The sequence below is a fragment of the Cariama cristata genome, unplaced genomic scaffold (assembly GCF_000690535.1).
Source record: "Cariama cristata isolate BGI_N322 unplaced genomic scaffold, ASM69053v1 scaffold19192, whole genome shotgun sequence".
NCBI lineage: Eukaryota > Metazoa > Chordata > Aves > Cariamiformes > Cariamidae > Cariama > Cariama cristata.
The window spans coordinates 322-66,804 of NW_009605820.1; the positions used below are offsets into that span (position 1 = coordinate 322).

The 66,483-nt window shown below is 39.1% G+C and overlaps 1 protein-coding gene across 1 annotated transcript; it reads right to left on the bottom strand.

The window, feature by feature from the left end:
- Positions 1-7,503: 7,503 nt before the first annotated feature.
- PXYLP1 (2-phosphoxylose phosphatase 1) lies at positions 7,504-48,291 on the bottom strand. The gene is made up of 5 exons (XM_009696147.1): positions 48,161-48,291; positions 23,302-23,463; positions 22,270-22,396; positions 11,005-11,144; positions 7,504-8,435 (listed from the first exon to the last, which is right to left on the bottom strand). Exons 1-5 carry the CDS (start codon positions 48,237-48,239, stop codon positions 7,504-7,506), a joined length of 1,440 nt encoding a protein of 479 aa, XP_009694449.1. The 5' UTR covers positions 48,240-48,291.
- Between the last annotated feature and the right edge of the window lie 18,192 nt (positions 48,292-66,483).

Genomic DNA, 66,483 nt, shown 5'->3' on the forward strand with positions numbered 1-66,483 from the left:
GGGGCCAGACCTGCGGCAGGACAACCGCCCTGCCAGGGCACTAGCTGCCAAGGGCAGAAATGCTGTTTTCCCTCCCGCCACGTGCTTCCAGGGTTTGCAGGAAGTTTTTCCTCCTAAGGGGTTGTTGGCCCAACAGACAGAAGTTAAGGTCCGCATCCCGATGGACTGCTTTACAAAAATTAAGGATGGCAAGCAGTCAGTCCTTTGTGAAAAGGCAAGATTCGATTAAACCCTGCGGTTTCACTTCGATATCAGGACACACGGATACTGCTGTGACAACTAACTCCCACGCGATGCCAGTCGGAATAAGCACTGTCAGAAGTCGCACAGATGCACAACATGCCCCTACTGTTAAGGGGAAGCTGTCTGTGTGTTTAAGTCGGCTGCCTCCCTCTTATAATCGCCCCTTCAGACCATGACTGGCTGGTTCCAGTCCCCTATTAAAAGCAAAAATATTTTTATCACTTTTCTGCGAGCTGATGCATTTCAGTGTTCTTTCTTACTGAAAAAAACAATTACTACATTGTAGACTGATGAAGATGTTAATAATTAACAGGTAAAACTTTCCATAACCCTACTTAACTGTGGGTTCACATCTAAAGAGTTAGGAATACAGCTGAGACCACAGTAATTTCTGACAAATGTCATCTTACATCAGCTCTCTTACATACTAATGGACATAATTTAAACCTCTATGGAAGAGATTTAAGCAAAAAGACACCTCTCTGGCACTTGAGGTAGGAATAAGAACCCACTCAAGACGTTATTGTTGCCCGCTTGCCAGCTAGTAATGTCAGTATCCGTTAAGTATCCTTTGGATGCCTGAACTATGTGCACTATAGCCTGTTACTTAGAAAGATTTGTGTTTGGTTTTTGTTTTGTTTGTTTGGGGGTTTTGGGGGGTTTTTTGTTGGGTTTGTTTTGTTTTTAAATGAAAGAGGCACTGAATTGGTCAAAAGACTGTTATAACTAGCATTGTCAAAGGAGAACATTACGTATGTGACTAGTTCAAAAAGGAGAATCAAATTAGAAACCAGTGGGCCAGTATCAGTTCACTGGAAACTAGGCTTGGTTCCCCTCTCTGTTACTCACCACTTTCGGGGCGGACAGAATTTTTTAAGGAATAAAGTTTTATCAGTATTACAGTCATCCTTCCCATCATCTAAATCTGCAGGATCCCTTTTTAGATCAGTCTGTTTCTGATGACAAAATTGTTTGGAGCTGCCATATCCAGTAGCCCTACAGAAGCAAGACTGCTGCAGCTCTGCCTGCGCAGGTCCAGCCAGTAGCAAGACAGCACTCCATCGATCCAGTAGCTGGCCCTCGACCCTTTAATCTTCCAGTTATCGCACACGTTCATGTGTACATGCCAGCACTCACATGTACGCACTAGGGATAGCCCTGTAACTGGCCTTAGACGTTCATTCTGTTCCGTAGCCGGACCTGGATCCTCAGTTTCCTGGCTAGTATGCTTAAAACAGCTGCCAGTTTGTACTGCTCCAGGGAAGATGCATGCAAGATTTTGCAACAGAGGCCACATTTTCTATTTCTGTTATTTATTTTTCTTTTATCTTGTGTGTCCTGTTTTGCAAGGACCTTCAACGGCAACAACTTCAGTTCATTAACTTTTCCTCACTACATTCTTCAATGACTGTTTTTCAATGGTATCTTAAAGACCGATAGATTATTTTTTTTACCCCTGTACCATAAAGACTATTCTTAGAATGAGATCTGGACTGCTTTACATTTCAAATGCCATCACTCTTTTTTCATTCTTCTTTTTTACTTTCAATAGAAGAAAAACTTTTCATGATTATTTTTGACAGAGGATCCTAAAGGAATAGCTTAAGAGTAGTTATAAATCACTTTTGAAAATGGCTGTCCAGGACTTTTGGAAACAAGGGGCTTAATGGTATTTGTTTTCAGTTTGAAGGAACTTTGCAAAGTTCAGAGACTGTCATATCTCAATGACATAGAACACACATGTGGCATAGCTCCTTTCATGTGGAAAAGGGGGAGAAACCAAACCACAAGGCAAGCAAGCTATCCAAGACTAAACCAGCAAACTGACAGGGAAATGAATACTCTGCTTTGTAATTCCACATACTATAGGCTTTACTAACTTCAAAATTTGCTCTGCTGAAAAGTGTAGGACAATTTGGTAAAGAGGAGGGCAAAGCTGTAGTTACCTGGAGAATACACCTGCGTTCAGCAATAGGAACAACTTGCTTCAAAATAACCATCACAGTTGTCACCATTATTCCTACTTCGCTTCAAAATAACCATCACAGTTGTCATCATTATTCCTACTTCACCCCACAAGGTTTTGAGCATCTTCTAAAAACAACCATTTACTTAAACCACAGAGAAGGAAGCCTCTTTTTCATACTGCAGGATGAAATCCATCTACAACTTAACTGGTTTTAACCCTACTTTTCCACAATGTTGCAATTTCAGAGCAAAGTCATATTTTTTCCTAGTTTAATTCACACAAACCCATTTTTGTACAACAGAAAACCCCCACAAGACAGCATCCTATTTCTTTCTTTAAACGTCTTACTCTCAGCATTTTCAGCGAGAACCTTCTTTCTGTACTACTTTGCACCCGAATATTTTGCATTTAAGTACCTTCTCAGCCACCCCCAAATACAAAAATAAAATACGACAGCTCAAACCAAGCCCTTTGGCATGCAAAACGTTCAAGGAGCATTTGAAACTAAAGCTATTATACCCATCAGAACTGAAACAAAGGTGGGGGGGAGAGACTGAGCATCAGCACTGCACTGGAAAATACGCTGAATTTTATGAGGAAACACTACACACATTTCACTCACACTACAAGTACTCAACATGTTTAAACACCAGTTTCCAAATATTGTGTTTAGCACACAAACAAAACATCCCAGTCCTACATCAGTTTCAAGGCAACAACAAGATCTCAAACAGCATTCCTTAAAGCAGAAGTTTTTATTTCTGCTTTATCATTTGACTAAACTGTGCAACTGCACAAGTCAATGTTTCCCAGGTGGTAGGTGCAATTCATCAGTGCACCCTCACAGAAAGAGTATTCATCAGTTCCAGGATAAATTCCCATCAATTCCTCTTCCCATTGTTCAGGTTGTTAAATTTATTACTTTAGTCCAAATATAAATCCACTTGCAATTGCAAATTGAACTATAAATTAGGTCAAACTTTAAAACCTAATAATTAATCATGTTTGATAATGCAGTTTGCTTATCATGTTGTCTCCAGAGCCAAGTCAGAGGTTTGTGAGAAGGATCTCAGCCCTGCAGCTCTTTCTTTTAGCTCTTCCAGTGGCACTGGAGCTGGATCAAGTCTTTCATGGCTGCAGATTCTCTCAGTATGCGGCTTAGAAGAGATCAGCATATCTTAATGAACTATGCATGTACAGAAGAATAATAATTTTTTTTGGTTTTCTTTTTTTTTACCTTACGTATTTGGTAATGTCCATCCACTGACCCTCAGACATACAGGTAAGCAGGTTCTAGCAAAGTGGTAAGTTAGTTCTTGTTCGTACTGACTGCTACAGGAAAAAAGAAAATTATTTATGACATTAGCACAAAAATATGAAAAGACAGGAAAAGATACCTTTTGCTGTAACTGATCCATATCTTCGGCCATCTAAACGATATGATGAATCTGACCCTTCTGTACCTTTGAAAATTTTGCTCCAGATTTTCCTTAAATTCCCCAATCCAGGTTTCTTACCACTGCCCTGAGCATAGTGGAAAGCCATTTTGGCTGAAACAGGTACCATGCTCTTTATCATGCCCAGTACAAGAGAGATAGAGCTACTGGAGAGTCCCCACTGAAGGGCCGTGTTGACTAAGGGACTAGAGCACCTCTTATATGAGGGTAGGCCAAGACAGCTGGGACGGTTTAGCCCAGAGAAGGCTCAGGGGGAATCTCGTCAATGCATATAAATATCTGAAGGGAGAGTGTAAGTGAGTGAGATCTTTTCAGTGGTGCCCAGTGATGGGACAAGAGGTAGTGGGTGCAAACTGAAACACAGGAGGTCTCACCTGAAGTTCCCCCCCCGCCCCCCCCCCAACTCTGAGGGTGACTGAGCACAGGTTGCCAAGGGAGATTGTGAGGTCTCTGGCCTTGGAGATATTCAAAAGCTGCCCAGACAACAAAATACTGCAATATTATAATGGTACTAATTCTTGGTGGACTTCTGGAGAAGTTTCATTAATAGCAAAGTATATATATCTTTAAAGTAAGCAAACTGTAACAATACACTGCAATGATCTGCATTTCCCGTAGAAACAGGAAAAGTTACTTACCTGTTAATTTTCATGTAACCTTGTTTCTTCTTCAAACAAAGGACGAAAGCATGCAGGAAGAGCAACTACTGGAAACAGTCAAAATTACGTAGGTGCCTTTTCACTATACTGCAGGCACATGGCCCTGACTGTACAGACTGTTATAGACTGGATGCCACTAGAAAAACTGACAAAGACAAGACATCAACAACTATAAAGTGCACGCCTCCTTTCACCTTGTAACATTCCCTTATGGCCACACACCTCTTTTCTTATATGTTTCTCTACGCAAAAGAGTTATATTCAGCCTGTGCTTCTCCATTTATATACTGTATACTTGTTTCTTCTTTATAAGTCACTCAGCACCACACTGACTTTCTTAAAAACATTGTGTTAAGGATCATGCCTTTATTCAGACACCGTGCAGCAAGGAGTGACAGCATGGGGAGTGCTTGGCACGAACAATGCTGGTAAGAGCATGAAGTATTCCTACACCCACTTTTCCACCCGCCTTAAACACAACAGAAGTTTACAGGTGACAGTGAAGCAATGGTTGCAGAAGAGAGAACAGAAGTGATGAATGAAATACCAGTTCCCATACCTCTTTAAGCATAAGAGAACTCTGGCTAGAGGATAGCAATGCTTTGTATTCACCTTTATCACCATTACTAGGGACACCCTTCAACATAACAGCATTAATTGAGATTAGACATCCAGAAAGGAAATTTGACATCTGCAGCAATCTGAGGAACTGCAACTACTAATAGAATATGATCTTTCTACATCTGTCTCACTGTCTTCTTGATGTATGACTATACAGATGAACACATTTCCTGGCACTCAACTTAACTGATTTATCTAGGGGGATTAACCCCAGGGTCTTCTTGAGACTTCAAGCAGAAGGCTTATTAGTTGACCAGCAACCAAAGGTCCATAAAATCAGTGCATTTTTGCTGCTCTACAAAAAAGTTAGGATAGAAGTTTGGAAAACAGCTGCAATATCCATCAATATCTGGCATCTCAATGCTTCTTTGAGCCCAACAAATGAGAAATCCATCCAAATTCACACCACCTTCAATTCATGGCTGCATCTCAAAACCTCTACAACAGACAAAGGAGATCTTTCCACACAAGGAAATCAAAACAAAACACTTCTGTGGCCTCTCTTTAGAAGAAGATGCAAGGTCAGATGCTATTCCTAGCATAGGCTTTTGAAGACACCAACACTTGCATTTGCGGAAGCAGTTAAGGGTTCAAAGTTTCTAAATAACACACCGGAAACACCAATGATATGTCCATGGAAATGTTTACCGCACTTCAGCATCATTCCTGCAAACGGTCACCAAACAGCATCAAAGCTCCAATAGCAAACACTCTGAAGAGCTATAGCTGCTTTTTGCCGATAGCTCAACAGCTCTTTGGACTATTTGGTACTTATACTGGATAAATGGTCCAGTTCACATCATTTATACAAAGCAAGTTCAACTTTCAGATTCTCTCTTCCTGTTTGCCCTCCAGCACACAAACATGTATGATGACTAACAGCTAGTCTTAGACCAAAAGCAAATGTTTCCAGAAGTTACACTTTTCTAACGTGGTACCAAAGCCCCAAATCTTCTATCATGATTTCTATTTCAGTATTCATGAAATGTTCACTTGCTGCTTCTCAGACTGGGAACCAGAAAATATTAAGTGCAGAAGGTATCAATGCAACAAGCAGCTTAACAATACACACTTCTCTTGTTTGCTCTTGCAAACAGCTATGGAAGTCAGAATAAATGTAACACACAAGTATACAAAGAGTCCCCAAAATTTTATTTAAAGAAACGTGTTCAAATGCAGCATTGAAAACAGAGAGAGTGGAATGCCAATATTTAGAAAACTTATGCTGAGTTACATTTTCTTTGATAAACTAGCACCACCGAATCACAAGTCACACACTAAATTATTTCTAGAGGTGTAAAAAACCTCCACCATTATAAAATTTCGAATAGTTCTATTAAAAATCATTCTCAATTTACTACTCCTAAAGAGATTAAAGCAGTTTGAAGTACAAGTTTTCATATCTAGTCATTGTTCAAGTTACCCATAAAAGACAGTTTATTCTTAAGTCTAAACATCCTGATCAAGGGGAAAAAAATGTCTAAAGTGAGCTTCACAAGTTTTTACAAACTAAACTAGTAAGAAAGATCTACTGTGTTATAAATATACACAGTACAATATGTACAAGCCTGATCTTACAAAATAAGAACTTCCTAGTCCATAAAAATACTAACTCAACTACAAAATTTTCTTAGTGTTTAGTCAAGCTGTCTCAAGTAGTCACTATATCAAATTCTTAACACACTGATTTGTTCCACAGCACAGCAGCTTGAACGTGTTCACAATGAGAACGAGCCCAACACTTCACCACAAAACTGATTTCTTATCCTAATTTCCCACTCAGGTTTAGTGGTAACGTTAGTGTTTGCTATCTATCTTTATGTCACGAGACCTTTACATATTTCTAGACTGTGTTTGAACTACTCAAAGTGCTGAAAGTGCAATCAAAGAATAGAGTTTTGTATCCATTTTCCAGTACACCCTTCCCTGGCACTGGCAAAAATAGCCAAGTATTTATAGGTCTTTCAAGTCCAAGAGGCACACACTCATTTGTACATGCTCAGGTAAGTACGCACAGATATACACATGCACTTTGCTTTACAGACCCGCCCCTAAACTTTAAAAGGCTTCTTTTTGAGTAGGGAGGTTCAAAAATTCCTTAGAAATGGTTTAATGCAGATGCCTGGAATTCATATAGACCTTAATACAAACTGCTTAAAATGACTGCGAGATGGTGGTTAAAAAAGGAATGGTTTTGGTTTTAAACTTATTGTATCCAAGTATTGCTCTGAAACACAGAGAAACAAAGTCTATGCTCTCTCACTCTTTATCAAGCGACGTCCAGGTTACAGTAGCCCATGTGATTTATCATTACAGTTAACACAGCATATGTGAGCATACACATATACATAACACTCCCTCAGTATTTGTTCTTCTGTTGGAGACCATCTGCAGTCTGAATGAAAATAAAACTATTTGAAGAATGTTTCAAGCAATATCCTTTTGTACTTAGACATACAAGTACAATAAATAACAAAACTGAACTGCGCCTCAACCAGAATACAGACTTTCACTGATACGCAAGTTAATGTTGCTTCCTTTTCACCTTCCTTCTCTACAGTGGTCTTCTACGACAGGCATCATAATAACTAGTGCTGTTAAAAATTAAGAACATATCTCTTTTGACAAAGTTGACAAATTTTTCTAGTGGGCACATTGGCTTGCTGGAACGTTTATAATAATCCTTGCAAAATGAGGTCTGGAATGTGACATCAGCGCCATTATACAGGATGCGGATGAAGTGTTCTTTGGGTCTCTTCCCATCCTGCCACAGCTCAAAAACTAATCTGGCAGCAAATCTAGGAAATCTGGCCTCTGTAATGCCCAAGGCACTAAGAACAGGTGACAATGTGACATCATGTGCAGAGTAAAGAACAAATACTTCTTCTTTCTTGCCTTCTGCAATACGCTGCAGTCGATTAACAGTCTGGTTGAGGAGAGGATGAGTAGCCAATAGTGCATACAAGAAATAAAGTTTCTTTTCCTGTCTTTCTCTCTCATCCTCCAGCTGATGTCTTTTGATTACTTTGAAATGTTCCATACCAATGCAGCCAGTTTTGGTGCACGGAAAACTGACATTGTGGCAGAAATAGCACAAGAGAGAATCTATTGGGTTAGAAGCTCTCAGCTGCCTGGTGGGAATGCCTACAATCTTGGCCATGTCCACATATATTTTCTCCAAATCATTGTTTTTCACTCGTAAACTGTACTGTCTGCGCTGTTCCTCTTCTAGGTAGTGGTTTCGCATAGGACAGTCACAGCTTCCAGAGCAAAAAATGGTGCTCCACTGATGCCTCATGTTAATTTTCTTCCAGTCAAAATCTGGCAAAAAAGTGTAGAGCAGCGCCAACGCACTCTGCAGGGTTCGACTTTTCCCTGTTGTCTCCAAGTAGAGCTGTTTTGCCGTCCAGTCACTCAGAAGCAGTTTATGTTTATTTACATAAATGTCTCGTAACAGTTGTCCATTTCGCAAGTGTTGTACAACCCCTGAAAGAGAATTATTTTAAGAAATTACAACACATGATTAGAATCTTCTTAGTTTTGGAGAGGAAAAAAAATACAGCTAGCAGTCTTACTGATAAATGAACAATTAGTTCAAAGGTTATGAAATTCAAAAACTGAACTTCACCTATGCTTGACTATTAGGAAAACTGCATTAAAAACAGGATACCCACTATTCTTCAGTATCTCTCAGATTCTAGGAGCTAAACTGAGATATAGATAGAAAAAGCTGGTTCCAGAAAATTTGTTTAAAACCTTAGTGGTTTAATATTTGTTCTTTGGACTACATACACAGACTGAATGGGTCTAATACAACCATAAAAGGAAGACAGTTATGAAGATGGATCCAGACTGCACCAGAGTCAGGTTTTCAGACAGGCAGGGAATACTGTGCTCCCTGCAAGTTTATGGCAGCCAGTAAAACTACTAGCAGTCGGGAAATGAATAGACAGAATGTAAACTAGTGTGTAAGCTCACAAAACACAGTGGTGAGGTGTCACAATCACATCAAACTTCCTTCTCCATCTTCCTTCAGGAAATACTCCAACTGCTTAGTAATTCTTACACTAATGCTCTGCCTTTATCCAGATGGAAAGGAAGAGAGCGTGTATCCTTCTCACACACCAAAGCCTTTACTCCACAGTCCACCTTGCTTGTGTTATCCTCCCACAGCAGCAAAGCCACAGGCATGAACCCTTTATGCACTAGAACGTAACTTGCTACAGGCAACAGGAGTCCCAAGTACTAGCTAGGTCACTTACAAGCTGTGTGCACCGATGAATCCAGTTTCACACAAAACGTGCTCTGTTAGGAACAGTTCCTTGGTAACTGGACTAGATTTCTCCTGGTGCCACTTTGCAAGACTTGACACCAACCTAACACAAATATTTCTTCTGATGGGAGCCCAAAACATACGAGGATTTGACAGTCAAGTTTTGGACTGAAAAATACAGCAGACTCCTTAAAAGACAGTCGGCAAGAAGAAAACGGCACTAACTCGCCAAATCTTCCACACTCTTCGCTCTCTCTAGTTGGTATCCAAACCCATTGACTACCCAGATCCACTGTGATAGCTCTTTCAGTCATTGGTACTTAAGAAAAAAACAGCTACACAGTCAAAAGCAAGGTGTGGGAATAAGATGTAATGGATCGATGTTAACATTTGAAAAGACACAGGAGAACAGAAAAGCACTAGTAATGTGAATTTTCAAACTAAATTAATGAACGTTTAAGAGAAAAATCAACACGTGACTAACCCTTTTCACAATCACATTTCTACCCAGTTGTGTAACAGTACATTTCCACGTGAATGTGGGAAAGCACTTCTGTATTTTTGTTTTTGACTCAGATATGAATATATGCAGAAAAATAAGTGCAGCAAACACAAGGACTTCAGTTCATACCAGTTCAGCTGGCTATTCTGGGTGGAGAACACAAGCAATTCCAAGAGGAAACTGTGAAAATCTGTTTCTTACAAACTGGCAACTTGTTTCGATACTTCTGTCCTCTCAGCTTTTGTTCCCCTGACCTGCTGACAGCAGTCCCAGATCTTTTCCAAATGGCCCTTTTATCACTGCTCTGATCCAGCACTACCTCCAGTTTCCCTCTCCAATCCCAAACCCTTTGTCTCTTTCTAGTATTCCCAATGCCCCCAGCACCACAATACTCCCACCAGCTCTCCACATACTTTCTTCTACATAGTCAAATCCCTGACTGCAACACTTCCAGTTATCTCCCATCTCCCCTATCCTTTTGGTACGAACTAAACAAGATGTTCACTAGCAGAGTTCAGCAGCCCTTCTCTCAGTGGTAGTATTGATGAAGTCTCAAAACTTCATTTTTTAAAAAAAGCTGTTTGGAATTTAATTGCTGATATTTCCACATTTCTCCCAATAACAAGCTCAGCAGCACTGACGGAATAAGAAAATAAGTTTTGTTTTCCCCATAGTGAAAATATACATAAATAAATATGCCAGTTCCAACACTCTTGGAACTTCATTACAAAGCTGGGGGGGCAGGGAGCAAAAAAGCACCAGATGTATACAGTTTTTCTGCTTCCCCAATACAAGCATCAAATGTGTCTGTTACACCTGAAACTCTTGCAAGGGACACAGTAGTTACATCACAGGTAAAAATTGCCAGCTAAGCATTCTTTAGTTCCAGGGCCATTCTGAATTACAAACCAATCAGTAACAGAGTACCAGAGCTTCCTCGGGAGGGATTGAGCAATGCCATTTTTCACAAGGGTGACAAAGTAATTTTGTGGTGTGGAGCAACATCAAGGAAAGGTGCTCCAAATTGTTACAAATAAAATTAAAAGAGATGCCAAGCGTGATCAACCTGTAACAGAATTGGCAAGCATGGTTTCTAGAACTGTTATGACTTCTAGAGTACAGTCTAATACTTTATTCACATCCCAGCATAATCCAGGCTATGACCAACATTAAAAGCCTTAATTAAAAGCATTTATTTCAATATAAAGAAAAACAGAAGATCTATTTTCATGCAGGCTGTATTTAACAGAGCAGAAGATAAAGCTGCTATGGAAACTTACCTGTCTGCGTAAGTTCTCCCATTTCACACAAAGAGTGACTTGGGTAACGAGGCAGGCTGCTTAGGGAACCATCCATTTGGGCTGCAGACCCTTTGGACATGTGTTTGATGAACGCTTCAAGCTGAGGATGAGAAGGTTTCCTAGAAAGGTAAACCAAAATGTGAAAACTTCCAAAAGCATACAGGAAAACAGCTCAAGAGAGTCAAGTATCCTAAGTATGTCAGCTCAGAAATCTCATGGCATGAAGTTATTTCCCACTGAGACAACATCTGCTCTTATTCCATACTCTTGCAAATATGCAAAAGAAATCTAGTTATTTACTAAGTACCACAAAGCTATAGGGAAACCAATGTCCTGTCGTGTTAAAATTATGATACCTTTCGGTAAGTAATTTTGAGAGATTTGTTGGTTGTTTTTTTTTCATGCACTCACTAATACTTTTTAAAAAATACTTGAAAAAAAAATCCTCACCAAAAAAATACTCTCTTCAGTTTCTGAAGTACTATTGCACTTTAACACACAGCCAAAGGCATTAACAATCTAAAGGGGTCCAAATAACCAGTACTTTAAGTAGATTATCTTGAAGGAATTCTCAAGTTTTGCAACGTACAATGCTGATTACAATCTCAGCTTTTATTTCTAATTTCTTCAGGCTTCAAATTAAATAGCACATGTAGCCTCAATTAAATGGTATCTGGAAGGTAGTATCCAGTGGCTCCATTAAAATTGGAAGTCATTGTTGTGGGTATTGTACCATTACCTGGGAAGAAAGAGCCCAACACTGCTAGACACTTAGACAGATAAGATACCCGCACAATGCAAGTAATGAATACAACTGGAAAAGAGATATACACAAAAATGTCTCAGTTAACTCACTGAAACAGAATTCAAGTCAGTGAAGGAATGCTTAGATCTCCTAAACCTTCACATTTCAAATACGCTATAGACTCAGTTCACTGTTGTACTGCTGTGCTGAAAACTGCATATACAAAAAAGTCCAAACACAATGTAATCAAAAGGGATTTAAATTTTTTTTTTTTAAAAAAAAAAATCATACTTCTACAACAGAAACAAGTTACATAAGTAGGGATTTCTTTGTTAAATGTCAATGCTCAACAATTGTCACACAGTCACACCTCTACTTTTGTGCAGAACTAAATCAGAAACTGTCTGGCAACCCAACTCTGCCCCAGATGGTTCTCATTTTAATAGGACTTTCAGCCTGAATACGGCAAATATTTTTTTATGTTGCTCACAAAATATATATATATAAAAAAGAAGTTAAATTTGGTCAGAGAACTTTTACAGAAGTCTGAGGTTTGTGTTTATTGTTCATATTTACACTTTGCTAGAATGATAAACTGTTTTGATACAAAAACTTTAGGTCTAAAAAAAAAAAATCATCCAGAGTTGCAGAAACCACAAGAGGGAGCAATAAGACTACTGAAGTACGAATAAGTGTCTGGAATCAAAGTTTTCTAGGACAAAGACACTCATGCTCACATAGAACGCCTACTGAGAAACTCTTAAATGAGAAATCACCTCTTGCAGAGCTATGCTCACAGCATGCATGTACAGGAGGTCTCATAAGGAATCAGTGTCTCTGTCAATACAAAGGTAGCTCATTGTCGTATTATTTTATAAAACTTGAATTTTCCAGTATTTAATTTACCCTCACAAAAGAAAAAAAAAAGTCTTAGGAAGAAAATGTTACAATAAATTACGGTACAACTGCCAGTAAGAAAAAACGCAAAATGAGACAAAGAGCAAAATGAGAGAAAAATATCACAAGAATTCTTAAATTTTTATTTCAAATTGAAAGGAAAACCAGCCAATTTATGACATTCTAAATCCACAGCTTCTTCTGCGTATTATAGTTTTAACAACACAAATGAAGATTAATATTTGAGAAGCAGAGGTGCAGAAAAAAGTCTTTGTTCCTTTCTAAAGCAGTAGAGGCTTCCTGTTGTACTGAGCATACATTAGAAAGCTTAATCCAGCTCCAGATGTGAATTTCAAACAGAACTTTCTGTACATTTCAGTATTTTCACAGCCCAGTGTAATCTAAAAATGGAAAAATTAACTTGAAAAAATTAAACCAAATAGCAAATAGCTTTTTAAGCTTATTACAGACATAGTAGGCTGAACTACCAATTGTCTAAACTTTGCACTTTAAGAAAAGCTCTAAACATGAATAAACTGTCAATCATAATTTTTCTTAAACCCTGTTTACCTAATTAGCAAGTTCTGCAAATACATGTGCAAGAAAACTAAAAGAACTGCATTATCCATTCTTCTTCTTTTGCTGCTTTGCTTACAAAAACCTGAATTCTAATGGAATCAAACCTGTACTGATAAGACTATCAGCAATCACTTGTGGGAATGAAGAAAGGAAAGAAGAAAAGTATTCATCAGTGCTTTGCAAAAAGATTTATCTAAAAAAAGTCACGAAAAATGAACTAACATCCAAGATAGAATAATAAAATATATGATAATTGATAAAATTATATTCCCAAGTATTAATATAGCTTTCCATATACATATGTAGATGCAAGTTACTTAACTTTGGATTATGTTATGTTTAAAATGAGCACAAGTTAAGCACATGCTTGCAGAAGTGAATTATGAAATATGACTGTTAGACTTGTTTCTGAATAGAAATTCAAAGTTTACTATTAAACTAAATACATCCCAGGGAAATAAAAAATAAAAATCAAACAACAGAAATAAGAGCCATTCTGCCTGAAGGGGACAGACATCTCAGGCTACAACATACTTTTTATCCTGAAAGTAATCCTCATGTATGTAACCAAATTCTGAACATACCAGCAATTCTCCCAATTAACCTCATACAACTGAGCAAATAAAATCTTATTTTTCTCAACAGCAAAATTTACAGCTCCACTTAGGCTACTAGCTAACCAATGATTCCCCCTCCCTGCCTCAAGATTTCTCTTATTTAGAAGATGAATCCTCCTGTTGAATTGGCCAATTTACAGATGCCGCAGGAGGTGGTGTATCTAGGCAACTCAGCTAAGATTGCTGGGACTGTTTGAGCAGGAAGCAAAGAAAATTAGTCAGTTGTATAGTTGAAAAGACTGAAATATCCCTAAAATTTTATTTCCATAAAAGTAATCAGAAAATAAAAATGGGCTAAAGAGATATCCTTCTGTAATTTGCCGGACATTACAACGGTAAGCTACCACATTTGGGAAATGTATCAATACAATAAGTATTTCAAATTTTGTCACAACATGGAATGGCTTTTCACCTAACACCACTAGTAATAGTCATACTTTTTCCTAATTTTGAACATTTATTTCCCATTTTTAATGTCTGTTAATTTGCCTTTTAATAATTTGTACTTTAATAATTTGTAATTTTAATGATCTGTAACAAAATTGAGGATGCTTCTTTTCCCTCAAATAATGAAACCAGCTTATCTTTTTGTTATTTACAAACTCAACACTGGGATAATAGATCCCAGATTTAATAGTGTAGTTTTTCGTGCACTAACATTAAACAGACCAACATTTAAATCCTTATTTGACATTTAAATATCTTATTTGTAAAGGTCTTAAAAACCTTTAATACTGAAGTCTCTTTATTGCTACACTGTAACCAGTGCACATAGGAAAGAAATCATCCTGTGCAACTACTGGAACGATATGCATATTTCTGCCAACAACTGAGCTGACATCCTTCAATAAAAATTTCATTTTTCCATGAGGAGTTTAGATACAAAAATGTAGAGGGTTGTGGGGGTTTTTTGTTTTTTTGTGTTTTTTTTTTTTTTTGTTTTGTTTTGTTTTGTTTTTTTAATGAGAAACAAAAACTAAGTTGCTGGTTGTTCTGAATTAGCACAGCAAAGTGTGAAATATAGTACCAGCGTGAGCACACGCACAAGACACCTCAGAAAATCTGCTGATAGATTTTGCAGGGCTTGGCTATAATGGCACAAAATACTGCGTCAGAAACATCCATGAAAATACATGTATTGCATCTATTATATCTGTGCAAAGGCATGAAATATAACTCATGCAGCTCAACATTAATCTCAAACATAGTATACAGCAAAGCCTCAAATCTTGTATAGCAGCACAGAAACTTTGTTAGAGGACATTTTTGCACTCCTCTCCCATGAAACTAACTGAATTCAAGACTTCAAGGTCAGTATTTAGGAACTGCTACGGGAGACACTGGGGCTTTCTGCTCCTCAAGAAAGTGATGCTCAGACTGTTTGAGTGCATGGAAGCCTCTTTTGGCAAGAGGTTAGCTCTTTGAGCTGATTGCCTTTGTTTAAAAATATACATATAAAACAATAATAATAAAGGATGGCAGCATGAAGACCACTGCTACAGTTGATAGTTAATTCACAGAGCAAGAAGAAAATTATGGTCCTTGATTCTCAGGGCTACTTGTCTCAGGACCACTCAAGAAAATACCGCTATTGATTTACATTGTCTACTTGTGAAGCATTTTCTTCCCTAGTGATCCTTGTGAGCACAAACTGTTTTTATCAAAGAATTAAAACATAAATCAGATCTAAAGTAGTTTTGTTCCTCCTTTAGACCTGAGCTGCAAATCAGACCCAACAACATCAATTTTGGTAAAAACTCCCCACTCCTCAATCCTTACGTTTATTAATTTTAGAACTACTTTTGATCAAAATTAATTCCTTGATAGGAATAGGCTGAAATTCTTTTAACATTCTTTTCTATCAAAGCTATTGAACCAGTGAACTATTGCTTTATTTCAACTATGTATACTGTAAAATGAAGTACAGCGCAAGCCTTGTTTCTTCAACAAATCGATGGTCAAACCACAGCATTCAATCTGTCCGCCAGCTCATTAAACTGAATACTCTTTTGAACTACCTACAAATTTGAGACTACATTTCTATAAAAATTGCCAAGTCAATCTAATTAAGATGAAGTACAGAATTTAAGAAACAGATGTGGAAAGACATTATCTTGACAAGATTACATGCAAATAGTTTATTTAATAATTTACACATTGATAAAAAATCAAGAGTGGCATAAATAACATACCTTCACCACTACATAAGATGCTACAGACAAAAACAATATGTTGGTAAAGGTTATGATTAAAAAAGAAACTGTGATAGAAGAAATACTTTAATTTTGAGATCAATTACCAAGAGTCATTTATATTAAAAACTAAAACTTAATAGTTAATGAAGTAGAAGACTAACAGCAGATTACAGACGCTTCGCAGAATTAAGGAGGGGTAAACTTTTTATTCATCTTGCCTCTGTTGCTGCGCAGTGCTGTCCTCTCACAGCACTATACTCTAGAGTTCTGCAGGAGATCTATGTACCTCAAGAAAGAACTTGTGGAGGCGGACACTGATACAAATCAGATATTGACTTTTTTTTCCTTCCCAAATGGCATTTATCTATGCAAATGTCTCTTTTGTTAGTAAATGCAGAATTTATAAAAGCCAAGGGGACCAAACTTCTCACAAGTTGCTGCAGAAACCCCTCAGTGTGTCACTTGGTGAGTGAACGCGACCATGCCAGGCACACACCAAGCTTCTGACAAATGAACATTACATTTTTGTAATCATATAATATCAGATTCTGTCTGCTAAGGATACCAAAAGCAAGTCCCTTTTCTCTTTACTTCAAACGCAAAAAATTATTTTATAACTTCAAGCAAAAATAACATAAGTTTTCGGTGAAGTTCAAGTAGACAAAAAAAGTTACATCAAAGGACTATACTGTTTCCTTTATAGAAGGCAAATGAATGGAAAAAGCCACTAAAAACAACAACAAATTATTGTAGTCCACAAAAGGGGTCCTTAAGACAGCATTAGTACTGTTGGGGCTTATTTATTCATAAAGGTCTTACAGCTTGTACATTTTTATAACAAACTATAGTGATCCAGTCTACTTCACTGATCTTCAGAGTGTTTAGAGAAGTCAGAAGAGGCCTCAGGAGACCTTTCTTCACCTAAATCTGGTCTGGATCATGCTTTGACCTCACTCCAAGTCAAATCCATATCTCCTTTAGCTCACAGTATGATACTTGCCTCTCCCACACTTTTCTCTCTCGTTTTTCTGGCAGTTTCAAGACATGTGCATATTGAACCTAAAATTCAAATATTTGTTACTAAGCTTCTTATGATTAACATCAACACCTCTCAAAATGCCTTAAAGGATATGCTGATGAACCCAGCATACCACCAAATTATAGCAGTCTTCCAAAAAGCTTTTCTTCTCTATCTCACAAAGTCAATGAAGAAATATTGCTGCATTTTTTTTAAAATTTTTTTTTTTTTTTTACTTTTGACAGTATAAAAGTAAGATACAAAGGGAAAAAGAAGTGGGAGATTAATTTTTTTCTCCCCTATAAGCAAACACCACAATGAAAGGATTTTCATAAGATCATTCAATTAATTTTCTTGAGGAAAAAAAAGTATATATTATTCAGTTCCCTTTGGAAACTTGCATCCAGAACAATGAAAATAATAATATTAATTGGTATTTTAGATGGAAGAAATCTCCAAAGCATTTAATCCATTTGCTTATATTCATTCCACACTCACATGTCACAACCCATAATTCACAAAACCAAGTGTGACCTCAAGGCTATTTTGCATACCCATTAGAAGTCCATGGGGCTGTAGCATAATCTGCTTAATTAATGAATTCCATCAGCTGAATGCCAAGTCAAATAAAGAACAGACTGAATATGAGCAGCATACTTATCTGAAACTGAAGTCCAGAAAGCTTACACAAGCCAGACTTTCAATCAGACATCTCAACTTAATTATACAGCATCAGGAAACCTTCAGTTCAAAGGTAGCAGTTATATACCTTGTAATGCTCTCAGTATAAACACGTTTACAATTCAGCACCAAATTTATATCACAAAGGGATATAAGCCTGTCAGCCAAAGGCAGCAAATAGCTTCCTGATGTTAAAGTAATAAACGTTCCATTCAAAACAATGGCAGAAACAGTAACAATTCTAGCTTTATTCAGAAAGGTCAGCTTTAACACATCTGCACAGAATGCTACAGAACCAACCCCTTTAATCTTTCTGCTGCCCCTTCAAAGTCAGCCAGGAGATTCTATTTTACATAAACTTTATTCTCAAGGAGACAAGGTCTTTTTGGATCTCCACTCATTTTTAGTGGCTGTGAATGGTAGTGGATGTATCATCTATAGATAGATTGGTGTTCTAATGCTTCGTAAATCACTAACAGCCAAGGGTATCTACACTGCTGGCCTCCTCACATCTGACGCTAAGCCCTCTTAAACTGCTTGATTTGGTCTTTCTGTTGGCAGTGTCAAAAGCTGCATGACTTCCATGCCTTTTACGGATAGTTTTCCTGACCCACAGCCTTCACGTTGTACTTCTTGCCTGCAACTGAAGTGGAAATAGCTATAAAAGCTTCTCTGACAAATACAAAACTAAAGTCTCATGTGGCACTGTAATATTGAGAAATACAGCTACTCATCCAACATTGTCACTTGCAGTTAACATCTTTGCACTCAAGTTCTCTCACATACATTCTCACGTGACAGATATTGAGCAAGATCAGAAGATGAGAGCCTTTAAGAACTCCAAAAGGAATCTGGATCATATTTCTTTACTTAGTATTTCATGCTGAAAATAATCTTACCCCTTAAAGGCAGGTCATTAAAAATGTTATCATAATTATTAGCAAATTATTCATTTTTCATCTTCTTAAAGAAATTAATTGCCCACTCAACTCTATGGCAGAGAGATCTGGAGTTTGGTCTCCTGTATGCAATTTCAGGGCTGCATACCTAATTTCAGAAAGCCAGTCAACTTGCAGCAGGCGCAGAACACTGTTGAGCTTGGGCACCTCTCAAAGAATTCAAACTTCTCTTGGAGGATGTTCGATAAGAGCACTGAAAGCCACTTCTTGACAAAACAACATTTTGGTGGAAGTTGTAGTACAAATAAAGCAAGCAAGCAGCCACATGATAGCAGAGGAAAGCTTTTTTAAAAGAAAATTGCACTATGTAAAAGCTCCCAGACCACTATCACTTATAAAACTTGTTCAGCAGAGTCAGAAAATTGGGTATTTTGGTTTGTATTCATAGACAGGCATTCCAAAAGAGTAGTCTCCTTTCAAAAAAGGAGGACATGGTTTTGCTCAATTTCCGATTTTGACACTTGTACCAAGCAGCTAGGAAAGATGCAAGTAACACACATATACCCTAAAAACAGTGAAATTAGAAGCTATTTGAATCTTCTAAATTCCAATGACTTTAGCTATAAAAAGCAGACGACTCATGTCTATTTTTCTTCCTATTTTACTCTTAAAAATGTATACATATATTTTTGTATGTACACTTTTATATATAGTAGACAAAAGTGTATATATGTGGAATAGTGTATTCTTCCTCTGTTTAAAGGAAAAAAAAATTCTAAGTTTTCCTGCGCTTACATCTTCACACAAAATGTAGGCATATAGATAGGGTAGCCTGAATATAACTTAGGAGTCCCAAAACCCATTTCCTACAAATGGGTAGACACACAGATGGGCTAAAACTGATGATGGTTTCACACTTTCATAGGGTTACCCCAACCACCATAACAGTAGCTTAATTCAGCAATAACAGTTACTTATCAATTACTCTTGCCAGAATAGCATTACAACACTGACTGCAACTGAAGACAGCATTGCAAGCCTTGCAAATTTCAGGACATCTACTACTAACAAGGGCAATTCTTTTATGCAGCCAGATATCTGAAAAGAAAAGCAACATATTTCAGCTTTCTTCAGAGAAAGATCCACTTTGCTGATCATTTTGTGCCAGCCTTTGTGTTCATTACCGTATGTATCTAGTTAGTAAGCGTCTTTAATCAAGCTTCCCATCACTTCACAAGCATGAGACGAAGCTACACTTAATAATTAGTTTCAGGTATTCTTTCACATCACTTCAGCATATTTCAGCAACATTCCTCCTGTGCGATATTACTACTGTGTTTGGTTTTTAATACACTTGAGCCAGAAACTGACACAGGACCAGATATGAAAAGTGGGTTGTTTTTTAAAATGAAACTGCCATACACTAGCTAATCACAAACCTAAAGTGTACTATAATCCATCTTCTCCTTCAGAGAGATTCTTTCATTAAAAGCCCACGGAGGAAAAGCTGAAAGGACAGAGTATGTCAGATGTAAGAGATAAAATCATAAATGCTACTGACGACAGGAAGCTACTAAAATTTTAAGGAACATGGTCCATGAACCTATTAAAACAAGAAACACGCATTTGATATATCTAAGTCAGAAATGCACTTTCAGTGTGCTGTAAACGCTTTCAGCACGACAGAGTAAAGCCAATTCCGAAGAATTCTACACCAAAAGAGCAAGAACATTATTTCTTTAAAGACAGAGGAGATTCCATGCTATTCTGGAAAAAGGTATTTATGGAATATCTATAATGCTGTGTATACCAGCAGATTAGAAGGCCTATTATATCTCTTTTCCTGAGTAACGTATGCAGGTACACAAAGCAGATGCAGCTTCCAGTCACTGAAATCTCCACACTTGACTCTGCTGAGTGGGCAGCAGCATAAAGGTGCAAATTTCCCTAGAAGTTCCGCTTACACATCTGATAATTTTTCTTGATATTTTTCTTTTAACTGTAAGAATTCAGTAGGTTCACTGGAAAGTCCACAGTTGGGAAAAAAAAAACACCACAAAACAAAAACCAAAAAACAACAAAACACACAGATCCTCCTCACAAGGATCAAAACACGCATGTCATCAAGCAAGCATCATGATTTAACCCCAGCCAGCAACTAAGTACCACGCAGCTGCTCGCTCACTCCTCCTCCCTGCCCCAGTGGGATGGGGACGAGAATCAGAAAAAGGTAAAACCCATGGGTTGAGATAAGAACAGTTTAATAATTGAAATAAAATAAAATATAAAACTACTACTACTACTAGTAATGAAAAGGGAGATAACAAAGAGAGAGAGGAATAAAACCCAAGGGAAAAAACCCCAAGTGATGCACAACACAATTGGTCACCACCCACTGACCGATGCCCAGTCCCTGAGCAGCGATCGGCCCCTCCCAACCAACTCTCCCAGTTTCTATACTGGGCATGACACTCTATGGTACGGAATATCCCTTTGGCCAGTTTGGGTCAGCTGTCCTGGCTGTGCTCCCTCCCAGCTTCTTGTGCATCTCCTTGCTGGCAGAGCATGGGAAACTGAAAAGTACTTCACTTAGGATAAGCGCTACTTAGCAACAACTAAACCATCAGTGTGTTATCAGCATCATTCTCACACTAAATCCAAAGCACATTGTACCAGCGATTAAGCAGAAAATTAACTCTATCCCAGCCAATACCAGGACAGCAAGCTAGGACAAAGGTTGGTGATTTACATCATCGCTGTTTACTTCTAATGCTCTACACTATATTTCATCTTTATCAACGAGTAAACTCTAAACAAGAAAGAAAGGTTCTTCTACAAGTGAAGCAATTCAGACCGTATCTACAGCTCAAACTGGTTCAGGTATGAAGGCAAGTATGAGCAAGTTACAAAGACATGATGTTAGACAAAAGCACACTATACTGAAACAGAAACGTAAATGACATCTTAATAGCAGTCAGACATAAATAACATGTGTGACTGTTACACAGCCAGTTGTAACTACAGAAAAAGCGTAATTTTCAAGTAGCAAACAGTGCACTTCCCACTTAATTTGTATTTTAATAGTTAAATGTACAATCCCCATTTTTTTTCCTGAACTTTGACACAAATCATTAACCTAATGAAACTCTGATAAGCTGTATTTCTGAAAAGCAAAATAAAAAAACCAATAACAACACACAAATATCAATTTTCCTATGGTAGTGACCAACTGAGACCTTTTTGTAATCACACAAAAGGAATCATGCTTAGCTGAAATGGATGAGACATTCTCAAGCACTGCACTTATATTTTGAAAACGTGTAGAAACTTATCTAAAAGGAATGGTAAGCTAAATATTTAAGTAAATAGCTTTTGCTTTTTAAGGAAATACCAAGAATTTCTTCTGGTCTGAACTGGTAACAGGTAATAGTTTCTATTTCAAAGGAAATATCGTACACTACTGATACAGGTTTGTTTTTTTTAAATCCACGACAATACAAAAAGATCAGAACTCACAATGTACTTCAAGCTGCACAAATTGTCTCCTGAAGGGGAACAAAATAATTATCAAGCAAAACACGCACTTAGTAATGAAAAAAGCCAATAATTTTACCTGCTAGGCAGCAACATACAATCAATGTCAGGTCTCTTTGTCTTGGGAATGGCATATAGCGGATACCTATCACCATGTCGAATCAACACTTGCACTGACACCAGCTTAAAATAATGAGGTGCATGACCTAAAGTGAAGAAAGAAAAAAAAAAAAAGGGAAAAAAAAGTTAAGTAAATATTACCTAAATCTTTCCCCTGCACACATTTTCTTGAAATAAAAAAAAACAAGTATAATTAGTTTGACAGCTTTGGTGTTGCAATGAAAGAAAAGGCCCAGAAGAAATGATAAATTACCATCCCAAAAAAGATTTCACTTTAAATTGCAAGACAACTTGTATAAGACTCAGGTTCTTAGCACATTCTCCGTAGTATATTTAAAGTCCAACAAGCATATGAGACATTATTCAAGCATAGAACTCTGCCAACGTGATACAGTTACCCCACTTTTATGATGCCTCTCTTTCAGACATCTATTATAACGATGGATTTTTTAGCATGGCTAATTTGGAGATTTTTGATATACTAGTTTGTAATTGATTTTATATGCATTAGCAAGATATGCTAATAAGGGAATTCAGACTAACTTGCTGCTGCAGCCACCATAGGGTGAAGAAAGCAAATGTGCCTTCTAGCTGACTATGTCTAATGGTTTGGAGTTCCAAAGTTAATTACCTCTGGAGTTTTCTTCAGAATTCCAAGCCAACTGTTCACATGCCCCGCACTTGTAATAAGAATTACAATTCAAATATTAAATATCTATATCGGTCCCACTCCTTTCAATTTTAGGACCCCCCCCCACTTGACCATTGACTGGAAACAGAACCACTTCCAAAAATCAAGACAGCAAAGAGAATACAAAGGGAAGGAAAGAACAGCAGCATACTTTGAATGATTTAACATAATTCAGCAACCAGCTGGCATTTGCTGTACCTTCTCCAAGCACAAGGAACTGACAATGCACAAAGTTATCATTTCCAATGACAGCACGTAGAAACAAGCAACTAAACTGTCATTTGCATTCACAAAGCTTACCTTCCATGCTGCGTTCGGCAATGGTGGGAATATTGCAGTAAACGTGAGCTTCATAAACAGGATCTATTGCAGGAGGTTCAGTCAGCAAATCAGGCATTATTCTCTTTCGGCTCTTAGGAGTCAACCCATCTTCCCTGATGGGGTTTACTGGGATTAAATGCACTGAAAGATACAAAACATACACCATATACCTTTAGGAGGCTTTAAGGACATATAGGACTATAACTTTTTTTTTTAAAGTAATTATGCACAAAGACTATGGTGTCCATGAAAGGATGCTACTCTACAATATAGATCTTTCTCGTGAATTTTTCATGATTTACATAGTCAAGAAGGCAAGCCCAGAGAGCTCTTTAGCAAAGTCAATGCTCGGCTAAGACTGCAGAAATGCGCCTGGATGTAGAACAACTCTGCCTTTTGCACTCTTCTTGAAGCTGCTTTTTCTGTCAGTCTCTCATGAAGCTCTAAGAGTATGAATAGGAAGAAAAGGGCCATAACAGGCACAGCTGCCTCTCATCATTTTAACTTAAAAACTGACATTAAAGGACATCAGCAAAAGACACAGCAGAGTTGATGATGATGGTACTACAAACTATTGGGAAACAAAGCAGTCAAGATTGAAGGAGCTGGATCATCTATCATTTTCCTTACTAATCCCCACCCTTACATGGCTACCTTGCAGCCTTAAATAGTCTGACTTATCTAAAGGAAACGCACACAAAATATATTTGTTGAAATGTAACTGAGACTACCACAAAAAATGTTAAAACCAAAGAAATGTAGTTAATGCTTACACACAGCAGGGAAATTAATAGAAATACCACCACTAAAGTCTTCCGTCATGTAGAAGCATGATGAAGCATATCTGAATTTAAGGCCAGAGTTGTATTGACAATGTTTCTCTACCTTGTCTTGATGTGAAAGCACTAGTTAATTTATGAGCCTTACAAGACTACACTTGTTGTAACAAATGCCCACTTTTTTTTGCTATTAATATTTTCTGGTATTTGAACCAGAAGATTTAGAGGTGAAAATGAAGAGGAAAAGTGTTTGTGTTTTTACCCCTATTAGTCTTCTGTAGTGAGAAGAAAAAAATAAAAGAAAGACAAAGAAAAAAAAGATGAGAGAACAAATCTTGAAGCAGAATTTTACTAATTCTTCTGGGTTGGTTCCTCACTTGCATCTTGACCCCCGGTCGTAATTTTAGAGGTGAATTTGTTCTGCAATAGAGAGTTGTGCAGACAAAGAAAACCAACAAAGACAACAAACTGAAGTGGGACAACCAAAGATGTCAAGAGCACGTAGCCGTTAATACAACACAGACTCCTTATTCTTACACTACAATACACTACACTTGAAATATTTTAATGTGGTTTCTCTTTGCATGCCAAAACCAGATTTCAAGCATTTTCCATACCCTTGCTAGTGCTGTTGACATGGTTAATACCCACAAAGCACAGTGACTTTAAACTTTTCCTTAAGCTGTTTCAAATTTTGCATATGACTGCCCACAGGACTGAGCTTGGCAAGAATATTAAACTGTAATTTTAACTTTGGCCACTTAAACTGCAGAGCTCAGCTGCCATTCCAGCATTTATTTAATCAGATTCATTTTTTAGCTCCTTCCATGCTAAGACTCACATTATTGTGAAACATTGCAAACCACTGACCAAGAAACTCCAGCAGTAACACAGAGCCTTGGCAATATCTATCAGAGGTCGGTAACTCAGGCTTGAAGGGGGTTTGCAGCAAATTTGTATTTGGGGTATAAATCCCAAATCTAAGAATGTGTTACAACAGTTGCTGGACTCTGCAAATAAACAGCATTACAAGACAGTAGTTGCCTAAAGGGTATATACAGGAAATTAACGGAGTTAGGTTATATTGGTCAAGTTTCCTAGCCAGAAAAGGTCAGGAGCAACAACTCTCAGCTTTCTGTTAACAATTTTTTCTAGAGAAAGCCACAACATTGCTACTGCTCACTTAATGTCACAAAAATGTACAGAGTTGGCTTAAGCACTCAGGGACATAATGTAACTCAATTCAGCTTTGACCCATGAGTGCCTCAAGACAGACGAAACCATACCCCAATAGCAACAGCTACGAACTCTGGTGCTAAAACTTGTTTGGGAGATTTCAAGCAAAATAAGGAACCTAATTTTTTATCTAAGGTAATTTTTGCACTGGGACTGTTAACTACAGCAGTCACAGATGCATACACTACCTTATTAAGATCAAGTCCCTACGATTCATGGGGCCAAATATTTTGTTGGCAGATAGCAAGTCTCATTTCTAATCAGACTAGCTGAATAAATACTTTAACACTGCCAGACAAATTTAAGAATAAGGAAAAGCATTAAATCTTAAAGAGAAGAATCTAGTTTATTTAAAATATCAAAAATAAAATTTAATATTAAAAATAGTACCTACAGGATTATCAGATTATATGTCTGAAATTTAAAAAGCCACTGACAGAACATCCTTAAAGGAGACTCTTAACACAGCAGTTATGGGTACAACTTAAGACTATTCTGTGGACTGCAAATGGACTCAGAGATTAGGAATAACAATAGTTCATGTCTTCAGTTAAAAAAAATGTTTATTAAAACCTATCCTATTCTAAATGCTGTTGCTACCTACATTTATTAATTTCTTAGTAATAGCTGGTAAACATTCCCCTTACTGTATAGTGCACAAGCTTGGCTTATACCAGGGAAGAACGGACACAGCATTTCCCCACTATCACCAGCACTACCCACTACTACCACCCTGCCCACATCCAAGTATCTCAGACAGGGACTGGCTAAAGGGGCTTCTAACTTTGGACCCATCTGGGGCATACCCACCTTGTCTGGATTTCTGAACATACTTGAACAACCTGACCTAGTGAAAAATGTCCCTGTCCATGGCAGGGGAATTGGACTCGATGATCTTTAAAAGGTCCCTTCCAACACAAACCATTCTGATTCGACTTAAATTATTCAAATAGTTTGTAAGTTTGACAAAGACAATTATCAAGACGGTCAAAAAAACTCCAGTCACCTAAATAAGCACTGTCATAACCAGTAGTATTTACTTTTAGCACACTTGAAATAATACATATTGGGAAAAAAAAAAACACAACAAAATCAACCAAACTACCTATGCAAATACCCAGGTCTTCTATTTAACTATGCTAAACAGAAAAAGAAAAAAAGTCATAGGATCTGGGCACCGGTCTAGGCAGTCTACTGGAAATTTCCACTAGATGTGTACACATAAAAATAGCAAGTATTTCAGAAGGGCAGGGCGGGGGGAAGACATGACAAGACCAAGGAGAGATGAATTCTGGTTGGAAAGCTGCCTTCCATTTGCTCAGCCTTACAAGGATGGTGACCCTGAAGAGCCCACCCAGCAAGGCTGGTCCTGCTCTCCCCTTGTTAAAGCTCCTCACAAGCTGTAACAATCCTGCAGTTTCAGCGCTTTGGGAACGGGACCCCAAGTAACACAGCTCCTCTTCGTCCTTCTGCCTGGTCCAAACAATGACAGAGGTATTTTTCATACCGACAGCTAAAGTCTCGGTTGTCTCTCAATTGTTTACTCATCTTCTGTCATTCCCTGGACATTGTTAGTGCCTCACGTATTTATGTTTTCTCTTTTCTCCCTCTCTTTTCATTTCAAGTACTTGGGCTTCACGGTCCCTTGCTGTCTTCATTTATCCTGCTTCCTAGCTGTTGAAGCCTTCTTAGCACGCTTCATCCTCTCCAGATCCCCACTGCACGGAAAGCTCAAGTTGTTCCTCCATTTTGGTACCCTTTATAGCACTGAGTAGTTAAAGCTCTTTGAAGAGCTGACTGGCTCTCTGTATCCAAATATTTCATTACTGAAAGTCCTCCTCTGCAGTGTCAATCCCACCTCTGTCTCCCAAGTGGGTTTTCTGGTCCATATGTAACCTACAAATAATACTGAACTGACACAGCTCAGAGAAGGGGGGGGGGGGGAAGGAAAAAACAAGTCCCTCATATGGAGCTGTAATTGATCTTTTTTCCAAACTCTGTTCTGCTCTTTCAGCTGTAAATCATTATAAGATCAGAATTCTATTATGTAGTTTTCACACGATGTTTTATAGCTTAGCACTATTTTGTGTGACTTGCTCTATTAGTTCACAGTAACACATACTTGCCCAAAACAGAAGTCTGCCAATATGTATATAGTCATACTTGAATCTTTGTTTAAGGGAGTTTTTGAATGGGATTTTCACACTGCGGTGCCTTTCAAAGCTCATGTTTTGCTATGACAGGAACACAACCATGTAAAACAGAAACGAAACAGATGATTTTGATATGCATTTCCCACAGTCAGGGCAGTTAATGAAATGTATCTGAAACATATTTGGTGATCTAACTGGAAACTTTGCCAACAGTGAAACTATAAAGAATATATACATATTATTATAGAGGTAGTTTGACAACAAGAAGGGAAACAAAACATATTTTATTTCCCAATATTCATAAACTTATTTTTAAAACTAAAGCAGCTACACAGAAACTACTTTCAAACATTAATTTTGAGAAAGTTATATCTAGGAAAAAAAAGTAGAAGGCTTACAGAAACAATAAAATGAAAAGAGACCTCAATGCAACACTGCTCAGTATCCCACCAAGTTAAAATTCTTTGAAACATGAAGTAAAACTCAACACATAGGCTGCTATGAGCCAAAAGACCTGGTCAAACAGTCAAACAGCAACTGCTGTCCTGTGAGAGAGAGAGAGGGGCCCTGGTCACACAGCAGAAGAGCTAAACACTCCTGTAGAATCACTGCTGCAAGAATTTTTGCAGCTCCAAACTGAGATTTGATTTTTTAAGTCGACAAAATGCAGAGGAAATAAAATCCAAACTCCGATACTAAGTTCAATTAAACAAAAAACCTCCAGTAATTTTTATTTTAAATCCAACCATAGAACCTGAATACTAAGTTTTTAAATGAAGTTAACAGTTTAACTAAGAAATGTCTTTATGAACAAAACCAATGGCATCCGAAATATTATGACATATGGTTTTATTCTCAGTGTACATTAAATATGATCTACTCAAAGAGCAAGAAGCTAATTCATCTAACTTCCATAACGCCCCCACTTCCTAAATGCCAAAAAATATACCAAAAAAAGACAAATATTAGACAAGTAGTTTCTAAGCGAGAGACACAATCATTAAGAAGTGCTTTCAGTAAAATGATTGTAACTATTACTATATAGCAACTAATCCCCTCTGGAAGAAAGTCAAGTTTATCATATCAACTATTGTACTCAGAAGCCCAAGCAGGGAGCCAGTCTGATAGGAATTGGGGCTACCAAACTGACAGGAATTTGACAGAATTCAGTACGGCAAAGTGCAGTTCACATAGAAGAAACACTAAATTAAACGCTTAATCACTCCATTACCAGTTTTTCCTCCCTCCTCCAGTCCTAGTTTCAGCTTGAAAAACAAAAGGTATCACACCACTGTTTACCAAAAAGATTTATCCATTAAAAAAAAAATAAAAAATAACATTTACCTAAAACCAGAAAGACAGGCAATAAAACCATTTTCCATTTCTGTTTTCCCTTGTAGCTCCAACCAGCCTGAGAAGCAGCAGCAGAAGTAGCCATGTTAGTCTTAATTTTCCAACTAAGCAGAGACCTGAAGTTTTCATCTTTTATAAAACAGAAGGTTCTTTCAGCCCCATACAAACATACTATTTAAAACAGTCACATGGACATGAAGCCACACAGCAGAAATGGAAAAAAACACAAACACACAAAAACACCCACTCAACCCCACTGTAGGTAACCTTAGGCTAATGGGTAAAGAAAAGCAAATGCACATGTCAGAGCACAAAAAGTTATTTATCCCTCTTCTACCTTTTTTTTTTCCCCCCCTCCCCTTTCTGCTCCTAGCAGAGCACTAACAAGGCTGCCTGGCACAGAGGGGAACACTCAGGCTTCCCAAACTCCGATGATGAATGTAGACTTCTCTTCTAGTTGCGCGCTCTGAAAAAAATGCAAGCTAGAATAGGAGAAGCGTAGGGAAGAACAACCAGAAAGAAAAAATTCAAAACAACTCAGATTGGGGAAAAAAGGTAAAGATGTGTGCAGCAAGAAAAACCACCTGGCAAAAGTAGGTAAGGCGCTCGCGGGTTGAAGAGCACCCCAGGCTTGATCCCCACCACCCTGCACTCACACCTGAGGAGCGCATCCCTAGGGTCACTTGGAGAGCTCTGCTTCGGATTACAAAAGCATTATTTGGATGTCAATGAAGTTCAAATACGCCTGTGTGATGCACAAGCCACCTTTCTCATTTTATTCTTTTGTACAGCTAAATAAAGGCTTTGCAAGTCTCGTAAGATCTGTATTACCAGCGAGTGCCTTCATCCATAATGCAGAAGAGCACTGTCACTAATGTGCTGTATTTCAATGCCCAGTAATCACACAAACAAAAAAGGCTTATTAGCCTCACACTGGTCAAACTATCACATACTATTAAGAGAAAAAATATAATCTTTAAAAAGGCTTTCTAAGCCTATGAACATAAGCTTCTAAGCTTCAGATTTTATACTTATATAAAATATAAATGGAGCTACTAAGTTTTTACCTAAGCTTGTGTTAAATTTTCACTGTCTTTTAATTCATTAAGAATGTGTCGTTTAATTAAACAAAAAACCTCCAGTAATTTTTATTTTAAATCAAACCGCTTACCCTACAGAACCTGATGACAAATTTTAGATTTATATAAAATCTGTCCATGCTGAACTTACGGAGAAGCGACAGTCCTCAGTATCTCTGCACTCTCTATCCCTTAACCATCCACATTCGAATCTCCTCGTTTCACCACATCCCTGCTTCCCCTAAGTGTTTGCCCTTCCGTCTTCTCCACTTCTGCTGTGTTTTCTGCCTGTTCAGGAGCCAGCGGAGCAGGGACCCCTGAAGCAAGGATGATTTCTCCACAATTTCTCCATAGACCTCTCTGTATGCGACTGCTGCCCCTCCTACTGCACAGCAGGCTCCAAGCTTCCAGGTTTTCTTCCCACAAGTGCTGCTAACTTTTCTCAGCACCACTCCAAATGGGGAAAAACACAAACCAAAACAAACCACACCACAAAGAAAGAGTGAAGGGAGCTACAGGGGAGGTGGGTAACAAAGAACAACATGGGGCGGGGAGGGGGGGAAGTGCTGGGAGGGACAGACCTAAATTTAACCTAGAATAGCAAGAACAAAAAGCTCTCCTTGACAAATCCCTGACAAGCTAAAGAAGGTTCCTTGGAGTGTAACTTCTCCGCAATACTTCAACCTAGCAATAGTATATGTTTCAAGGTCACATCGGTACAGCTTTCAGATTGCAACTGTAGTTGGGCAGCAAGAAGTAAGCACTTCCCTTCTTACATACTTAAAAATGCTATCCAACCAAAGGTCTGAAACTGGATGACCCAAAGTACAGATTCATCCAGTTGGCAGTCGGTCACTAGCAGTGTTCCCTAGGACACAGTTTTGGGGCTGGTGCGGTTTAACATCCTTGTAGATGATCTGGACATGGGGACTGAGAGCACCCTCAGTAAATTTGCAGATGACACCAAGTTAGGTGGTGGTGTTGACCTGCTTGAAGGTAGGAAAGCTCTAGAGGGGAATCTGGACAGGCTGGATCCGTGGGCTAAGACCAACTGTATGAGGTTCAACAAGGACAAGTGCCAGGTCCTACATTTCGGCCACAAAAACCCCATGCAGCGTTACAGGTTGGAGGAAGAGTGGTTAGAAAACAACCCAGCGGAAAAGGACCTGGGAGTGTTGGTCAACAGCCAGCTGAACACGAGCCAGCAGTGTGCCCAGGCGGCCAAGACCAAAGGCATCCTGGCCTGTATCAGGAACAGTGTGGCCAGCAGGACTAGCGAAGTGATCATCCCGTTGTACTCTGCGCTGGTGAGGCCGCACCTTGAGTGCTGTGTCCAGTTTTGGGCCCCTCACTACAAGAAGGACATTGAGGTGCTGGAGCGAGTCCAGAGAAGGGTAACGAAGGTGGTGAAGGGCCTGGAGCACAAGTCTGATGGGGAGCGGCTGAGGGAGCTGGGGTTGTTCAGCCTGGAGAAGAGGAGGCTGAGGGGAGACCTGATCGCTCTCTACAACTGCCTGAAAGGAGGGTGTAGCAAAGTTGGAGTCAGCCTCTTCTCCCTGGTAACTAGTGACAGGACAAGAGGGCATAGTCTGAAACTGGGCCAGAGGAAGTTCAGGCTAGAAATGAGGAGGCCTTTCCTCACAGAAAGGGTGCTTAGGCATTGGAATGGGCTGCCCAGGGAGGTGGTGGAGTCACCATCCCTGGAGGTGTTTAAGAAAAGACTGGAGGTGGCACTTAGTGCCATGGTCTAGCTGACACAGTGGTGTTAGGGCAAAGGTTGGACTGTATGATCCCAGAGGTCTCTTCCAACCTCATCGATTCTGTCATTCTGTGATCAACCTCATTACAGAAGCAGGCAGGAGTTTCCAACCTCATGGTATCCACTGAGCAGTCAAATAGGAGCAAACAGTGAACAGAGACTACAGATCCATTCCTCTGAGTTTACAAGAATTTGCAAACACTCAGCACTAGTGGTGAGTTAAGGACCAAGATGTGCCCAGACTCATAGACCTATGTGACATACATTCAGTTTCTGGATTCCTGCAAAAAATTACAAGAGAAATCATAGTAATTTAGAGAATTTAAGGAGTCTTTTGACTCACAGCACAATCCTATTGCCAGCATCCTATGCTTCAAGTTCTAAGACAGACTTATAAATACTTTTCATGAATATTTTTTAAAGTGTGGCAACCCAGTAGCAGATATCATTGAATAAACGTTCTTTTCAAGCCAGTGTTTCTAATTAAAAGTGCTGAAAATGCTTGCTATGGCAGCCTTGAACACATGCACTTCATACTGCAGAACCACAGATTTCTGTAATAGCCTTCATTACAGCATATTTTGACATCAGAAGCTAAAGCCCACTAGAATAATTCTATTGATCCTGTCAGGTAAACACAGACATCTCCCTTCCTACAGCAAAAATTTCTATTACTTCTGCAGACAACGAGGAATGCTGCAGCAGACGTATGGAACAGAAGATCATATTTTGAATTCTTACATATAAACATTAACCTGACAAGAGAAATTGTTTAAATTCAAAGTTGGGCAGCAGGGTCCATTTTGATGCACTGATCCTTGCAGGGCAAATTTCTGCATTACCTGGGTCAATATTAGAAAAGTGCTGCTTTTAAATTCTGTTCTTTAGTGTTGTGTTTGTATTTTCTCATGTTCCTTAAACTACACCTGTTTCAAAGTGACAACACAGAAGTTGAAGTACCTATTCTTTCCCAAATCACTTCTTGTGATTTAATAAAGACAAGAGGTGGATTTCCCTTTTCTTTTACTCTTGCAGACCCACTCTTCACAGAGCCTGAAGGCTCAGTTCCTTCCCTCCACCTGGAGAACTTGGCCACAGCTGGCCTTCAACCCCAAACATGGTGGGGACAGCAGCAGCGCAGGCAACGTGAGGAACCACCCTCCTCCAACTGGAAAAATACTCATGGGAAATTTGAATTAAGATTTACGATAAACAGATACTGGTTTTTCATGGCCAAAGAGAGAACTTCAGCATTGTCTCAACTGTTCTTCAGCAAAAAAAGCATTCTGCAGCCCCTGGCTGGGAAGCTCAGCCCAGTCACACATGCTGCATGACACAGTTTTTACAACTCTCATATATTAGTATACATCTTGTCTATGAGAGAAGTAGTGGCATTCAAGTTAAGGTACATAAGTAATGACTGTTCCCCAAAACTTCACCTGAAGCCTTGCTTCTTATTTTAATTACCCAAGACACAAGCAGCAGGCAATCGGAGTCCCCACTTGGGCAAAGCCTCACCAAGGGAGCCCAGAACGCACCTCAGGAACGACAGAACCGAGACGGCAGCTCGCACGATTCCGCATTGCCCACTGGCGTGAGCACATTATTACTGTGCTAAGGTTACCCAGCTTCAGCATTAAGTTATCAGCATCAGTTGACCATTAGAAAACATCAGCCAAAGTCACATTTGCTGTCAATAAATACTTAAAAGTAAAGGCGTTTCAGCTCTCTCAGAGACTGTGAAAGACATCAATGGAGAAAAAAATTGCAGTAGACAATACAACTAACAAGACCAATAGCTATAGCAACTCGCTATTAATCAGCTCACAATGAAAACAAAACAAATGTTCCTTTTGGTTTGCCTGCTACATTTTCATTTGTAATCTGAGGAAAATCACATGTCCAAGGCTGAGATGGACATACCTACTGGAAATAGGAAATTTAAAGAAATGCTACCTAAAGTACTCTATTTCCCATTATTTTTTTCCTAGTTCCTCAAGCTTTGATTATTTATTTTTTTTTGGCAATAACTTCTGTGTACTACAGGGCAATTAGAAGTCTGAGCTGGTTTTCACTATTTAAGTAAATAAAGATGCTGTTTCTCCATTTAAAGTGTAGGAAAAATAAGTTTTCAGAAGCATCCTGTATATCACAGCTTTACTGACAGAAAATGGGAACTCAGGACGGCTAGGAGGTTGCAGATGTACCTCAGCTGATCTAGTGGAAGTCAGATCTGATTGAGGGGGAATGAGTGTGAGCACTAAAGTGTTCGGTTTTTTAACGTGCAGTTGTTTAAGAAAACCTCATTTATACCACGCTATGAGAAAAAAAAAAAATAATAAAGACTTCACAATGGTCTCCTGCCATGCACAAGCTCAAATACAAGATAAACTAAATTTTAGTTGAACAAAATGCAAGTCTATAAAAGCGCTCTAGTACGACCTTTGCACAACACAGTCCCTTCTTTCTTCCCAGAACAATCATAATATGATTGTAGCTGCATCTTGCAAGTGCATCTTAACTTTACTAATCAATATTGATGTAATTTTCTGCATGAAATGCAACCAAAAGCTTATTCTTCAGCCTAATGCTAGCTGAGGTTTCAGCCTTCTTGGTTTTCAGATTCCTGAAGTTTTCCACTGGAGATGCAAATCTCCCTATGAACAATTGAGAACTACGATAAATTGGCTGCTTTTCTTAGCTGTTTTTCACAGACTTGGACAGAAATAGCCAAGTCCCCTACCCCTTTCCAGGAGTGGGTCAAGGCCGATTTGTCTGCCTATTTTCTGGATCACAAGTTGGGAACTTCTTGAAAGCTCTTCCTCATCTTGGTGCAATTGCCAAGAGTAGCCTTCCACCCACGGAGCCATAGCACGCAGGTGTTGACCCAGGGCCTTATTCCTTATCAGACACGAGGGAAAGGCCAGATTGCCTTGTCTGTGTATTTGTGTTCAAAAATAAATAAAGCAACTACACATGAGCACTATGCATGGTAGCTCTACCAGCTTTAAACAACTCACACCAGGATTTCTGAGAGCAAGTTTCTTATTTTCAACTGCATTAGCTGCATGCTTTCCTGATTTTTTTTTACAAGGTTCCAATCGTAACTTACACAAGGAAAATAAATAAGTTAAAAGCTTTTCTGCACCAAAGCACAACATGGCAGGCCTTATAGTGTTATGGTTTTGAGACCAAATTTAATCAGACACGTTAAATTATACAATGGGTACTTGCATTTATCGAGTCCAGATGTGGCTCTGAAAAGAGCTTTATAGTTTTAGGGGTTTTTTTCTCCCCCCAATTGTTTTTCAGTTGACAACTCAGAAGGGCATATGGCACTGCTTAAATAGCTTCCAGGATTTTCAGCTTGACAGCAGTAACACAGCAATGCTGACGGCAAATCCGAGCCTTTTCAAATTCTAGAGAAGACAGTCATTTTCCACTTCTTCTCCCAAAGTAAAAAATTACTTCCTAAATTTTATTCTATCTTCCCAACTACACTGAATTATGACGTTATTTAACATGGAAAAGATTTATATTTCCATCAATTAAATGTATTCCTTTCTTTAAAATAAATATACATGCATAATAAAGCTTTTCCTTACCAGCTTCTCACTAATTACCTCACTGCTTGGCTCTTCAGTTAATTTAAAGGGGGTGGGGGAGGTTCCTGCTAGACATTTAGACAAGCAAACAGATTTCCTGCTCTATAAACACATTACTCAATTCAGATCTTGCTCATGCTCCAGGTTATTTAGTGACAAGATGCAAAAAAAGCCCCACCACTGCTTATGATGAAGCAGTTATGTTGGTCCCCTGCCTACCACAGGCTCGTTAGGATTCACAAATGAGAAGCGTTACATAAAATGCACCATGATGCTATAAATAAAGTCACTCCTACCGATGTATCTGCATAGCCGCCACGTCTCATCAGGCTGTGAGATCGCTTCGACTATATCAAATCAGTGTCCTGCAGACCACCAAACAAGGCTTAAGTATACAAAACAATTTTTTTATGGCCTGAAAGTATGATTTTTATAAATACAATCGATCCAGTCACTGTTACTGATCTAACAAGATTCATGAGCACTACAATAAGATTGTAGAGCTCTGTCCTGCTTCTGTCTACAGAACTCAGCAACTGGTAAATGAACTAATCCAGCTGAATTGTTCTGGAACAGATTTTCAAAACAGCTTTTATCAGCTGTGTTCAGAAACTGTTGGCAAATCTCCCCATTTCCATAGTATTTATTGTCTCAAAATAAAGGTCAACATGAAAAGGTAGCTGCAGGACACAATATACTGGATGCTACTGCCATAATTTGCCTGTGGATAGTGACCTTTGTTTTTTCTCTTTGTGCTCTGTATTTTTTAGATCTCAAATACTGGAGTGGGAAGCTGTGCAGCAGTGATTACATCATGACTGAAAAAAAGATGCTTGGCAGATTTCACATATGAACTGACACAAAGAGAGAGGCCAACTACACTAAGTTTTCAACACAGCAGAGGAAAACATGGAAAAAAGTATTTTCACAGGAATATGGACTGCAAATCCTCTGGCTTCAGTGATCTTTTCATCTACAGCAGCTGAGAATGATATAAAAATATGCCTCATACAGTAGAGTTCAAGATAGTTCAACAGTTGCTCCTGTTCTGTTATCTAGCAAACTGTCGCTAACGCTTCACATCTTTGACACCGGCTCTCTGCTGCTGAAATATGCATGCTCCCCTGCACTTATTCTTTAAGGAATTCACCAACTCTTGCTACTAAGCTCTCGCTCCTCAAATGGACATGAAGAGGAAGTGTGCACAATTGTTTTCCATCATCCTAGATAAAATGTTTTTTTTTTCCTCCCCTTTAAAAGACCAAATGATAGGAGCACGTAGTCATTTCGAGCTTCCAGTGCATGTCCTTGCCTCTTTTCCTTAGGGCTCTCCTTAGACAGCACCCCAAAGTACTGGGAATGGCTTTTGAAATTCAATTCAACTTTCCTTACGGCGTATACTAGAACATCCAGTTATTGAAATAAAAATTGCAAAATAGAGAGGTAAAAGCAAAGAAATAAAGACTTAAAAGCACACCTTTGCACTGCCCATTACATCTTTAAAAGCGTTGCTTCCCTGGCTTCAGAACAGCGGGTCAGCAGCTTTTTGGGTTGCAACAAATTCTGTACATCTGCTCACTGATAAAAGCATCTTTCTGTCACCTCTTAACAGAGCTGCCTTCTGCACTTCTCAGTGGTATCTCTGTGTCTGCACACCTGGGTCAGATACAGGAATCTGTCTCCCAAAGGGCTACCACCCAAAAGGCAGGAAAACCCACCATGTCTCTAGTTCAGCCATAGCCTCTGCAAAGGCACAAGATGCAAACTGTTTAATATGTTAATGTCATCAGTTAAACACAATCCACAGACATCTGGCACTTCTCTACATCAGTGTCCTTCCAAGATAAAAAGCCTTACAAATTCAAATCAATATTTTAACTACCGCATTAAATTAGCACCTTTCTGTTTCACATCTAATCCCAACTGTTTTCTGTTCACAGACTGACCTGCTCAAGGACGTGATCTCAACACCATATGCCACTGCTTACCCAAGCCAGCTCATTTGTTTGTCCTTGTCAACACCAGGGCGCAGAAAGCTGCCATGGATTTGCTAGCAGCAAACTCCAAACCAACATACTTAATAGAGTAAAGCCTGACAGATTTCTGTGCTGAAGATGCCTGTAATGACAGACGTAGTCATTAATCTCAGAAATTCAGAACAGTGTTCCCTGGATCACAGAATTATTTATATCTTTAGGACACTTGCCGTAAACCAGTCTAGAGGAATATGGTGAATCTTATTTCTTGTCTTCATCCAGTATTAATGTGCACAGTTGGTAAACCCAAAATTATACCACGTACCTAGGGCCTCCAGCTCTTTTAATCCAACCAGCTCACAAAAATCATAAAGGGAGATCGCTTCCACTTTCCAAGACTTCATATTTCACTGCAGCAAGTCCACAAAAGCCTCAGTCTTTTAAATACAAACTACTTAGACCCTACTTCATTAACAAATGAACCGCAATGCCATTTAGTACAGGCAAGCATTGCTTTTCTCTCAGTGAGTGAGCTTTGAAAATTTAAAAGGGAAGTAATTTCAGAAACAGAAAAAGCAAAAGAGAAAAAAACACAAACCCACGCCTACAGGTATTACAATCTTCAAAATCAGTACAGCTTAAAAAACCTTATTAATAACAGAAGATACACAAGCCCAAGAACTCACCATAAATTTTTCAAAAATCTTCCCAGTCAAATGACGAGACACTTTGGATTGAGTAAATCACTATATATTATTTCAGCAATGAAAGCCCAGGGAAAGCACAGATGAAAGAACAAAACTGCCTGGAAGATAAACTGCAAGAGGAAAATTAAGAGAACTAAGAAACATGAACAACAACTATCTGAAGAATATTAAGTATATCTGAAACAGATACATACAGAAGAACTAGCACATCCATAAAACCCATGGTTTCCAACTCCATTTGCAGCAGCACAGTGAGGATTAAGGCAAGCACAAAGCACAGCTCAGAAAGACAAAACTATCGTCAAATCTAAAGTTTAAGTAGTTGTCCATGCTTTCCTGAAGACTGCACACAGCTTATAAACAGGGGGAACATGACTGCATTATACCCACTGATGTGAAGATAGGTTTCCTGGTACTCTCCCGTTGAGATTCTGTGTCTGCACTCTGAACAAGGAGGGAAGGGAGATTTGGGTCAGAAAACTCCTCTGATGAAGACAGAGAACAGAAATCGGGTCGGAAAATTCCTCTGATGAAGACAGAGAACACAAATCTCAAACAAAAGACTGCAAACAAAGTATGAGGAATCCATTTGTAATTGATAGATAACATTGTCCTAAAAGCTCTGATAAGAGTAAAGTAAGGGGGATAAAGCTAATACAGTGTGAATCGATTGTGAATTCTCAGAAAACCAGTCTACTGGAGTGGTCAGCAAAAGATTAACAAAGGGCTTGTACTAAAACAAAGCAGCGTGACAAGGCTGACAAACCTTGAGTTTAAGACACCCAGGTTCTGTTTTGATGCCATCATCTCTGTAATGAAAGATGAAAAACACAAAGGTACAAAGGAAGGCAGCCTATAGCAAAGGGATGAGCAGCTGAGAAATTGCACATGGAAAAGAAAAAAGCTTCAGGGATGAGAATGACTTCCCACTGCCCAGCCAGCCAGAAAAGGAAAGCTCAGCAGGGCCAGCAGAAGAGCTGGCAGAATCAGCCACAGGCAACCCTTGCCTTCCGCGCCTCACCCAGAGCTGCGCCAAAACCAAAGCCGCCCAAAGCAAGCACATCTCCCAGCCAGCCCTGGCAGCCCGCGGCTGGGGGCATGGCACCCACCCAGCTGCCACTACGGCACTGAAATCCGTCAGCCTGAAAATCCCAAGCAACAGCTAGAATGCAAACCCCGTGCAGAGGGACCGTATTCTTGTGAGAACTGAGGGCTTATGTGGTATAGACTTCACCTGCTTGAACTAACCCTGAATCACCAAATGACATTTAACATTTATAAAGAATGTAACAGCTGCACATTAGGAACAAAACTCTTTCTTTACTATTTCTACAAACAAAATAAGGTGAATTTCAGAATTTAAAAACAACGTTACAGGTGTTAAAACATGGTTCAGGTCAGCATACAACTAACCTATGGAAAAACCCTAAGAACAAGTTTTTTGCCTTTCAAAGACAGACATGCCCATCCAAATACATCTGCAGTTGTCTGTAAGGCAGCCTGACTCACCATTAGAGAGCTAGGAAAAAGGAACAGCAGAAAACTGCATCAATGAGCTTTTGTTGAATTGATAAAGGTAACACTCCTGAAATTTTACACAACAAAAAAGAATTTGCTAATAAATAAATCACCTGATCTACCACTACAGAATAAACTAATTATTTAGATTGGAAGGGACCTCTGCAGGTCATCTGCTCCAAGCCATCACTCAAAGCAGAGCTAACTCAAATCAAGTTGTTCAAGGCATTGTCCAGTCACCCATAAATGGTTTAAAAGTTACACACGTTGGCTAAAACCACCTACAACTGAGCGATAGCAGACAGACTAAACCTTGGTCATGACTAAGCAACTCAAAATAATAAAATAAAAAAGTCCAAATTTCTTCACTGTCCCATGTCTTAACCAAAATTGGCCATCAAGTTGATACACATTAAAGTACAAAGAGCCTTTTTCGGAGAAGAGATTCAATTGACATAAAGGCAAGCAACTACTGACTCACAGAAGGAAAAATAGAAGGAAGAAAAAGTAACACAGGAACAAGAGGTATACTCCATATTAAAAAAAAAAAAGTCAGAGCATTTCTTAAAGCTCTACAGAAAATATCAGCTACTTATTCTATGTATTATATCTCAAATTGCCTGCAACTGCAATGCCAGACAGTTCCAAGCAATGGTTCCAATAAAACCGCTACTGAATTCATAATAGACTAGTACAACGTAAACGAGCTCACAAGACTGTAAAATGACTGCAACATCTGAAGAGGTAGGAAAAAACCTACAAAAATTTGTGAGTCACCAGAAGAAAACACTGCACAATCATCTTCTATTAGCTCCCCCAAAAGTCTACGACACTTCCACAGACTTTCATGCAAGGAAACTAGCTAGGCACACGGTTATAAAAGTTCAACTGCAATAGAGCTTCTAGCAGTTACATGGGCACATCATTGATTTGCAAAAACCCGAGTAGTCCAGGTAGCTAAGAAATACACCCACTCCTTGGGAAGCCTCTTGGTCTAGAGATAATTCCACCTCTTGGGCCTCCACAAGAACAAGATACAAGAGGAGGGCCGTTGTCTGAAGACTGCTTCAGGAGAAGCAAAGGCCTGACTCATGTCTTCACAGAACAAACCTATAGGTCTCTCTCACACAGTCACCGTGAATAAAATTGATATCCTTCCTCATTTCATATTTTTATCATCATTTACTTTTACAGTCCCATTCTGGTGATAAACACAAGTATCTTGAGACAGCAGGACTCCATTGCATGCAGAAAGACAAAGGTATTAGCCACGTTCTTGAAAGAAGCGTAGGTCAAATTTGTTTAAATAACACACAACTCTGTACAACATACAAGTCAGTTTCTGGTAGAAGCTATTTGTGGCAGTATTTGCAATTAGTGCAAGAGCCCAGTTTGGCAGGAAGCAGAACAGGAAGGATTTAATTACAGCACAGGTATTTCAAAGATAGCTTAACTATTAGCAACAAAACAGAGTTCACTCCCAGGTTAAATGTACAGAGAGCGAATTAAGATCAATGCGTTAGTCTAGCTAAAGACTGACAGAAATATTAACTACTGTAAGCATAACATTTTTTCTCCTACAAAGAATATTCATTTTCCTTTGTTGTTTACTATCCATTCAAAATTCAAACAATTAAGGACAGGTACGTATCTATGAGGCTGTCCCCACAAGAAGTTTCTGACCCTTTCACATATTTTAAATAATTGCAATACATATCACTATAATTCTAACTGTATTGCAGGTATTAGGACTAAGATTTGAATTGGATTTTGAGCAAAATTATGTTAAAATGCTTATTATTTTCCAGTCTTGTTTCCTTGCCTCTAGAATTTAATCCAATGCTATAGTAAAGATTTGCAGAAGGCTAACTAATAACTTGCTATTATTTTTTTGCGCAGTATTAGACTTTATTTACAGTAGCCTTCAACCATATGTTTTAACAGCTCATATTAATCTCTGCTTAAATACAGTTCAACTGACCATCATACATAATCATCATAAATAGATATTTAAAGCGGATTCATGAAGTTCTGTAGCCTGCCAAGTAACTTCTACTGGTCAAGTCATGTCTGAAGGAACTTAAACCTGACCTATATTTAAAAATGAACACTCTATTTCTACAGAAGAAAGTAAGACTGTCCCATAGTATCATTCTCAAGTATTCATTATGTCTCTTCCCCCTTCAAGGGTTAGTTTCTGGACTGGTACGTTATACCACTACTTTTGAGAATCACGAGAATGTTATTTAAATCTCCAGTTACAACATAAAAAGCGTCTTTAACAAAAATATCTATATTTACCATTAGTTTTCTTCATTCACTACTAAGACGTACACAGCCTTGGATATATTATTTGTGGGTTGTTTTTCCCTTTAATCTTAAATTCAGATTAAATTAGTACTTTCAAAAAACCCAGAGTCTTCTCATTAGCGGAAAATCTGCCATGCTTATAAGCTTGAAGGCAAAATTCAGGAAGGGAGATATTCGGTCTCCTTTTAATTTCATATGCTGGTAACACATGACAAAAACAAGTTCTCTGCACCAAGAATTCTAAAGTTGTGGCTCTTTAAATATATTTAGTGTATAAATCAGCAAAATGCAATACTTTTTTTTTCTTCCACTGAAGAAATTATATTCTTAAAACACAAAACATGAGTAGTTACTGTTTGTTCATAAGGAACAGTAAGAGATGGTAAGGAACTCACCTTAGAGAGATGGTAAGGATACAGAAACAGCCAGAAGCTTATATTATCTTTTTACTAAATACCTTGGGGTTTTCCCTCCTCCCTTCTCCTTCAGAAATTAAGTTCTGGAAAAACCCAGCTCACTGATTTTTTTTCTCCCTTGACTTTGTGTATCCCAACTCCTCTCAGCATCCCACTGGCAGTCTGTGGGCAAGGGGTTGCGGGTGCAGCTCAGACCTGCATTCTGGTTTGGGATGGAGACTGGGGGACGGTGGCAGCTCTGCAGTGCCACAGCTACAGCTTCGCAAGTTGAGGAAGCACATCACGCTTTGCAGCCTTTCCATTTGAACAGGGACACCACACCCCCTCAGCTTCCACCTCTGTTCCCACCTGCGAGTCCCCGCGGAGCATTTGGCACCGGCACAGGCTCCCCCGCAGCCCCCTCCCCAGGCCATGCCAGCACTCACTGCACCCCAGCTTCTCTGCGGCAAGGAGCAAGCAGTGCCGAGGATACCAAGCTAAGGCCTGAACGCTTCAGTGTCACTCTCATACAGATCTATTGGGCCACCAAGTATGGATGCAAACAGCAGCAATCACACCAGAGGGACTGGGATTATTAAAGCAAACAGGCTTCCAAGAGGGGCTGTGCAGCAACACAGCAATTGCCTCCTATGGGCAACACCCTGGCAGGATTGCATATGGTGCCCACACCGTCCTGGTAAAATAAGAGCTGCCCGCAGCCCTCAAGCCAATAAAATAAAGCTCTACTACTTTTCCTCGTGGAGAATCCTGATTTCTGTTTCCTATGACTCATCTGTAAAATCAAAACCTCCAGTGCAAAACAAGATGACGGAAAGTAGAGGGAAATTATTACTGGAAGAGCAAAATATTATCTCCAGACATGCTGAAACACCAACACCCCAGCCTGAACCATCAAGGCAGAGAGACTATTTAAGAGAAAACAAAGCCTCCCCACACTTTACATGGGAACCAGCACCCTGCCAGGGGAGCAGCCGACATCCTAAAAAGTAGTGGCAGATACCAAAATTCTTTTTCCTGAAACACAAGACAAGCCTGAGGCACTGACCAAAGTATGAAAGTATTTAGGGAAACAAACTTCAAACCAGAGGAGAAGCTCCATATGCAGGATCTGCCTGAGACCCAGGGCCTTGGCCATTCTGCAAGTGCCTGGAACAGCCAGGCTCAAAAGGAAAGTCTGTAATTTATGCTTGCCACAGGGTTAAACAGCTAGTAAAAAGAGCCGCTTCTCCACTATAGTTTTAGTCCTCTTCTGTTGACTGTTTCTTTCCTTAGGCTTTCAGTAAGCAGAAACAAAAATAAAAATGAAGTAAACAAAGGTATTTACTTTGTTGAAAAAAAAAAATTGTTTACATGCATTCGATTAAAAAATATAAAAAACACAGTCATTGTCAAGTAAACTTGACAGAGATCATATATGGCATCTTAACAGTGAACTTTTATATTTCCTTTCAGTTTGGTTTATTGAAGGTAGTTTCAAAGATAAATAGTTGAGACATCCTGAGGAGATCCACCTCCAGGCTTCTGCAGTCAGTCACAAACGTCCTCATATACTGTGCTTGCCCAGCAATCGGGTTCTCGTGTATCACACCAATCTTAAGGGGAAGAAACAAAACAGCTCTTCAGGCACACCTGCAATCTCCTGCTCCTGAGCTGACCTAAGGACTAACCAACGTAATTAACATTGACAGGGTCCTAAATTATGCCTTTTTCCCCTCAGTGTGAGGCTGCAGGACCACAGTCAGATTCTGACACACCCCTTACAATGCACTTGCATCCAGCTGCAGTGCCATCCTCCGTCTCCGTACTACAGGAACTTCCCCAACCCCTACATTTACAATCCCTTTGCACTGCTCTGGGCATTTTACATAGCACAGAATAGGAAGGAAGACCCCAACCACTGCAACCTTTTCCTCTGGCAAAAAAAGAATAAAGTATCCCAACTTGCATTCACTCTGTTTGGACAGAAGTGAACTGCCCAGTTTTAGTCAAAAGCATTACAGATAATATTTACAGAGACAAAAATACAGTCCATAGTCTAGCACAGGTCATTTTTCCATTCTGCAGTTTTTCTGACAAAGCAAAACACTGAAATCTTTTAAGATAAAAACAACGTAATTCCATTTTAGAACAGTTTAACTGAAACGTCTATCAAAAACAGTTCTCCTTTTGTCTCTAGTACTGAAGTTTTAGATCATTTTAGAACCATGACCATTTACATAAATAGACAAAGAGGGGAAAATAAAAACATGTGGGGAGTGATATATAGTATAAGGAAAATACTTCTCTTTTCCATAGATCTGGCCCCAAACATAAAACAAGAGGGAAACAATGATAATTATCCACCAGAGACACTACCGTATGCTTTCAGTCAGCAGTGAAACATTTTTGGAGTTTTAACTTTTAATGCTGTCATTTTTCTATATTATTTGAAAAATAAAATACATGAATTTGGAAGCATTTGCCATTGAAGGAAGTTTCCCTCTATTGCTGATCTGCTCCAGGTTTCACACTGTACAATTTATTAATAGCCAAACTGAATTTGAGAACACATCTGGCTCCCAGTCTTTTGCTTCGAAGTCCAGACCACACAATTATATGAGATGCCTAGAACTGTTACGACTTGCACTTTTTCATCAAGTAGAAGCTTCTTTTAAAAAGTCTTCTCTGTGCCTACTGGAAATGGTAAACAACCTTGGCAAAACTGTTAATAGGTTTTGGAATATTCTAGTAAGTTTTCAAATGTCTCAAATCTCGTTCTCCTATCACCCACCAGATACGTTCAGAAAGAAAACCTGAGACATTGTTTATGTAAATAAATACCCATAGCTTGAAAACAGTAGGACTTCTTGAAGAAAGATCCCTTACCCTGCTGCTCCAAGTCAAACCCCCAGGGAGCTGGCGAGCACCCCAGGCAGACACGCCTGGCACCTAACGCAGTGGGAAGCAACCTACAAAAAGACCATGCTCAGACCCCGTGCCTTTTGTTCCTGTACAAAGCCAGAAAGAGCAGAACTGGTCAAGTCCCCCATTGCCCAAAGCCTTGGTGACAGAGGACCCTGGCAGCAGGAAAGAAGGTATCTTATGAGAACCACAGCAACTACATCACCTTAAAGAATTACTATTAATGCTAAAAAAAAAAGTCCTTTCTCCAACTGTTTGGCAAAGTGCGGTCTGCTTATATGTCTCCCTCTTCTCAGCATAAGGAAAAGAAGAAGATTCAGCTGGCATTAGATCCAGCAAGCCAATCCAGCACACAACATTTGGCAAACACGAACCAACTGCTCTACAGAGCTGCCTCCTGTATCTCTGGTACCACGGCACTGCAGATACAAGGCAGAGGGTAGCTTTTCCTCTGGTAAAAGTCATCCTTGCCAACCGGTCCACATGCATCCACTGCAACTCTGGGTGGGACAGAATACTTCTAGTACTCAGTGCTGTTGGTTGCTGTCGAGACAGATTTTGAGGGGAACTTTCTCAATGATTTACCCTGTAAGTTAAACAGTGTTAGTATCCATGTAAAGCATCGGCCTCAGGGGGAAAAACCACAGGGAAACAGACTATTTTAGATCAGAACTCAGAAAGCACAATAGAAGATAAAGGCACCAAGAACAAACATCAAAACAGGACAGAAAGATTTCTATCAATCCTGAGTCTATCCCCAGCCTAATACTGAAGGCTCTGAGGTCCAATACTCGTTGTTTTCCCCAATATTTCTCTGCCTGTGTCTAAGTCCAAGATGTGACAACTATTGCCTCGGAAACAATTGCCTTGGGACCTTGTCTTACAAGGAAGGATGGACTTACGTTAGGACTGCTGACGTTACGACACCTATCACCTCCACTTCATCGTCGCTGTAGAAATCATTGCTCGTAAAGCAGTTCCAGACCCTTCACAGCACAGTCTATTAAAGCAAACCAGCATTGATTTCTGCTTGACTGGGCTGCAAACTGCTGCAAGCGATTGCTGAACCCTCGCAGCTCAAGCACGAGACAGACTGTAATCATGTCGGCCATCCCAGCATGGGCTGTTCGTAACACTGAGTCAGAACCTACAGAAAACCATCTGAACTTGGCCTTCTCTACTCCCTTCACTTCAGAGTCTGCTACAACTCAGGAGTCTGCCTTCAAATCACCTCAGTTCCACGTGTGGACAAGAGGGGTTAAAATATCAAGCACTTATGCTGCTTTGTTGAGTCAGCCTGTGGGTCACCATGCGCTGGTACTTGGTCCACTTTTATCAAAACAGCTGGTTTATGTATTTATATTAGTCATGGACACTGACCAAAGATTCTGCTTTAAGAAAGTACTGAAACTACACTTCAATTAGCATCACACTGCAAGTATCTCCTTAAGTATTTGCATGCCCGTTTCATTAAAAGCTCGAGTTCAGAATCAATTGTCTTTGCTTTGGAGATGATCTTTGGTCCAAGTTTGAACTAATCTCTCTACAAGCTGAAGCTGGTAGAAGTCAAAATATCAGGCTACTTGTATGTCAAACTACTTGGTTCCTGCTAGCCTGTATTGCAGTTCCCATTATGTAAAAATCTCTATATGTATTTTGGTATTGGCACTAAGCTTCAGGTTGGCTGCTTGCTGTACCTTAAGTGCCTTTTAAAGCACCCCTCAAACATCTTTATCCCCTGGAATTCCTCTTGCACAAATATATCTTCTAATTAAGTGGAAAATAGCTTCCTCTTTTGATGAAATGTGATTCACGTGCGTATATGCCTACCACCTCATCTCTAAATAAAGCTCATTTTTGTTAACAATTCAGTTTCATATTTCAGCTGCAGCTCCTCTAGGACCTTCACCCTATACACAATTCATAACCAACCATATAAAGTCAAAGGTAGAGCCATAAGAAGCCTAGCGGGCAAAATAAGCTCCAGTCAGACCCACTGGCATGCACCCATAGCAGGTTGACAAGGCAATTCAGAGCCACAGGTCCCTGTATTACAACCAGATGAGTCTAAACACACAAAAAACAACAATACAAAACCACAAAGTTTCTTTCCCCTTCCCCTCCTTTTTTTTTTTTTTTTAAGTTGTCCATCATACGCAAAAGACACACTCTAAATCTAAAGTAATTATCTGGTTTTGGTTTTTTGTTTGTTTCTGTTGGTTTTGGTTTTTTTCTTTTTAAGGAGGACAGCACTCTTACAGTAAACATGATACAAGACAATAACAACAAAGAATGTTATCCATACTACGCATATGCATTTTTCTTTGCCTTCTAATAGCAACTAATTACATCAGCCTGTATTAGTACATATTAGATTTACACAAAACATCAGTTTACCTAGCAAATGTTATCATTCATGAATTAGGTGATAAGCAGTCATATGGCACAATGCTCATTTGTCAACACACGCTAACCTGCATTCAGCACCACCTTCCTGCTTAGTCATCAGTAAATGATGGCCCTCTGGACTGATCCATGATTAATTGATCTGAAGCACAACATAATTTATCTTTTCTTAAAGAAATCGGCCACTCATGATGAGCCAATTCAACTGCTTAAAGCTTCCTAATGTGAGGGTACAAAAAAGGAGACGTTCCAACACTCAACCTTCTCACAGCAGTTTTCTCAATCCCGCCTGGTCTGATGCAATGTAAAATAGGAATTGCAGCAGTTTTTACTCAAATGTGTTTTGTCTACTTTCATGGAAAGATTCAATCATATTCAGTTACTTAATTGCACTACAAAATTAAGAGTTTTTTTCCCCCCGAGATAACCTGATTTGAAAAGTCTCTAGATTGTACAGATTCCTATACGGCACACAAAACTATTTTTATTCTTACATTTATTTTCCTATTTTGGGGAAAAAACAAACAAGCCAACAAATATTTAAATACAGAAAGAATGCTTAAACAACATGTAAGCATGGCCATTTTTAAACACACCTAGAGACCACTACATATAGAAAACAAAAGGGGAGGACACTTACAGAATTGTAGACTGAGGCTCAAAAAGGCTAATAAGGCTGCCAAAGCCAGCAAGAACAGAAAACGATTTCGGAAAAGCATTATTATTCGTTCTGCTTTCTCTTCATGGTTTCATCTTCATATATTAATGGTTCCTGCAAACAACAAAACATTGGCAAATACATTTCAGATGTGGAAGCATCAGCTATAGCAAAGAAAATTCAAATATCCCTTTGACAGTGTCAAGTTAATTCTTAAAGACAAGCTCATGAGGCCATTCAAATTGGCAACAACAATATCAATAAGTTGTCTTCACCCTAGTCAGGAGATTAACTATATTTCCACAAGACAGAACTTTCAACTAAATAAAAAAATTGCCATTTCCCATAAAATTAAGTTTTCTCCTTCTAATACAGGGTTAATGCTCATGTCATAACATTGTCAACAGTTCTTTAACAAAAGTCTCTTGCCCCTGTGCAAAGCAAATCACAAGAAGAATATTACTACTTAAGGGCTCTCAAGATCACTTTGGTAAAACATCGCTAGAAACAAAATAATCCTGTAACACGTTAAAAAGGTACACACACACACTTTTAAACATAGATTAAAAAATAGTTTCTCTAATTGGTAGTAGCCCTTTCACTGACACCAAGTTCACAATTCTTATTTAAGAGAATAAAGAGTAAGGGAAATTACCAATATCGCTACGCAGAAAATGGAAAAGTATGTTGACTTAAGACTAACACCTGGAATAATTCTGTCTAACAATATTTTTAAACAACCGTTTTGACGAGGATCAGAACAATATATTTCAAATCAACACTATTTAATAAAACTTCAAAACTCAAATAACTCACTGCAAAAGCGAGAAAAAAAAGGAAAAAAAACCCAGCCCTCTCCTGAAAATACCCAAACAAGAAGCATGCACTGTCAGTAAAAGACACACTTTCCCTTGCAAAATGACACGCCAAAGTGCACAGAATTTGCTGAAGTGCCCTGTTTTCACAGATGTCCATTTTCCATCGGAAAATGGCTCTATGTAATGGGGGATGTTCTTTCTAGTACACATCTTTTTTAAAAAAACAAAACAAAACACCAGCAGCTGCTCTTATGTGCAAGAGATGCCTTTTCTTAGCACTGACAGCATGCTGCAGGAAATTGGTTAGTCTTGAAAGAAATCTTCTGAGATTCCCAGATTCTTTGAATTGAGCTCTGTTTGTGACGGCACACTCAAACATGTTGACAGAAAAGAACTTTTTCCTCCCTCCACTGTTTCTTTTTGCCCCAGCACTTACTTGCTCGTGGAAAGAGACCTCTCTTGCTTCTTTTCTGCTTTTCAGAATGAAAAGGCTTATATATACACATGTAATTAATACATATTTATCAAAACTCTTCTGCTCTCCAAAAACAGAGCATCTTAGCAAGATTTTAATCTCTACCTCTGAGAGCTGGTAAACCATGTAAAAATCAGAATCTCAAAATTCAGATTTTTTTTCCCCCAGTTAATTTTCTCATTAGTATTTGAAAATGTTTCATAATCACTGCATTTATTTTATCCATTGTGGTTAGTCTTAAGAAGAGTTGTGGGAACTACGACTTGGCCCAAGGTGACTTTCACAGTATGAAGCCATGGGACCCAGAGCATAAGCAGGGATCTTCCAGAAATGAATGCAGTAGGCTTGCAGTAAGTGAAATGTATTATGCATGTAGATTTTGCAGAATTGAGGTCTTTCCATCTCATTTTACATGGAGAACCACCGTTACAGGTTTTGGAAACTGTGGAAAAACAGAAAGAACTCAATATTCTGAGAAGCAAGAAACTAGAACTATTACAGTATTTTTCCGAAATGTCAATAGCACCATTTATGGCATGTGCAAGGAGTAATAAAGTTTAAAAGAAAAAGAGAGACAGAAGGACCGATTTTAATGTCTCAGTTTCACAAAATCATAGCTCATCCTGGAACATCTTAGTAAAAGGTATGCTGAAACTAAACTGAACTAAATCCCTGAAACTAAACAAAGCTGTGAAAGGTAGAAGGTATAAGGACCACTGTATACAAAACACCAGAACAGAGTAAAGCCGTTAAACCAAACAGATGGAAGAACAGAAGGGGAACCACAGGAAAAAGCAAAATTAGACTTAGCAGGGAGGAGAAGGTAAAATCTATTAAAAAGCTCTCAGGAACGAGAGGTCTTGTGCACAGTCTACACTCTTAATACTGTTGCTGTGTAAAAAAAGGTTGCTATAAAAAGGGAAAAATTACAAGGCTGGAAAAAAGGAGATCATACATACCTCATACTAGCCAAGTGTTTTACAGAAAAAGCCTAATTAGCTTTAAACCTAATTGAAAGACCAGAAGTTTTAAAACATTTAGCTTTAAATGCAATATTCAAGAAATTATAAACAAGGTGGAAAGATTTTTCTTTTAAATATACTTTGGCCTGTTAACAAATTAAAAGTTGCTGTGTTACAACTTAGGAGGAATAGGAACAGCTCCTGGTAAGTAACTGTTAAGCAAGCACCTGTCAATACAATTTGTCATCAGCTCCTACTTGATATCAAGCTGCTGGGACTCAGGCGAACGTATGTAAGAGCAAGTACATAAGCCTCTGCTCCTCCGTACTGGCACACGAGGTACTCCCAGGGAAAAACAGCACTTTGCCAGCATGTGTTAAGTGAAGACAGGACAATAAGCATTGTGAGCACTCACTGAAGTGAGCATTTGTAAGCTAAAAAAGATAAAACTCAGCCAGGGGGAAGAATAAAAAGCTAACCAACCTTATCTCCCCACAAAACTATTTTTACATGCGGACGAATGAAAAACCAAACCACCCAGCAAAACACATTTTGAGTCTTCAGAATATACTACCGCATAGCAAGAGGCTGCAGCATTGCAGAGCATCTGCTGCTAACACAACATTTAGAGAATATTGATCTTTATCTATTTACTCTGCACACAGGCCAGAGTGCAGGTCATGCCCCAGCCTCGCCGTCCCCAGGCTGCGAGCTCTCAGTACTCAAAGGTCAATCCTATCCACAACTGACAACACCGCCGTGCTAGGTCTCCAGGTATGGGCCTTGGTTCTTTGCTTCGGAGATAAGTATGTAGTTACTGCTTTTAAAGGTGAGTAAGCACCACACCTCTGCAGAGGAGGTGGAACTCGGCACTGGGAGCGGCAGCGTTCTGGCAGCAGCTTCTGACACGTGCCAGAAAAGCAGCGATTTATGCTCATCCCCAAGAACAGGTCTTTTGCTCAAGACTGAATCGGCCTCAGGTTGTGCCAGGGGAGGTTTAGATTGGATATCGGGAAAAATTTCTTCACCGCAAGGCTTGTCAAGCCTTGGAATAGGCTGTCCAGGGAAGTGGTGGAGTCACCATCCCTGGAGGTATTTAAAAGACGGGTAGACGTGGTGCTTAGGGACACAGTTTAGTGGTGAGCTTGGCAGGGCTATGTTTACAGTTAGACTCGATCTTAAAGGTCTTTTCCAACTTCAATGATTTTAAGTGTCTATGAATGCAGGACTTGATAAGGTCAATCTGCAGAACCCCAAACTTATTTTGGCAACACTAATTATAAGCATGACACACAAGCAGTCTAGATATTCTGAAGGGTAGTCACTCATAAAGCATCCTATATAGAAATGCAGACAATTAAAAGGCTACTTCTGAGCCAGCTTCTGCAGCATACCTCTCTACCCACAGAATCTACATCTTTTCTTTTAAGCATGATCCAAAAGTCTCAACTCATCAAAACACGCCAGAATGACTCACAGCATTTAGAGCACCCTCAGCTCTTACCTAATCTCACGAGACAGTGCCAACATGTGCTAGTGCAAGGTGATAGGCTATTGCATGCTCACATAAGGGTAACAACAGTCTCACAATTGAAGGCCAGGTCAGGCGCTCAGGAGACTAGCCAAGCCTCTGCTAGGCTCTTGGAAAAATTTGGTCAAGTCACATTCTCCGTTTTAGGCCATTTCACTGGAAAAATTAGTAACTACCTAGAAACGCTGAGCGGGCGGCACGTCTGCTAAGAGCCTAGGCTAAGCACGTAGCTCCCAGCAGATGCGCTGGCATGACTAACCTACTTCTTGTTCAGCCCTAGCTGGGCATCGCTAGCTACTGCTCTGCGTGGAGCCTCCCCCCCCGGCAACCCCTCCTCCTCTGCAAAACATACAGAAGATATTTTGGCAGGGTTGACTAGCTTAACTATTTCTTTTGATTACTTTAAGTCAGGCCCTGAAAATAATTTGACATCAATGCTTTCAAAGCACATCTGAGGTCAGACATGACATTAAGCTACAACTGCCAAACTTCTGTGCCAATTGACCGATACCGTTACATCCTCTAAACCACCCATATCCATCGAGAATACAAACCTACTATCTAGCATGAAGCGTAAGCACATTATTACACTGACTCACCATGACAGCTTAAATTAATTCACTTGATTAAAATAGCATGTCTCCATAAATAATCAATAGTACTCTTCAAAGGCTGCCTCAATAAAATGACTGTATTTATCTGATGCAGTACATCAAAATGACATTGTCTACTGAAATACAAGTGAGCAAAAGCGGTCGCAATGAAACAGCAAAGAGAAACGGTGACTTTGCCCAAAAAGGAAGCTTGCATGAAGTCTGTACCTAACTATATGCCCAAGACAGATAAAGCTGTATTTTGTAGCAAGCTTATAAAGCCTAGGAGGGAGAGCACAAAGCCTACAGACACGGTAAGGTTGATTTGGAGTAACATTCATAGATAGTTTTAGAAAAAGTCACAGAAGAACACAGGGACCGACTTACTAGTCTGATGTCTCTACACTGCAGAAGAGAGTTTTTAATTGAAATTGCTTTTTGATGCATCTTTTATCTTTCATCTACATCTGCAGGCTTATTTTCTGACAAAACCTGTTTTGAAGACATTTCAAATGAAGGTGACAGCTCCTGATACAATTATAACGAAGACTTCTGCTTTACTTTCACTTTACCTCATGATGCTCCATCAATTATTCCCCAGCTATGTAGCAGCAGACTACCAGGCAATACATTGTCTGGATGCTGGACTTGATGGTTTTAGTAGGTGAAAAAAAACATTCCTAGACAGGTGAAGAACTTCATACTCTTGAAAATAGTTGTGTCTGCAAGTGGCACAAACCAAACCTTTTCCTTGGTGCTTCAAAGGATTTGTTGGGTTTTGGGGTTTTTTTCCTACACGAATGAAAAACAGTGGCTGGGATCTTGTGGTCATGACCAAACCAACCAGTGCTACAAAGACTTATCGCAAGGACCAGAATAGAGAGGAAAAACAGGAACACTCAGCAGAACCAATTCTCTGGTCAGCACAACCTGCTTAGTTACTCATGCTTGTAGTCATCACATGGAGGAAACCCCCACAAAACCCCTGCAGCTGACCGTAACATCAGCAATTTAAACTGGACAGATGATTCCTGCAAGACTGAAGTTGCATTTTGCATAGCATCACGAAGTAACCAAGCCAGCATCTGCAATATTGTTAGTCATAATTCTTCATTTTCCCCATCAGAAAGAAACAAGTATTCAATTTTTTTATAAAGCATTTATGAAAAATAGGTCACATCACTTGGGGTAAAAAAACCCTGCATTTCTAAAAAAGTAAAGCCAGCTCATCATTGAAAAGAAAAAAAAAAAACTGCCCAGTAATGTTTCTCATGTTAGCCTACCCCATGACTTAAGCTGGAAGCTAGTAACCATAGGAGACACAGAACTTGACTGACAAACAGGTCAGCAGCCTCATTAAAAAAAAAAACAAAACCAAACAACACACACAAAGTGAGTGAAGACAAGGAAAGCCATAGTAAAAATAGGCAACATGTACCACTCCATAGTAATCATGCACAGAAAAAACAGGAAGCAGCACCCATCCAATAGAGCATAGTTACATGTCAATATGTAAAAACTAATAGCTACTTATAAGTTAAAATTACCTTCAAATTATTTAACATTTTAGCAGCAAGCATCTGTTTCTCAAAAAACACCAAAACAGCTAAATTGCTAAAGTTTAGTATATATTAGTATTTAGAACATTAAAATATCTACATCTAAATTTCTCTTTTCTCCTATTCCAAGTTTCTTCCTTACCTAGTCAGTTCTAAAATCCTCATACTGGCACAGCTGGTCTTGAGACGTGCAAAAGCTATTGAAAATGGCACAGCAGTATGGCCCAGTCTGTCAAAGCAACCAACACAAGCTCTCACTTCATTAATGCTAAGGGATCAAACAAAGCTCTTTCCAAAACAATTTTGTCCCTCTCTACATCACTCCTTATTTTCACTGTGCAGCAAATTTACCACTGGATAATGGTGAAGTAAAATAAAGGTGAAAAGTTGCTTAGCATGCAGAAGTGATGAAGGGACCATGAGCCATACTGAAATTTGACGACACCTGGAAGATAATCCATTGTTCTCAAAATAAAAGGTCCACTTGACTTTGAGATCTTAGCTTTTAAATCTGAAGGTGTGCAAGGAGATAACATGGTGAACATTTCAAACATCTCTTTCTCCTAACCACCCTTTCAGGTTTGAGCAGGACTGTCGTACAGTTTTACGCTGCAAATTCTGGGAAGCAGTCTTCAGCTTACATCCTTCAAAGGACAGTCTCCAGCTTTTCAATTCTGTCCTATTCAAGTCAACATTATGAGTTGCCTTCTTTCAGGGATCAGCAGCTAAGAAACGCAAGGAGAACATGTTTAGGTTTGCATTTGATTTTTGTCAGTCCAAGCCCTTAGAATACATTTCTTTTAATTAAATTAGAACCTACAGTCTATGAATCTCTCAAAATTGGGCAATAAACACAGTCACGCAAAGAAATCTATATTCAAGTTATGTTTAGTGCATTAAGATTGTAGTTAATGTAATGTAACGTTATAACGTTACAACTACCATTTATGGGTTTGCCAGTATTGGAAGTTGACTTATTTTGCAGCCAGAGATCTCCTGGTTTCTGGAATTTCCTTAGACTTACATCAGTTTTCTGATGAAATTATACCCATGTTTTCTTGAACAAAGATAACTAGGTGGAAAAATAAAAAGTGTGGGAACTGTTAAAAAGCATGAAAAGGTCCTTAAGCGTTTCATTCTTTTATCTTTTTTCCACACTTCCATAGAATACTCTTTAGGTGTATCAGCCTACCTCCCCTGTACTCTGACCACTAATCACCTTGCAAGGAAACACTTCTAAAATCAAATGCTTCTGACAATTCAAACAAGAATTATTTGAAGAAATACCATAATTGTGACCTGTAAATATTCTCTTTATTCAGTAAGATCTCAATATCATACTTAAAAACACCTAAACACCAAAACAGGATTTTTTTTTAAGATCAAGCACAATGATTTTTGACATGCAATCACTAAAAGGTATAAGTACTGCAGCTATTTCTACATAATCGATAGTTCCTAGGACTATTAAAAAGAAAAAAAAAAAGTAAATGTATGAACTAACCTAGAGATGAAGGAAACTATAGTGCCAAAATGTAAGGTGCTGTAAACATCCAATTCCTTTGGGATGATGCCATTGCCCTAGACCACTCTTTTCCTTCTGCAGTCTCTCTGCTATTCCTAGAATTATCAGTATATATGCGAGAAGTTCTGAACAGCTGCAATTCAAAAATAATTTTTATGTCCTGCACAACCTTCCCTTAAAAAGAAAAACAAAAACCACATTTTAAATTTAGTCTCCTTTCCCCCTCTTCCCAGAACACTTACCCTTTAGAAAGTCAACTTGGAGACAGTTTGCTGCCTTCATGCCCAGGCTCTGGCAGCATCCTGACGGCAGAGGCATTTTTCCTCCTATCAGCTTCACTAGTCTATTTATAATGAACATCAAGTGTTCCCATTAGCCAGGACACAGTGATGACATGGCCCTGCCTGGAGGAACTAAAGTCTAAATTCACTCTGACTGTAAATAAAGAGGAAAAAAAAGATCACACATAGAAACAATGATGGAACATTTATCGCAACCTGTCTGTAGTCTCCTTTATGTTCTACTTTGTGCCAGATTGAGACGTCTGTTTAGATCAGAGGACAAAGCGATGGTCAGCATCAAAATTCATGCTCACCAGCTCAGGCATTCTCTCTTTTGATTAGTACTTATAGTCATACTTGTTTGTCACTGATGCTCTGCCATACCATTGCACTCCAGGGGCTCAGAGCAAAGACAAGAACCTCTTCTGTTGAATTCTGCTCCACGTTCAGGGAAAAACACAGGGGAAGAGCCAGCCTGCTCGCACAGGAACCTGCAAACAAACTCCAGTCCTTCAGGAGAGATACACGTTGGCAACAGCTGTCCGAGTACTGACTTCCCCAGTTACAGATGTTTGCCCTTCTACAAGGCTTCTGGGTGCCAAATTACAGGTGTCATGCTGATCCTGCTTTCCATCAGCTGTAGAAAACTATTTCTTTACTTTTAATAGGTGCCACATAGTTCTTCCCCTCATTGTTGTTTTCCAGAGGAAAAGAAGATGACTTATTCTGTCATCTACCACTGCAAACCATCTCCACCCTTCAATCTGGTCCCTTTTACAAAGTCTGTACCACTACATATTTACAAGTCTACCCAGCTGATTACTTTTTCTCACCCTTCCTAGTAGGTTTTGGATGATCTTAATTCTGCCAGTACCTGTATATTAAAAAAACAAACAAAAAACCCACCACCAAAACAACCCACAGGAATAAACCCCAAAAACCTACATAATCATATATACAACATGTCTCTCTACCAAAGGTATATATAACACACACACTATTTCTCTTTCCTTGGTTATTCACCAAAATTGCTGTAGGTGCACAAGTCCGAAACAAGTCTTAATCTCTTATAGTCAGCAAAATGTTTTTATTTAAGTCTGTATTTATGTCACTGCTTGAAAGCACTAAATATGACCCAAGTTTTAATTTTGCTATTGCTGGTTGCATCCAGCATAGGATCCATAGGATTGCATTTGTGGGACATCTCCAGGGAAGGAATGGCGACAGATGCTGTGATGCCACACGATGTATCTGGGCTATATTGCTGGGCTTGTTTCTAAACCAGTACACTGCCAAGCAAGCCACCAAAATGTAGGAATGAAGACACATAGAGCAGATTTCCATTGGGTTTTCCTGCTTCAGAGTTTACAGAGATCTGGTGCTAAGCCCAAACATACCCTCACTACAGCTCTTGTTATAATCAATTCACACCACTGCTGTTATTTTTTAAGTTGTAGTGGATGTATAATCAATTTCTACAAACATGAGAGCAAAACATGGGCCTTCACACACCCTCGGGTTTCACACTTATGCACTTTAACAGAAACAAAAAAATCTAAACTCCATATGCAGTACCTCTTAGTTTTTCTAATTATGAATACATAATAAAGATTTGTTATACTCCTGTTAGGTAAAAGAAAGAATATAGAACCTACCAAATAACAGGAAAAAGCATCATTGAATGTTGATTAATGGCATCCCCTTCTGTAGCAAACAAAGAAAATTTAGAAACAAATTGGAGCATTTTGAACAAATATTTTGGTTTCTGTCTGACAATACAGAGAAACTGCATGTAAATAAAAAACTTTGTATTTTCTAGGTCACACACTAGTCTGCCTTTGACCACTGCTTTGAGGACAAGTTTTACACAGAAGCTATTTGCTGCAGATAGATTCTCTGCTATAGATACAAGATTTCACAATGTGTCCCTGCACTTCACTAAGAAAAGAAAAAAAGACCCATGAGAGTTCTACTACCAATAGCATTAAAATAAGCACATGCTGCTGCCATGTACATTTTTGCAACGCTTCAAAGAATCAAAGTTTCTCTTGCTGTTCTCTTCCCAAACCTCCTTTTCCTCGTCTCAGTCTACCAGGACTATTAATTTTATACTACACCAGCTACAAACCTGCTCAAATGAATGAAAAAGGTGGGAGGGGGAGAGACCCCAGGTCTAAGGAACCTGCATATTCTCAATTACCAAAATGAAGAGAAAGACCCCTTCATTCAACAGGAAGAAACCCACAGCTCTACCACTGCTGTAAGGTCTCTCAGAGTGCAGCAGAGACTCTGAACATGGATGCGGTTTTGAATTTGAAGTTGCATTTTGAACAGAACATGATGTAGCATGGACTACTTCCTTTCAAACCACAGAGAAGCCTCCCTGTTGTGTTAAGTCTACCAATAAAATTTGTCAAATTACAAAGCTTTAAATAGCCTTTAAATAACTTTGGATCACAAACCATTCCCTTTTTCAAAAAGAAGTCAGACTTCACGGCATACCCAAACCATAAGTACTGAAAAGACTATTGCAATTCCTTTGCTAGCTTAATACTACTTCTCTCATTTTTATATTCCTTTCAGGAATTGTTGAAAGCTTCCATGCTTTGGTTTTCCAACTATGATGATTTTACAGGTCTCATTTGGTTTAGTTGTTTGAATAGCAAATGTATGAGAGCATGAAATATTTCAAGGAGGCGTCCTTAACTTCGGTTTCTTTTGGTCCACTTAAACCCTTAGTTCAAGAGATCCTTCCATTCAGACAAACTTCTCAATAAGTGCTTTGATCTGGCCTTGACTACCTCTTTTTGGCTGGAAACAAGGTCAGTGTCCTACAGCTGTGTATGTTGCTCTGTAGAAATCAAAAAAAAGTCAAAGTCAGTAACAACCCAGCAGTCCAACGACACTTTGGAGGCCCTGTGAAAACGAAATTTTAATATCTAGGAAAAGTCCAACTCTGCGTCATCCACTTCAGGAATGTCACCATATTCCTACTCCTTTTCCTATGCAATGACAGGTCACACCCCCCTCTGAACTCCACAGAAAGTAAAAACAAAAACAAAGGAAGTGCTTTTACTTCCTTAAAGGAAACTGAGCAACTCTTTTTTAACATAATTATGAAACTTGAAAGAAACTCTATGATTTTGATGGCATCAGGCCAGAACTGAACCTTAATTGGCAGCAAAACCGTTCCAGAACATACAATTAAATAATTCTTAAAAAACAGCACCAGAATTTAATTATTTTAAACGTACAATTTCAAAACAGCATACCATATGCTTGTAGTTGTAGGAGCATAGATCCTAATCACACACAGATCATAGCCAGTGGCTGACCAGATATCACAGCTCCAAACAGCATGCAAAAGCAAAGCAGTTAACGTGCTTGAATTGTCATCCTTTTTTTTTTTTTTTTTAAGGTTTTACTTTTTACAGTTTTAATTGTTGGACAACTCCCTCTCCTACTATAACCCTCCCCTCCGCATGCATTTCCAATACAGACCTCTGAACAGGAACCTGCCTCCCTCTGCTCCGGTGTCAGGGGCTCTATCCCGCTGCAAGTACCTTCCGGCACTAACTTTGAAAGCAAACATTGCAGGGATGCACTCAAAGCTAGTTGTAATCAACCAGTGAAGTCAAGTTGAGTAAACAGATCAGTGAAGAAAGCCCAGAAGTGTAGGAAAATGTTTATTTTCCCACACTAGGTCAAGTTTATCCTATCCAACATTTGAGATGATGTTAGTATGAAGGATGGTATTTTCTCCTGCACATCTGCTTTTCCACTCAGGTTAGATAGATTTGAGAATAGGACCTGTGCTCCCAAATCTGTCCTTATTCTTTTAATTCCATACCATCTTATACTGCCTGCCCTTGTATGTATTCTAATGTTGAAAGGCCACACCCCCACAGTTCTCAGGGGTTCACACGGTTAGGTTGATTTGCTCACAGTATTCAAATTGAATGGATCTGGGGAGATTCTAGTTAAGTCATAAGAGCTGGCTGAACTTAATTACTCCAAGCTCTTCAGCCTGCTCGCTATCCAATCTTGCATCCTCTCTTCAGTGGGTCCTTTGTTCCTCACCCTCTGGAAAACCGCTAGAATCCGAATCCACTAAGCTCCCCCGGCAACTCACCCGTGACTCCACCTGTAACCATTAGCTAGCCATGCTTTCAGCTTACCTGAAAACATTTTACATCTGCTGATTTGGCCATTACCAAGAGCTTTCCATGAAGTAAACCATAATTTTACTAAATTATCTAAGCTATACATGTGAAAAATGGCAGTGCAAGAATCTGATGTTAGAAGTGTTTGCACAAGAAGGATGGAAGTGGTGACATTTATTTCATTACCAATTACATTTCTATTCTATCCTTGTGCTCAAGCTATATCTTGACCCTCATCCCAAAATATTTCTTCTCCTGACTATGGCCCTGCTATGAGATCTGTTCCTTCCTATCATCATATGCCAGATCACCCAACACTTCCATATTCAGCCACCTCTATACAATCACAAGGATTCAAAATGATGATTCCTGCCTTCCAAATGGAAAACTCTTGTTTCTCTCTGCAGGCTATGTTATTACCCATTGCAGTACCAACAGCTGGCAGCTCATACTGGAGAGAAGGAAAAAAAAAAACCAAAAACAAATGACTAAACAGACTATATTCAGCAATTTTGTCATCTTCCTGCAATCTAACCCCAAAATGGTGATTAGAGAGCTGCATTAGCAGGCAGTCAGCATTTTCTGCTGCCCTTTCTTCCTCACACCACTTTGTACAACTGCCAACTTGCCTGGCAGCTGGATAGCTGAACAGGGAATGACACAGACTGGGAAAACTGCCGCACTGCTGGCAAAAGGGCATGCCTGGTTTTTCCCTTGATCCTCATGGCAGCAGGACAAGCTAACCTCTAGAAACACCCCACCTTTCAGGTGGTGTGTATCTGTACACAAAGGTGCAAGCAGGTGAATTATTTCCTCAAAAGGAAAGACAAAAATAGGTTTAGGTAAACAGCGCTGGCATTAAACATGATGTCCTAGCATTTCATTTGAAAGGCCCATTGCCCACATTTTTGTTTCTTAGTTCCACAAAGTTGTTTTCACAATTTATTGTCCCAACAGAAGCTCTTCATGAAGGTACCCAGAAGTCTTCATAGACAAAAATGCAAGCCTGTGTTCAGACTTCTACTTCAGGGGCAACCAGTAAACCAACATCGTAATCACTGAGGTGAGGAAGATGAACAAAGCATGAAAAATATGGCAAAGTGCAAGATCCAGCGTCAGCATTGCTTTGTCTTTTTAAAATCATCATTAACAGCAGAGTGTACTGAGTATTCTCAGGGCCTCCCTTTTTATCACTGGAGACTACCAGCATTAGGAAAACACAGTATGGTATCTTCCACTACATAAGTAATTGTGGAATTTATCACAGGAGACATTGAGACAAAGTTATGGTGTTTATTTTTTTACTTTCGCAAGGAAAGCCATGAATCACGTGACAATTTTGCAGGGGAAACCGACTTCATTCTTGGTACATGAAAAGTTTAAGGTGGCTGCAGAAATTATGGATGAAACAGCAGGAAAATAGTCACTACCTAGTATTTCCAAACAGCATTTCTGAACATCTTTACGATATGGCACAAACAAATAAGCCTAATTATTTCAGCTTCCAAACAACCAGTTATTTAAGAAATATGCCAGCTATCTAGCTTTTCAATGCCCAATTTATCTCTCTAATCAATAAGAAATAGCCTGTCAATCTTGCTCTGCATCCTTTGCCTGTCATCAGAACTGCTTAGTGCATAATCACACACTTACCATCCACCCTCATAGCCATCCTGGCAAATGTTCCTATTATTAACTCCCGCAAGGAAAAAAAAATGCTCTTTTTTGCTGCTTAGGATGAACATTTATGATTCAGGCATTATCTGAACACAGTAAAATGACATTATCTGATTTTTAAAAAAATAATCATAAACACCGATTGTCACAGTACACCTTACCACTCCATTTCTTCACTGAGTAAGAAAAGGTCATGCCCAGCTATAATCAGAGACCACCTAATACTCTCAAGACAAACAACATCAATTTTGAATTCTACTCTAAACCTGATGCCACAAAGCAAGCCGCATGGGCAAAGTTCACATGCTGCTGTGTAGACCTAAGTCAAGACTCAGGTACCTTTTGCTACAATTTTTAGACAATAAAATTTCCAAGACTTTCTGCCCTAAGTGGTTGCAAAGCTAAATGCTTGAGGGGACTCCACTTGGGTTTCACCAAAGCGCAGCCTGATTGTTGTGGTTTAACCTTGCAGCCGCTCGCTCACTTCCCCCCTCCGGTGGGATGGGGGAGACAATCCAAGAGTAAAAGTGAGAAAACTTGTGGGTTGAGACAAAGACAGTTTAATGGGTAAAGCAAAAGCCACACATGCAAACAAAGCAAACCAAGGAATTCATTCCCCACTTCCCATGGGCAGGCAGGTGCTCAGCCATCTCTAGGAAAGCAGGGCTCCGTCACGCATAACAGTGACTTGGGAAGACAAACGCCATCACTCTGAGTGTCCCCCCCTTCCTTCTTCTTCCCCCAGCTTTATATGCTGAGCATGACGCCATATGGCATGGGATATCCCTTGGGTCATTGGGGTCAGCTGTCCCGGCTGTGTCCCCTCCCAACTCCTTGTGCACCCCCAGCCTCCTCGCTGGTGGGGTGGGGTGAGAAGCAGAAAAGGCCTTGGCTCTGTGTGAACCCTGCTCCGCAATAGCTAAAACATCCCTCTGTTACCAACACCGTTTCCAGCACAAATCCTTAACTCAGCCCCATACCAGCTGCTATGAAGAAAATGAACTACTTCAGCCAAAACCAGCACGCTGATTTTAACAGAACATGGAGCCTGTCATGGTCTGTATGATATTTCTATTATCTTTCTGGAAAGCTGCTATATAAACCTTCAGTCATTATCATTCTATATGTAGCTTTACGACCAACTGTTTCTATTTCTGCTTAATTTATACCATACACTGGCCTGCATTCATTACAGAAAGCATTCTGGAAAGCATTTCAAAGAAGAAAAAAAAAAAAAAGTATTTTAAAGCACAATCTTTTTTACCAGTCCTGCAATATTTTAGTACAATTCCAGTAAAATTACCACAACACTAAAACCCATGCAAGTAGAAATCTTGCCTGAAATCTACGTTTAAAGTCTCCTCTCAGGCATTTGGCATTTCTTCCCTTTTTGCTATACAATTTAAGTTTCCATTTTTATATATAATTTACCACCCAAGCTAGAGTATTTTTAAATATAACCTTCTGATGCAAATCAACGCACAACTCACTGACTCCCTCTCCCAGCGAGTCAAGACTAAAGGTTACGTTCAAACACTTCCCAAATGCGACACACTGCTCGAACAGTGTTGAACCAAACCATGCTGTTTGTCCAGCATTTCACAGAACGATACACTCGTTTAGGTTGGAAAAGACCTTTAAGATCAAGTCCAACCGTAAAACTAGCACTGCAAAGCCCACCACTAAATCGTGTCCCTAAGCACCACGTCTACCCGTCTTTTAAATACCTCCAGGATGGTGACTCCACCACTTCCCTAGGCAGCCTGTTCCAATGCTTGACAACCCTTTTGGTGAATGAAACTTTTCCCAATATCCAATCTAAACCTCCCCTGGCACAACCTGAGGCCATTTCCTCTTGTCCTAATATGACAGACAATTTGTGCAACTCACTAGCGCTAAATGTCTATTCTCAGTGGAGAGAGAGGGCTTTCAATAACCTTGTTCTTCATCTCTAGGGGTTTTTTGTCCAATCTGAACAAAAGAAAATGAGGAGCCCTCCCTTTCTTCTTCCAGGGAAGAAAACAGATTTCAGTTGAGAACTGTAAACAAAACGTTAATCTTTGAAAATATTTATGGAGTACTGCACAGTTGTATGTCCTTTAGAAACCATCTACTTAATACTTTTAATCACTTTTTATTTTTCCGTTTTAGAAAGAATTTTAAAAACCTAATTACTATCTTAGAAGATAGTCCACAATATGAATCTTTCATATTAGTTACTCAGATAGACTTTACAGAAATACGTGGTATGAAAACATGCCCTTACATAGCATGTGAATTATAATTAAAATTAAGAGATGCAATTAAACTGCACTCTGCAGCGCAACCAACACGACCAGTGCGTAATCGCCGCATACGCTGTGGCTGGGATCACTGCAGTGATTTCAGCTCAAGTGGAAATTCCCAGCCTCGCTTCAGAGCAGTCACCTGTGGCTTGATGGAACAAGGGAACGGCAGGCACCCAGCACTGCCCGAGATGCCCTACAGCATCCAAAATGTCTGCATAGTGCTGGCAAACAGGATAATGGGTTTCAGGAATTTGGACCATTGAGGTTCTTTTTAGGTAAACCTTTCCTCACCCTTGAGGCTGCTGTCTACCAGCACTTGCATGTGCCAGTCAAGTGCTTGCCAGCACAGCTGAGCTGTCTTTTCATGTACCTTATCAGTAACTGTCTCACACATCTACCAGTAACTCCCACAACCTTCCTGTCTTGCCTATAACAAGCTCCATCTTCTTTAATCCTCTCATGCTTCCTTCACCAAATGATTCCTTTAACACCTAAAGCAACAGCTGCATGTTTTGCATGCGCTTCCCAACACTCCTTGAGAGAGCACCTTCATCATTTTGGTAAAGGCAGACTTGAAGACCCCACCCTCTTGAACAATTAAGGTACCACCACCTCTGTAGCATCCATCATAAACCATACATCTAATAATATCTAAATCATAAAGCATATGTTAGTAGGTGGCTTAACATTTAATTCTTACACTCATTTGATGTATGTTTGACACATCTCATGATGGTGTTTTCCACATTAATTGCCAGTATTTTTTTTAATTGGTTAAAAGAGAATAAAAACCTTGGGGAGACGAAGAGAATGTGCAACTAGAACTGACCATAAATCCAGATAAAAGCCACACGTAGGACCACATGAATTCATCACTCATCTTTCAGGCAATAATACACAGATACATATAAGATCCAAGTCTTTTATAACTAGAAATTTAAATAAATTTTAAAAATAATCTGCAACTTCAGCAGAAAAAGCATCCACAAAAAAAAAAAAAATCAACTGAAGTCTAATTTCAAAGGTCTCCTATGAGATTATGAAAATGAATAAAGACCTACATAAGAAACCCCACAGAACACTTAAGGTATCTTTTGTCTAAGGAGGTTGTAAGAGAATATAAGTACATAAAAATATACACTCCATTGTAAAACCACTGGAGAAAGCAAACTTCGGGGGGGGCAGTACTTTTGCACACCCTGAAGCATTGCTTTTTGTGTGCGTTCATTCTAAGATGCCCATCTTTTAAACTAAAAAAAGCCCAAAAGACAAATGAAGGATGTTAAAAGAAAAGTAAGTTCACAATTAGGAAACTGAAACAATATAACTAAATGCCCGAAGTCTAACCAGAGGTACACCCCTATTCAGGTACCTAGGTTTAGTTACACCAATGCAGTTTCATAGCTCTGTTCTTGTCAGATCTTCACATGAAACCCTGCCATTCCTCAATACTTCCTTTTTTGCAGAACAGGGAGTTCATTTGGGACGTATTGAATCTTACAAAAATTAATGTTTCAGCACTATGGAGTTTACATAAAATAAGAGACTACAATTAAAAGCCATTAGACAGAGGAGCATATGTGTTCTAACTATGTGCACTGCTTTTAGTTACCTTTTTGAGAAGATTAAAATTAAGTAGCTTTTGCCTTTCATCCCACACACACTCTCCCACTAGAAATTCAGTCTGAGCTAATTCTCCTTCTACAGACGTCAAAACAGGGCATAAGTATTACAGCTACTTACTGCCAAGATGTGTTGGTTTAATATCCCATTACTATTGTAATACTGGCACAATAACTTATTATATGTGACAGCTTTTGCAGTTAGTCAAGGATAGAGCCACTTACTCCGTAGTTTTTTCATCCACATGAAACTATATTTGTAAAATTTGTAAAAGAGAAAATTTAAGGCCTGAACTAGATGCTCATCTCAGACTATAATGCCTGACAAAAATAAAAGGCTTATAAGGTCACCACACACACTCCTCCCACCCTGTCATTTCCATTGTCCCAGCCTTTATGTAAAGTGATTCAACCAGAAATTCAGGCTACAGTATTTACAAATACACTGCTTAACCCCTCGCTTCCTAGCATTTTAAAAAAATACTTTTATAGACTTTTATTTTTTCCTTTTTAAGTGCAACATTCTGCATGAAGGCCAAGACAATCTCTGTGTCAGAACAGACCTCGATGAAAAGTACATGCTTGTTAAAAGGTTCAGGATTATAAAGCACAGAAATACTCTAAAAAGTCTGTTCAAGGCTCTAAAATATTTAGGTTAAAGCCTATGCAATGCAAGGGACTGCTACCAGACACGCTAAAGACAGCAGACATCAAAAAAAAGATGAATTCAAGTAAGTTACCCCACTCCAGCCACAGTGTATCGGCCAGCATAGATGACAAAGTACTATCAGTCCAGGGCAGAAGCGCAGGG

Excerpts from the sequence above, each read along its gene's own strand:
- PXYLP1 (XM_009696147.1), bottom strand. The coding sequence starts at position 48,239 with ATGCTTTTCCGAAATCGTTTTCTGTTCTTGCTGGCTTTGGCAGCCTTA. Across the intron at positions 23,464-48,160 it reads GAGCCTCAGTCTACAATTCT|TGCATTTAATCCCAGTAAAC; the intron begins GTAAGTGTCCTC and ends TGTATCTTTCAG. Across the intron at positions 22,397-23,301 it reads TGCCGAACGCAGCATGGAAG|GTCATGCACCTCATTATTTT; the intron begins GTAAGCTTTGTG and ends TCTTCACTTTAG.